We start from the raw sequence: 53,954 nt of genomic DNA on the forward strand, positions 1-53,954 counted from the left end.
CACAATGTATTCACAAAACCTAGGAATTGTAGAGAATTGACAAAGAAATGCAAATATTAAACTAAAAAGCTAAGTTGGAGAATTTGTCCTGAAATCCTAACGCAATCAAAACTACATATTACAAAATAATAAATACTTTATCTTATGGCAAAGGCAGAGCTTTATGTTACCTGTACAGTACCCTGAAATGGCTAATATGAATAGACATCTTCCTAAGCAATGCTCAGTGGTTTTATAGAATACATCTTATATGCCGCTATGCAAGGTCTACAAGGGAGTCTTGCAGGATTGCTCAAAAGTACACCCTTTTGTGATCTAGCACATATGTGAAAGTACAGACTGTTTCTCCGAGCTACGCCTCGGCAGATTTAGGAAAATTAAAGTGTCAAGGAGAAAACTTTAGGCAAATGTATTACTTTCCCCAATGAAACCTATAAATGGGGCTTATTATTGAAACCAAACTTAGGTATTTATTTTTGCTAAAATCGCTTTCATAGAAAAATAGGCTTAACTTTATAACTCACCGCTCAGTGTCCTAGACCTACACAAACATATGTCAAAACACCAACTCAGACCAAGGAGGTATAGAGATCGTGAGACACGGGAGTATGAGCAGTAACGACTGACCGCCATTTTGTAGCTGCTCCTTGTTAAAATATCTGACAATTCCACAACAGCAACATTTTCACCCCCATTAAGATGAGGAAAAAAAAAAAAAAAAGCTACAAAGATATTTCTTTGTACATTAGTTTTAAGGGAACAAAGTTTTTGGGTACGCTCAGATGCAAAAGGTAAAGCAATACTGCACCTTTTAAAAACAAACAAAAATAAGGTTAGTAGGTATAGTCATGTTCTTTACACAGATATTGTGTTTCGTCACTCTAACCATAAAAATAAAAATAAAAAAAACAACAACTCTTAAATGCATGCACAGATCCTAAAATGGTTCTACAGTTTGCTACATAGCACTAAATGCTTGTATGGAACTATACACATCTCAAAAATGGAAGACATATGTGATTCTGTTGTTCTCAGACAACTTGTAACATCATTTTGTCCACAAGTAGTAAAATATACATATGTACGTCAATATTGCACATTTCCCATAATTACATCAAACCTCTAAATGGAAGAAAAAAAATATATAAAGGGTTAAAAGCAACATATAGCCATAGAGGGCAGAGAGTAAAAATATATCATTCTACAAAACAGAAGGGGGAGAGTAATTTAATGCTTCGGTTAGTGCATTAAATTACACACATCCTGTACATTGAGTGAATTTGTATGACTCACTAAACAAACTGTTTTTTAAATGTATTTTACATGTTTTTTTCAATCTCCAAATAAAGTTTTAGAGCTGCAAGTTGAGATTAAGCAAGCACATCAAACAGTGCACAGAGATGGGGTGATTAGTTTGTGACGAGCGCAACACCATAATTCTCAGAAATTCTAAAAGGAATAGACTGGGAGTTGTAAATAACCATCTGTCACCTCGCAAAATTGATCGTTTTCAACTTAATCTAAACTTGCAGAGTTTCAATCTCAGGCATTTGGAGTGCAAACAACACGTCTAGTTTAAAAGTGGCACTATCACTTTAATATTGGCACAACCGAAACTTGGTTGTACATTGTGAAAAACAACCAGCATTTTATTTATTTTTTCAATTAAAACTTTAGTTTTATTCCAGAGAACACAATGCCAGTTTATTTTAATCGTCTACGGTGTTGTGTGTCTGGGTGCGTTAGGGCACATGTGCCCACACAGCACTAAGGGGAGAATGGCCAAGTGTGCATGTGCTTGTATGGCACGTAACAAACAGACATCTGAGTGAACCCGAGAGTCATGGGTAAGTAACAGCCCACACGTGAAAGTGCCATGGGTGAGAGTGTGGTCTATACTTAAGTTTTGCTGCACTCTTCATCCCAGTTAACACTTCAATAGTATTTACTTAGGTAAAGGACCAAGGAACTGACTTTCAGACAACAAATGCATTGTATATTGAATTTTGTTCCTGAAAATCTTTTGTTCATGGATGACTGAAGCAAAAAAAATGGTCTCCACCAAGTACTTCAGTTAGAAGATCATCGATCTTGGGTTTCTATGTCAGTGAAAGCAAGAGCTCAGATCCTGGTTTGTTCCTCACAGAACCTGTCTCCCAAAGTTCTTTTTCCCTCCCGATAATTTCCTATTTTGGCCTAAGAAGCTATATAAAAACAATACAGCAATGTTTTATGCCAATCCAAAACTTAATTTACCATTCCAAATTACGAATGTTCGCAGCAATTTATTTTTCCTGAGCTGCACAACAAAAACGTCTTAATATTTAAGAAGGTTCAGAACTTGACTAGCCATGAGAATTAGATGTTACCCACACCTGAAGAAAATCAGAAAACGATAACAGTCCAAATGTTCCCCTGGAAATATTATGGATTTGCCTACCTGATAAAGATTTTGATCAGAAGAAAATTTTGATCATACGCTGCTAAAATCTCACCTTTTTATGAAAGGGGAATAAAACGGTAGATCTCAAAATACAAGATTGATAATTAGTAGAGGATATCACCCACTTTAGAAAAGGGTGTGGGGATTAATACCTACACTATAAGGATGTTTAAGATACGGAGGAAGCATGCTATTTTAAAGGAGACCTACTTAAACTGGTTTTGTTTTACTGGTGCAGTTCTTTCCAGAGAGAAGAGACAGTAGATAAGTCCTGTGATAAGATCTTCCGTTCCTCGTGGTTATAAGAATTCCATTTTTAGCATTTTACTCTATAGCAGAGTTTAAGTAGGATTTATTTTTTTTTGCTTTGGAAATATTTAGAAGAATAAGGAAAAAATAATTCACGTTGCAGTAGGCATTGACAAACAAGTATAAGTCTTGCCGTTATTACTGAAGAATTAAGAACTCCAAATCTACTGGGCAAAATAGGAAATGCCTACCAAGAAAAATAAACGACAATTGTATAAATAAGATCTGCTGTTGGATTTAATCCTGGTCCTGATAAATACGCAGCTTCCGTGGTATATAGAATACATTTGCACACTAATCATTTTGTGGGTAAATACATTTCACGAGCATTACTTGAGTGCTTCAAATGTGATGAATAAACGCTGCCTCTCTTCTTCCATACGTCTTACATTTAAACATGATCAGGGGATTTAGAAAGTGTGAACTTCTTTTTTCGGACATTAAATGTGATACATCACCAAAAATAAAAATAAAAAACAGAGCAGGGCCAGGATAATTCAGGGTTGTTCTTAGACCAATTTACTAACTCACAGTTCTATATTCCTGATGTTCGTGAAATCGGCGTTTCCCAAGTGGAATTCTCAAGTCAAGCCTCAAGAAACTGCAGGAAACTGACGCGCATTTCAGCAGAAAAGCTGCACTTTTCGATTTGGAGAGGACAGATGTCGGTTGATTCCCTACAATAAATGGTGAATGGAGTCCATGAGACATGCATGAGGTAAAATTCTCCGTTAAGGGCTCAACCTGTAGCTTCATTGTGTCCCAACGCCTGTCACAGCCCTAGAGAGATGAAAAAGAACACAAGATAAATGCCATTACTATATCTGAGAAAGGATTCATTTACAACTGATGTTTTATAATTCATTCAGTATGAAGTGAGGAGGATTTAAACATAGAACGTGAGGGCAGATAAGAACCGTTTGGACCATCTAGTCTGCCAAAATTTTCTAAAATACTTTCATTAGCCTCTGGCCTTATCTTATATGCCTATCCCACCACGCATGCTTAAACTCCTTCACTGTGTTAACCTATACCACTTCAGCTGGAAGGCTATTCCATGCATCCACTACTCTCTCTGTAAAGTAATACTTTCTAATAATATTAACAATTTAAGACATGGATTTCTACTGTTGTAAAACATTAAAAAGGACAATGTAGTCAGGAGAACAACTACAGCTTATTGTATTTGTGCTGGTGAGTATAATCATTCCCTTTAGGCTTTTTGCAGTAAACACAGGTTTTTTTGTTTTTTGTTTTTTTTTTAGAGAAAATGCAGCGTTTACATTACAGCCTAGAGATAACTCCACCGGTCACTCCTCAGATGGCTACTAGAGGTGCTTCCTGGGGCAGTGCTGCGTAGTGAGCAGTACCTCCATTCAGTGCCTCCACCCTCTGCATGCAGACACTGAACTGTCCTCATAGAGTTGCATTGATTCAATTCATCTCTGTATAGACTGTACGCTCGTTTGAGCAGGGTCCTCTTCAACCTATGGTTCATGAAAGTTTTCTTGTAATTGTCCTATTTATAGTTAAATCCCCCCTCTCATAATATTGTAAAGCGCGACGGCATCTGTTGGCGCTATATAAATGGCAATGTTATTAATAATAAGATGCTGATTGGCCAGGGCTGTATTTGGCTTGTGCTGGCTCTGGCCCTAATCTGCCTCCTTCACAGTCTCAGCCAATTCAATGCTTACCTATGGTAAAACATAGTGATTAACTCAGATCATAACTTCTGATGATTTCAGCCAAGGAGAGAAATCAGGGGCAGAGCCAGCATCAACACGCTGCAATAAAGGTAATATTTTACTATATTTAGGGTGGGCAGGGCCTGACTCTAGAGTGTTCCTTTAATGACAAGCAATTTTAGCATTTTATTTCTCAGTGCCTGTTCAAGTGTTACCACAACAGTAATAAAGATACTTTGGTTTTCTGCAATGCTCCAGAATCAGTGGCTTCTACCGTAAGTGTCCATTGACCAGGATGTAGCTAACCTTTAAACCAATGCTATTCTTCCCACCTCCATATATTTTCTGTGGAAGAGCTGTGCATATAACCATACATCTGTGCACTGCTATGAACGAACTGAAGAGTTAAGGTTTTCAATTTCCCTTCACACTGGCTATTTGCAAGTGAAAATTCTGCCCTGGTGAGCTGGCCAGGGTTGGAAAGCAAGCTGGGCAAACATTGCTAAAAACGGAACAGCAGTAATTTTAAATAAAACAGTCACTATATGGTACATCCAACAGTGTGTAAGAAACAAGCTGGAGGCTCCTATCAGAGGTCATCCATGCACCCACACAGAGGGTTGTCTCTCACTGCTGTAAGGTCTGATTACTATGTACGCCTGATTGGAGCACAGCTTAATGCACTCGGAGAGAAATAAGGGAATAGGGTAAACAGCGTGCTGTGTGTTTGGATTAAGCACTAGCCAAATCTCAGCTTTTGGTCACTTGGGTATCAGAAAGTGGACAAGCAATATGGAAGGCGAAAGAGGACTACACTCACCTACATAGACCAACCACACTAACGTGTGCACATCCCTAAATGCCCTAAAACACATCCCTAAATGCACACCCAGACTAACCCTCCGCACACACCTCTTTATTTACAGCAACACAACACAAATACACCCCCTTCTAAGCACCCCCACACTGATCCTCCACAGATACATACACACCGCCATAGCTTGTGTTAACATTTTTATTATGTTACACTTGCATGCACAGATGGCTGTTTTACAAGCCTAATATATGCTAATGTATTTATAAATGTGTGTTCCATTACAGCCCTTGTGTACAGCTTGTCCTGTATGTTTATAACAGGAGAGAAAAAACGTCTAATACATTTTAGAAGCTCAGACAGTGAGAAAGAATTAGAACACTATTGCATGTGTGCATTTGGGTATGTATGTAAATTGGTAGCTATACATACAGGTGTGTGAGTGGCCAATTGGGTGTGTGGCATTGAGGCGTATCAATGTTTTGTTATATTTGTGTGTGTGATAATATGTGAGTGTAGCTTCCAACAATCTACATCCTCGTCCGCTACCAATTACTTAAAGGGACACTATAGGCACCCACACATTTTATTCTCTCCCTTCTTTTTTCCCCCCTACATCATGTTATCTAGTTGAGTCTTCTATTTCTAGTACACACTTCCATTAATTCCCATCAAATGGCTTTGTTCATTATCCCCAGCCATAGATAATTTTTCGGTGCAGAGTAACGGTTACACCCGCATTGTTTCGATCACTGCTTTCTACAAATGCCCACACATTAATCCCGAATACAGGACATGGGCTAAGTGTTTTTAACTAAAGATACAAAGCTTTGTTGCAGTAAAACGACAATTAGCAGGAAAGAGGCCTTTCATTCACCTGTGTCCCCCGTTTTTTCTGCTGCAAAAAAAGATGGTCTTGGAAAGGAAGATAAAAAAAAAAAAAAGCACAAAAAAAAAAAAAAAAAAGCGCACAATGTATATCTGCATTACCAGCATGAACCTCTGCAGTGGGCAGCAGTAGACAAGCTTTGTGCTAGCATGATGGATTACCTGGGAGTTGAGCTGTTTCATTACAGTCTAATAGACTGCCTGGCTCACTGGAGAAAGGCTGCACAGAATCTTTCCTCCCTTGCAAATAATGACAGAGAGAAAGAGAGATAAAAAAAAAAAAAAAAAAACCTTTTGATTTTTCTTCCTAATTGCCTTGAGATGTTAGTTGGTATGAGAATACATTTTACATCCTGTGCGGAGAAAGCATATGTTCCCTTCAAATGCTCAGATTATTGCAATAGCAGATTTGGATTACTCCCCAGTGGGTTTTAAACCCATCCTGGCCTAGTTAAACGCAAGCAACCATCAAAACGAAAAAAAAAAAAAATTAAAAATCTTTCCATAACAATCCGTAAAAGCCTGACAATTTGTGAAAGATTTAGTTTCGCATATTAACAGTCTTAATGCGGACAAAAAAAAAAAAACCATTTATAACAGAAAGGAAACCATTTTACAGTGTATTCCCTTAATTTGTCAGTCTCCATTTCTTGATGTAAAAAAAAAAAAAAAATATGCTAAAACAAACAAACAATACACCTCCTGTTAAATTATACAATCACACATGGCAAACAGTGTTATTTGTAGAACAAATGCAGTGCTGATCAACCTAAAACTGTTACTAGTTTGAAGATTCTTTGCACACACAAGTTTCTAATTATAACTCTAGCTCCTGTATTACCAATACAAAAGCCGCATCAAAGCCCCAGCACAGAGCCCTTAGATACAGCTCAATGCAATGTTGTCAGCACAGGTACAGAGACATTCTTACAGTAGACATTGATATTTTTTGCAGGTGCTATATCTAATTTGCTCACCAGCGAGGTGTGTGGGCCTTGGAGCCTTGTGATCTTCCCTTGACCTTCAGGGAACGCTGCAGCAGACATCTGCAGGATCAATCAATGTCAGCGACAGAAGCTCGCGGGGGCTCTGCGATCATTGCTGTAGACATGGTGGCGTGCTGGTCTTTTTTTCCTCAAGCAGGGAGTGTGGGGGGTGGGATCCTTATCCGTTACAGCTGTAGGAAAACAGAAACTCTGAAGCGCATTTGCAAAACTAGAAATAAAACCAGCAAGTGTTTATTTTCACAGTATAGGTTTTGGTACATCATTAGATCATAACAACAACGACAACAACAAAAAGGCTGTCATTGTGACTTGGAAGCTTTCCACTGCATTTGTGCCAAAGTATTCTCAGTTTGGAAAGAGTTCAATCGTTCTGGTTTATGAAGGATAGCAGAACATTGACAAGGTTTCAATGGACACATCAAAAGCCACATTTCCAAAGCCTGAGTGCTAGAGAGGTCAATGAGTTTTGCCTTTCATAGAGTAAATGTTTAACTCACTTACTGTATCACTATGCCTTCCATTAGGTTTAATAGAGCATTATAAACACATTCTGGTTTTAAATGCTCTCAGAATCTGAGCAGCTCATTAGAAACGGCCAACAGATGGAGTAGATTTTGTGTCTTTAATTTAATATTTCTGGATGGGTCAAAGTGCACGAAAACCATTTCAGTGAGAAAACAAGCTACGTAGATTACAGATATAATGTTTACAGTGCCCTTTAACGCAAGGTTACAAAACTTCAAATGCATTTCAAGCTGGAGATACTCACACCTTCGAAGTTCCTTTGCTGAAAATCCACTGGATGTGTGTCTTCTGCAGTAAACTCCCCTCCCACTAAAAAAAATAGCAGAAACATGCAGCCTATTGCACACTCCCATTATCATCAATGGGAGCACTAAGCAGCCCCTACAGGGGTTCATATAATACGTACAGCAGCGCTTGGCAGCAATTTTATCCATGAATGAAACCTGCTGGGTGATAAACATTTTTTTTTATCTTATCAATAGCTACACTGATCAACATGATAGCAATAAATGCTCTCTCGTCCAGTGGCATGCAAGACCCTGCTTTATGATATGGGGACATGTGTGGGACCTGTTTGCCACACAGATACATTTAAGGCGAGAGCTTACTTTCTCCTTGTGACATATCTGCGTGGGAACGGACTTACAGTATAACAGACATGCCAGCAAAAGCTGCATTTATAACCAACGCAGAGAATGGAAGACAGGGCTCATGTACCATAAATGATCAAAGGAGGCTTAGCGTGTTTGGAAAATACCTTTAGCTCCCTAAGATCATCAATCAAGAGGAGAACATAACGCAATAGACGTCAAATAAAACACTACATTTCTCAAGTATCATGAAGTCAGGCTCAAGCAAAATCATCTCTCTCTCTCTTTTCCCTAAATCATACCTGGTGTTGGTGACATTACATAAACGACATGATAAAATTAGTGTGGTCCAGTGATCACAAATTATGTTTACTGGATGTAAATTATGTTACAGGCTGCTTAATAGACAATTAAAAAGGTCCAATATTACAGTAAGAAGAAAAAAAAATTCCAGCTAACAAAACTCTAAATAAATAGTGTGTGCACATTTGACCACTGCTGTGTATTTTGATTTAAGATCCATCACAATAATGGCAAGCATGTCTTCTTACACACAACAGTGTCAACTCTGCAATAATCTGCATATAATCCCTTCACCGTAATAGCTCTGTGCATTTTTAATCAGGTCAAAAAACACCCAGTTATCTAATACGCGCAAATATTTTTCTAACTACAATCACATTGTCTGTGTACCCCTTTACACCACATTTTAGCACACGTTTCACATGTGACCACTTCATATGCTATCATTCAATAACAAGCCTATATAGTGCTGATGCCATGGTCTTACAACTACTTAAATTAATCTCAGTAGACACTGACATCATTAAAATGAGGGAGATGATGGGGGCTTCACCATAACAACCCGCAGACCTAAATTGAGCAGTCTTATATTACAGGACAAAATACTGCAATAATAGGTACCTTTGCACCCCAGATATTCCTGACATACATCCCACATAATGATCAAACACACACACACAAAACAAAAATGACCATTACTGTTATAATGAAAGCCAATAGTCAATAACTGTATCCTACAAGTAAACATTGTAATCTTTAAATAATCTTTATCATACTTGACTGCTAGTATTATAAACAGCATCCAATAGACACTTAGTATCGAGCATTTATCCTTAACATATAATATTGAGTTTAGAAGGCAATATATTAATGTTATCCAGTAATTCAACTGTTTGCTGTCATATATCAGTTTAATTGTAAGCAGATGCGTCACCAAATGCATGGTTGGATTTACATGGAAATATATGAATTATTGTATTAATAATAATGATCCCCCCCCCCGTCCTGTCTGTAATAAGACATATCCTGTGCATGGCTGAATTTACATGGAATTCTAGACATTATTGCATTAATAATAATAATACTCCCCCCCCCCCCCAAGTCCTGTCTGTATTAAATGTCACCCTATGTGCATGGCTGTATGTATATGGAATTCTATGATTTTATTATTAATTATAATGTATTAACATGGAATTCTATAAACTATTTTATTAATAATGTATTAACATGGAATTCTATAAACTATTTTATTAATAATGTATTTACATGGAATTCTATGAATTATTGTATTAATAATAATAATAATAATCCCCCCCCTTGTCCTGTCTGTAATAAGACATATCCTGTGCATGGCTGTAGTTACATGAAATTCTAGACATTATTGTATTAATAATAATTCCCCCCCCCCCCCCCCCAACCAAAGTTGTCTGTATTAAATGTCACCCTATGTGCATGGCTGTATGTATATGGAATTCTATGTATTATTTTACTAATAATATTATATTAACATGGAATTCCATGGTTTATTTTATTAATAATATTATATTAACATGGAATTACATGGTTTATTTTATTAATAATATTATATTAACATGGAATTACATGGTTTATTTTATTAATAATATTATATTACCATGGAATTCCATGGTTTATTTTACTAATAATATTCCCCCCTCGGTCTGTGTTCAGTAAGAGTCACCCCATTATTCCAATCCCTTACCATCTCTGCCCAGCATTACAGATAGATCCAATGAGGATAACTCGGCTCCCGATGAGGGTTCCCTGCTCGCGCACACTGGGGCCCCTGGGATCCCGGGGCCCAGCGAGGCCTCCCACTTCCTCCTCACTCCGCCATCTTGAGCGAGTCTTTGGCCTCCGAGAGATCGCATGACGCAGAGGGCTAGCCACGCCCCGGTTGGGAAGGTCAATGGGCGGGGTCAGGACAGAGAGCAGGGCTTCGGTTGGATGGGGGCGTGCGCTGGCTGACGCAGATATTAGCATATCCTCTGTGATTGGCTGGAAGTGACTGGCATGGAATGTTAGGAGGGTATTGCTCTCATACAGTGTGTAGATAGTGCCCTGGGCAGGCTGGCACTGCCTGGCATTCACAGTGCAATTATAAAAGCTGACAGAGTACCCCAAGAGCTGACACTCTACAACATCCCAGGTATAATGGCTATAACATTTAATACATGGGTTTTAGCATTATTAATAACAGATACATACCTCCCAATAGTCCTGGATTCAGTGGGACAGTCACAGTTTTGTCTCCTCTCTTTGCACTGTTTGCGGAGATGGCTAACTCAAAACAACTCACGCACTGCCAACTCGCGCTTGCAGGACTTCTCGCGGGCGGCACCCTTCCTATGGAATAGCCTGCCTACCGCCATCAGACTCTCCCCTAGTCTTCAATCGTTTAAAGGGACACCCCAGGCACCCAGACCACTTCTGCCCATTGGAGTGGTCTGGGTGCCAACTCCCATCACCCTTAACCCTGCAAGTGTAATTATTGCAGTTTTTATAAACTGCAATAATTACCTTGCATGGTTAAGTCCTCCTCTAGTGGCTGTCTATCAGACAGCCAATAGAGGGACTTCCAGGTTCTTAAAACACAAAAAGTGTGAATCGGCACTGGATTCAGGTAAGTCTCTGAAGGGATTTTAACCCCTTCAGCAACATGGGAGGGGGGCACTGGAGGAGCGCTTTACAATATTATGAGAGGGGGATTTAACTATAAATAGGACAATTACAAGAAAACTTACATGAACCATGGGTTGAAGAGGACCCTGCTCAAACAAGCTTACAGTCTATAGGAGGTGGGGTATAAAACACATAAGGACAAGAGGCAGCAATCAAACAAGGTGGGAGTGAGGTAGAGCTGAAGGAGAGAGTAAAGTGCTGCCCTTTAGGAGAGAGCACGAGACAAGTATGTGTGGTAAAGGTTACTCTGGGAGGCCATAAGCTTTCCTAAAGAGATGGATTTTAAGGCACTTCTTAAATGATTGAAGACTTGGGTAGAGTCTGATGGAGGTAGGCAGGCTATTCCATAGGAAGGGAGCCGCCCGCGTGAAGTCCTGCAAGGGTGAATTGGCTGTACGGGTGCGAGTAGTGGACAGGACGTCTCGGGCAGAGCGGAGAGACCGAGAAGGGGCATACCTATGGATCTGTGGAGATATATAAGAGGGACTAGAATTGTTCAGTGCTTTATAGGTATGGGTTAGTACTTTGAATTGACTCCTATAGGATACAGGAAGCCAATGAACAGTGAACATAAATTTATGAGACTATCAGTGAAAGAAGTAACACTAGCTAAACAATTAAAAAAAAGTAATAAAGAACATAAGAACATAATAAGAACATAAAGGGGGGCGGGGCCTGACAGCCAAGATGGCCAGACGTGTCTCAGCTCAGCTCCTGCAAAACAGGACTGAATATCAGCATTTCTTGCTCTATAATGCCCCAAAAACGACTTGGCCCGAGCAGCATCCTACCACCAAGCAGAACGGGGGCATGAGCATCTATGCAGCCAGCCGCTCCAACACAGATTCAAACCGTCTGGCCGCGAGGCCTAGCAAGACTGACGGCCTGCAGGTTGGGGGAGGCAGCCGATCTCCCCACCCGGGACGCTCAATGACAAGCAACAAACCGGATGCCCCGTCACACCCCCCTCTGGACCTGTGGGGGATATCCCGGTCTCCACTGGGGAAAGCCACCTCCATGCAACTACAAAATCTCCCATACCCGAGGACCGCACTGTGAGCACAAGATGGCTGCCAAGCCTCAGCCTCCGCATACCAAAGAAGGAGCAGACATCCAGACCTGGCGGGAAGATTTTGCAGCCCGGTTCGAGCGACTATGCCAGGCGTTCTGGCACCCCATCACTAGCCGAAACCCACACGGGTCTCTGACCCATCGAGAGGGTACACCGGACCACGATTCCTGCACTGAGCAGGGGGCCTACCCGGAGACACAGCCAACAAGCCAGAGGCGTGGAGCGCCCACAGGACCTTGACCCTGCCAAACGGAAAAGGAAGGTCCCTGGAAATGCGGCATGGGCTCCCCTTAAGGCTTGGGGTCAGGAGGGTGGAAAGCCTGGCGCAGTTCACCTACTGCGGTCCGCATACAGGGAGCCTGGCCCAACACACAGCCTCTCCTGAGGAAGAACAACGCTACTCTGCTGAACATGAAGCCTGCCAAGCTCCGATGGCCCATCTGCAGCATAGGATGAATGGATACCCTTTAATGTATCAATGTTCTCCTGCAGGTATACTTAATATTACTCTTTTATATCAGCTCTCACGGTTCACTACCCAATGGCCACAAAGCAGACTTAATATTATTTACAGTTTATAACTATAACACACCAACGCAAGATTACTCACATCATTACAACAAGCCGTGCTACTAGTGTGCCTGTTCATCCCCTTGTTTAATGATGTGACCAGCTACCATATATTTGACACTCATGATTGCTAGTATTATTTTTATTTAACCGTGTACACTCTCAGGTCTCATGTTTAGACCTCTAGTTTCATTCGTACAAAATGAAAATTTTACTGGTGCACATGTCTAGTGAGAATGTAGGGAGGGAGGTGGAATAGAACACAATTTTAAATTAAGAAATAAAAGGGAAACAATTTGCACAGGTATTCTTGAATAGATCTTCCAAAGATGATACCTGCTTAGGCGTTTGTGCAGTGCTTGGTTGCTTGTGAGTACTGGGTGTTGCCAATCAATATATACACACACATAAAATAAATATATATATATGTATCCTGATGAAAGCTCTGTGAGGGAGCTGAAACGTTGATGTCATTTACAAGAAAGAAGATTATATTCTGGAAATCCTTGGAGTGCCGGTATTTTTTTTTAAATATATACACACACACACACACACATATACACATATATACACACACACACACACACACACATATATATATATATATATATATATATATATATATATATATATAGTAGGTAGAAAAGAGATGCACTCTATGGTCTTTCAACTAAATCACTGGTATTTAATATCCAATATCACAATATAAATATAAAAATAATCGACGTTTCGACCTATTCAGGTCTTCCTCAAGATCAATGTACAAACATAAATGACAAAAATATATAGGGAAAAATAAGGGGAGTTACTCACCAATCATGCAGTGTGCACCGGTTTCCAATTGCCCGAACCCGGAAGTGTGCGTGAGAAGCGTCACATGATACGTGACGTGTAACCTATGGGCGTGTCTATCTCCCGGCCGTGGTTGCTAGGGGATAGGTAAACAGTAGCCGAGCGTGTATAGAAGTAAGAAGAAGGCTCGGAGCTAAGAAGAAATTGTGTAACTGCTGTGCCTAAGGCTAAGATTGCCTAATACAGTTATACAGAGTATTCAACATCAGTGGTGCAGAGATATAAGACAAAGTTAGTAAATATAAGGGACAACGGTCCTGTGCATAGTGTGAACACACATATAGTGATGTGCACCTGTAGTGTCATATACACCATTTAAAGTGACAGTACAAGTGTAAATGTTCTATAGCATATACCCAATAAAAACAATACCCACAGGGGTAATCAATTTACAATACAGGTAATTACACCAAGTATACCATGGAGAATAGTTATAGGACTGCTAGGTAAGAGATAGAAATTTCTAAAGACAACATTTCTGCTAAGAAACTGCTGAATAATCAGATTTTAAATTTTAATTTTTTTAATTAACAACTTAGACAAAAGAATGGGGACTATAAAATCCGTAAGTATATGCACACTATAGATTATATATACCACAATACCACACAGGCAATGGGCAACCCGCCTTAACGCAGGCATAATAGTCTAATTCCAGAAATCCAGATGGAGAAAATCGATCATGAGCAGGACTAAACCACTGCTACAAGTAGAGTGATGAATAGATTAGTTATATGAACTATTAATATCATAAAGAGTGGGACCTACCAATTAGTATAGGATGGTACAAGCACCCAGATAGATGGCAAAGTATGGTACTATGTGACTAAAGAGCCTAAAAAAACTAAATAGAAAATGCCTCTAAAAGAGGAGGCTGTAATGAAACCCTATCTATACACACCGCTATCAACCTTGGTTATCAGTGTAGCTGAGTCCATACAAACAAAAGGAAAGTATACACAATATGACTATATATATATATATATATACTTCCCAAACAAAAACAAGTATTTACATCTATATACAAATCTATTCGGGCATGGACCAAAATGCACCGATATTCACGTAAGTGACCATCCAAGCCTTCCATAGTGAATTCTAAATCCTGCATAGGAGACAAGGACAAATATAGTAATAATCAAAATAAAAAATATATAGTGCTAGCCTATCAAAGAAACACTGAATACACAATGTTTTCATTCAGTCCTCTTGGAGTTACTGTATCCAGTTGATATGGCCAGCGTGCTTCTCGTTGAAGTAACATTCTGGATCTGTCGCCACCTCTTGGGGGAGGTGGAATGTGATCAATCGCTATGAAGCGTAGTCTGTGTGACAGGGCCAGGAAATGTTTAGCTACTGGTTTGTCACGGTAAGCAGTGGTGATGGTAAAACGATGTCCGCGTATCCTATCCCTTAGGGTGAGATTTGTTTTACCCACATAAGATAGTCCGCAGGGGCATGTAATAAGATAGATCACATGATCTGTGGTGCATGTGATATAGTGTGATATGTTGATCCTTTTACCACTGTGAGGATGCGTGAATGTACTGCCACTAATCATGTGGCTGCAGGTGACGCAGCCACTACACTTAAAACACCTACTGTCTATACCCAGCGTGGGATTGCACCAGGGCATACTTTTCTTCATTTATAGTCCTCAAAAGGGTGAGTGCCACTATCTGTGTGTGTGTGTGTGTGTGTGTGTGTGTGTATGTGTATATATATATATACATACATATATACATACATACATACATACATACATACACACACACACACACACACACACACACACACACACACACACACACACACCAACATCATAAATGCAACACTTTTGTTTTTGCCCCCATTTTTCATGAGCTGAAATCAAAGATCTAAGACTTTTTCTATGTACACAAAAGGCCTATTTCTCTCAAATATTGTTCACAAATCTGTCTAAATCAGTGTTGTGAGCACTTCTCCTTTGCCGAGTTAATCCATTTACCTCACAGGTGTGGTATATCATTATGCTGATTCGACAGCATGATTATTGCACAGGTGTGCCTTGGGCTGGCCTCAATAAAAGGCCACTCCAAAATGTGCAGTTTCATGACACAGCACAATGCCACAGATGTCGCAAGTTTTTGAGGGAGCGTGCAATTGGCATGCTGACTGCAGGAATATCCACCAGAGCTGTTGCCCGTAAATTAAATGTTCATTTCTCTACCATAAGCCGTCTTCAAAGAAGTTTCAGAGAATTTGCCAGTACATCCAACCCGCCTTACAACCGCAAAAACAAAAGTGTTGCGTTCATAATTTTGTTCAGTGTATAGACCAAAATAGTATTCAGATAGCACTCCAGGGACTCTAAAACTTTAAATTAAAACTTAGGTTTTATTGCTCAAAAATAAAAGATTGCCGTTTCAGTTTGTAATCCAAACTTTCATCCTATATTAAACCCTGTAACTTTCACTATACACTATAAAACTGGTACATGGGGAGTACTGATTTACTCGGGAAACTTTGCTGAACACATATTAGTGTTTCAAAACAGTAAAACATATCACAACGATGATATCAGTGAAAGTTACTTTTTTGCATTTTTCACACACAAACGGCACTTTCACCGACGATATAGTTGTTGTGATATGTTTTACCGTTTTGAAACACTAATATTTGGATTCAGCGATGTCTTCAGAGTATAACAGTGCTCCCCATTTTGTGGTGCAAAAGTTACAGGGTCAAATAGGCTTGCATTTCCATTTTTTTTTTACATTGAAATTTGCTAGATTAGTTATGTTGCCTTTGAGACCGTATGGTTGCCCAGGAATGAGAATTACCCCCATGATGGAATTCCATTTGCAAAAGTAGACAACCAGGGCCAGTGCAAGGATTTTTGCCGCCCGAGGCAAAAGTAAAGTTTGCCCCCCCATGTGACATCACAATGCCCCACCCACATGATCTGCCATGTTAACTAACGCCAGTGCTGCAGTGCCACCGTGTTTACATTAAAAGGCCTGCAGGGACATGCTATAGAAACCAGAACCACTACATTAAGCTGCAGTGGTTCTGGGGACTATAGTGTTTCTTTAATGTGAGGTAAATTAGAGATTAGTGTCACTAATAATATACTAGATTGCCTACTTACAACCAGATGAGGATGATGGGCTCTAGCTGCAGTCTGGCACCACTGGTCTGGTGTAGAACAGTATCTCTGGAGGCTGTTTGTAACTGTGGTCACAAAAATCAATGTTCTGGGAGAACGGGAAGCAGCTCCCTTTTTTGGGGGCCCTTTACACAGCTCAGGGTCCACCTTCATGTTCCACCAATGAGTTTGTTCACAGGGGGTGGAGTGTGTAGGGGATGTCCTGATATGTGTGTAAGAAACGCATTGTGTGAATCTGTGTTTGTATGTGTAAGGGCTGCAAGGTGTGTTTCTGTGTATGTACGGGATGCAGTGTGTGCGCGTCTGTAAGGGGTGCATTGAGTGTGTGTAAGGAATGCATGATTGTGTGTGTGAGATGGATGTCATTCTCCCCCCACCTCTATTGTAGCGTGGCCGAGCTCTGTATGGTCCGTGGGTACAGGGAGCATTTGTTTCCTGTACCCGGCCGGACTAACAGGAAGTGCACACTCAGTGTGCACTTCCTGTTAGTCCGGCCGGGTACAGGAGACAAATGCTCCCTGTACCCACGGACCATACAGCGCTCAGCCACGCTACAGTGAGGGAGTGACAGGAGGGAGCGCTTCCCTGCTGTGAGCCCCTCTCCTCATGCTGCGCCCGGGCGGTGCGCCCTCATGGATGCACCAGCCCAGGCAAAGCTGCAGCTGCCTGAGGCGCTCTACAGAGCGCTCGGGCAGCTGCAGCATGAGGGGGGCCGGCGCTTCTGGCGGCGCCCCTTCACAAGGGGCGCCCTAGGCGGCTGCCTAGTCCGCCTAACAGGTAGCGCCGGCCCTGTAGACAACCCAAGATATTGCAAATGGGGTATGTCCAGTCTTTTTTAGTAGCCACTTTGTATACTGAAAAATGTAACATGCTATGTTTCACTCTGTAACTTTCCAAAATACCATAAAACCTGTATATATTGGGAGTACCGTTTTACTCTTAAAATATCGCTGAATACAAAATATGGGTACTTTATTGCAGTAACAGCTAACAGTATTGACATCCAGTTAAAATGCCATGCAGAACTAAAAAAACAAAACAAATTTAATTTATCACATTTATTTAGATTTTATTGATATTAACTTATATTTAATATATACAGATTTGATTTGAAATGAAAGCCCTGATTCTCCTGAACAAAATTATATATAATAAGTGTGGGTGCGTTTAATATGAATGGCGAATTACGGTTGACATAGCGCAAATTCAAGGTTTTGTTTTGATCTGAACTTGTACAACTGCCTCAGCCCATAAGGGGTTTAATCTGTTAAAAAAAAAAAAAAAAAAAAAAATTGGAAAATTCCACACTAAACATAAGTTTGCTTAATGGATTATGTCAAGAATCAGCTTTGAAATTATTTAGGATTGTACATGCATCTAGATCTAATAAATATATATTTCCCCATACATATTACAATCTTAATTGGAGAGAAAGCAGTTAATACAATACTCAAAACGGTCATACCAGTTCTGAGCATAAAACAAATAAATGTTTTATTAGTATAAATATTAAAGTAAAACTGACAGCAGTTTGAACTATGTCAAATAAGCGTTTATGGGTAATACATGTTGCATTACAATGATAATTGTAATAATGATGTAAGTTTATTACACTTTTCAAAAACATCTCTTGGCGGACCCTTGGTCCGTGAGGGAAACCATCTTGAAGGCAATTGTCATAAGCACCACTTGTCCAATTTTGAAATTGTGGATCTTAAAAACTCAAAAAGTGGTGCTTCTGATCAAAGAGGACTTAAATATGGCTCAATAAACCAAGTGTAAGCTAGGTCCTTAACATAAATGGATGTTATATCACACACACCGCACACAGATGTACGCATATTTATGTAAAAATAATTTTTACCCTTTAGCGTTGAGAGATGTTCTGTATTTTACAGACCGCAAGCAATTTGCAGTGTGACCTGGGAGAATATAACCTGACGTATTCTGATTGGCTGAAAACACTAATGAACACAAATCAAAAATGTAGCTGGAATTCAAACAACATTTCACGACTGGAAAACACAGGTAAGAATAAAATTAATGGCAGCTCTCCAGTCTGCTACAAAAAAAAAAAATATATAAAAATATGCAGATTTCATACATTTTACAAAATGTCTTTGAATTTCTCATCACGCTTTTAACACACATTCAAGTATAGCTGATATTTTAAGGCAGCAATAGAACTCTGTGCTAAGCAATTTTATGTAAGAGAAACAAACCATAAACACACACACACACACAATGTACAACACAAAATACAAAGGCAATCCACTTAAAAGCTTGGATAACTCACTGGATTTGGGAATTGGTATACAGTTCGAGAAATAGGATGCATACATCTTTATTTTAGCAATATCTTACATTATTTTATAGTTACATTACATTAAAATATTAATCTGTCCAAAACATCAGTACCTCCTTAGAGGTTTAGTTAATACACAATTTACCATCTGGTCTTGGTGTGGCAGAAACGGGGTGACAGAGGTCTCGATACAAGGATATAGAAAGCAGAGATGATATTTTGACCCCACCAGCTATATCATTAAGCATGTCTACCCCAGAGATTTAGAAAAGTGTTTGGTTCTAAAAATTGGTCTAAATTACGATAAGTAGGGCAATCACCATGAAACCTGCGGAAGCAACAGGCACATTTCTTTGGTGACTCCTATTGCCTAACATTTTTGCACAACCTTTTAGAACAGAACACACATTATAAAATACTACCCCCCCTCCCTGCTCACCATCAAACAAACAGGTATGACTCTTGATTCTCAACTTTCTGGAAAGTGACCCCTATGATTTTCTGCCACTTACCAGCATGGTATAATCACAGAGAAATTTTCAAATTGGGTATCTTAGGATAAAAACAACAAGTTAGCAAAGTATAATAATTAGAGTGAGACCCTATACTTTTTTTTTTTTAATGATTAAATAAGCAGCACGTCTTTCTTTGTCAAATTACGTGATTTTCGTACTGTCTAATGAACTAGAGTTTTCCGTAAGTAATGTCACAAAACATTATAGGATTGGACTGTGCAAAGTTTGAGAAAAAGCTGTTTTTACAGCGTGATGTCCAGTCTTCGAGATTAGTGTAAGAATCGAATGCTCATTTTCTGCTCGACGTCAACTTTCTCCAAAACCTGAAAAATAAGAGCAGAAATGATCATGTCAGACGACACACAAGTCACAGAGACCCTTCCCTATGAGCATAACAGAGGCAGACCTACTCCTACACAGTATGATGACAGATATTCACTCAGTGTATATCACAGTGCCTGCCGCATATCTAATCTCTGCAAAGTGCCACATAAAACAGCTAGAGACAAATCTGCATTTTATCAAAAGAAAAGGACTGCCCTCATTCCAGGAGCCAGGTGGTGCTTAGGTTAAGGAACGGAAAATCCCTTGCATATAATACATCCAAAAGGAGGCTTCGGGCAGGTAACTGGGTTCAAGGTGCAAAGCGGTTTTATTGGATCAACACACGGAGTTCTGTACGCGATGATCCAATAAAACTGATTTTCACCTTGAACTCAAGACTCTTTTTGGATATTATATCTGCATTTTAACTCCTGCGTTAAATAGTTGAGAGTTCAGACACCAGAATAATGAGCCAAGCTACTTTCTAGTGTAATTATTAGCGATTCGTGATTTGGGGATAAGCTCAGTAGTTCAATTAAAAGAAATGAACATTATGATTAGTACTTCCTGTTTTGTGCTCACCGTCACATTGGGGGAGACTAGAAACTGCAAACTTCAAACAGGAGTACATTTCTCATATTTATAGCATTTTAATACATTTTTAGAATGCAAACCAATTTAAATTGATGGGTCAGCTCCAGCCTGCAGTGTCTCTTTAACCCCTTAAGGACACATGGCATGTGTGACAGGTCATGATTCCCTTTTATTCCAGAAGTTTGGTCCTTAAGGGGTTAATAGACCGCCCCCAAATAAATATAAAGATAGATTTACATTAGTAGTTTTTAACCCAATTAATTAATTGAAGCTATATTCAAAACTAAATAGACAACAGAGTTACCAGACCTTGACAAATTCTGAAAATGAAATAGCGGCATCTCCATCTTGATCGGCTTCCTGAATAGTACGATCAGCAATGCTTCCTAACTGATCATCCGATATATTTACTCCCACCATCATGCGCAGGACCTTATAGAAGAAGTGGAAGAAAAAAAAAAAAAAAAAAGTGAATTACATTTTGCGCAATACCAATATTAGGGTTACTATGGCAACTGTAATTAAACTAATGTTCAAACATGACAATGTACCTGCAAAAGCTCATCTCTGGAGATCCTGTCATCTTTGTCTAGGTCATATAGTCGAAAAGCAACTGAAACGGAGGGGGAGAAAAGTTAAATTTAAAAAAGATCGACCAAACAGTAGATCGATCACAAAAGGTTGGTGGTTGGTAAAAAAACAAAAAAAAACACAAGACAAGGTATTTAAAGGGAACCAGTCAGGCACCTACCTGACCAGTTCCTCCACTGCGACCCTTCTGTAACACCCGCCATCGGTTTGTCCTGCTCGGGGAATCTTCCCCAAGCAGCGCAAACCTTCTCCATGACACAAACACACCGGCTTCATTGCCAGCGTATGAACTAGGGATCGACCGATATTCTGTATTTTCAGCAATATCGGTATCGGCCAATAAAGATACAGATATTGCAGACCAGGGCCGCCATCAGGGTCCTGGGGGGCCCAGCAGCTTCCCTGTCTAAATTTTGCAGGTCCCGCGGCCATCAGTGCATTGCCACGGGTTACCAGGGCAACGCTCCGCGCGGCACGCAGGCCGCAAGAGTTAGACAAGGAAGTTGCTGGGAAGGCGAGTCTGCTGGGCCCCCCAGGGAATGCCATTTCCCCTCTCCTTGGCCAGGTAAGAAGCAGGGAGGGGGGACTAAAACAAAATTTTTAGTAAAAATGGTTTTAAAAAGTAAGAAAATAAAAGTGCAAGCCCCTCCCCCACATATTTTAAACACATTACATACCTACACAAACACACTGCATTCACTATATATACACACACACACACACACTGCATTCACTATATACACACACACACACACACACTACATTCACTATATATACACACACACTACACAAACACTGCATTCACTATATACACACACACTACACAAACACACTGCATTCACTATATACACACACACTACACAAACACACTGCATTCACTATATACACACACTACACAAACACACTGCATTCACTATATACACACACACACTACACAAACACACTGCATTCACTATATACACACACACACTACACACACTGCATTCACTATATACACACACACACTACACACACTGCATTCACTATATACACACACACTACACACACTGCATTCACTATATACACACACACACTACACAAACACTGCATTCACTATATACACACACACTACACAAACACTGCATTCACTATATACACACACACACTACACAAACACTGCATTCACTATATATACACACACACACACACCACAAACACTGCATTCACTATATACACACACACACACACACACACTACATTCATTATGTACACAGTACACAAACACACTGCACAAACATACACTACACAAACAAACAGCATTCACTAATCAAATACGCTCACTGCATCCACTACACACATTCTTGAAAACATGAAAAATTCTGACTGGCATGTATATTTTGTGCATTTACCTGAATAAAAAAAAAATAATAATAAACATGTTCAGTTTACAGTAGATTTGTGTAGAAATAGTTTATTTTTTCAAAATGGTAAATGTACAGAGTATCGGTAAATTATCGGCCTGAAAGTTCCCAGATTATCGGCTCTTAAATTTTTAAAAAAAAAAAATCTATATCGGTCGATCCCTAGTATGAACGGAAGTCACTCTGCTCTTATCCTCTTTAGCCAACGATAGCAACCACAGGTGAAAAGCAGACCTCTTGTGGGAGGTCCCTTCTGCTATCCCTGTAAATCAATTCTCTGGAATAGCGTCTATTTATAAATGTTTATTAGACCTTTTTTTTCCCCTCCCAATCAATTTTCTAGTATAACTGCTAGCACAATGTATAGATGAAATGCCATGCTCTTTAGAGCAAGTAGTTAGCGAGGTGTAAGTAGATTCACATAGGTCTAAATGTTTGATGTCAGAAACAAGACGGCTAGATGGCATGGAAAGGCTTCGAAATAACATGACCCTTACACAGCAGTTTGTTGTTTCGACTGTTCAGAGGTTCTGGACTGCTCACATCTTTGGACTTTTCATTATCTTCTATTGGCCGGAAATGAGCCAGCGTTCTCATAAACCCACGGAAATTTACCTGGTCCTCTCTGGAGAAATGAGAGAGAAACATTTATAGAAGGAAGAAAGAGGCAAAACTGAGATTCGTCCTGTGATGTGCACACAAAGGGGGGGAGGATGGGGGGGGTTATTACATTTTCATTAATACAATCATCTGAATATGAAGCAATTAGCATTGAAACAGACAGAAAAAAAAAGCAACATTGCAGTGGTTTCCATGGTGATTACACCGCAGTTAGAACTTTGCTCTAATGTTCTGTTCTCTACATTATTAGAACGGACCTCCAAAAAGGTTTAAATGGGACCGGTCACTACTCTGGTATTTACAAGATTGTCAGTGTTCGGTCACTAGGCATTGCTGAAAGGCATCACAAAATATGAAGCTGAAATTGTGTTCATCAAAATTATGTTTATACAAAAAGCAGCATCACATAAACCCCATCGGATACACACACATGCTCACTGACAAGCGCACATACATACACATGCGCTCGCACTGACAAGCACACATACATACTCACATGCACTCGCACTGACAAACACACATACAAACTCCTTAACAGACAGGCCAGAGTGACGTCATATTCCGGCATCACTGCAGTGCGACCGAGGGAGCCGAGAAGGGGAGAGTGCTCCCTCGCCGCCCGCCTCAATTAACAGCGGCACCCGACCAGGGCCGAATCCCTAAATTGGGTTCCGCGGAACACCAACTGGGAAACGCTGCTATAGAGGATCCCACAGTCTCAGGATATTTCACAAACATTTATTTTGTACTCTTGAACATGTGCAGCAGATCACAAAGAAAAGAGGTTTTGAATTGAATTTACTATATTTCTACAGGCCAACTACCAGAGCACCATGTTCTCCTGCATACTGGACAGAGGACCTGTGATCAAATCTAACCAGGCCAATTCAAATCCTGAACATCAAGCTAGAACTACTGCATTCCCCAGGCCATGTACTTGGGAATCACAGCACCTATAAACCAAGATGGTAGAATTCTAAAAGTAAACGTAATAATAATACACTTACCCTTCAATAAAAAATGCATTGATAATTCGATCACCCAGAGGATTGATTGCCAGCTCTGGTATCCGCTGGAAGTCTTCTCGACTACAATGAAATAAAAACAAGACATTTTAATAGAGAGGCTTTTTAGCAAAACAAATACTATCTCAATAGTCTTTAAATTACTACATTTAAAGTCACCCTTGACTAATAGGGGCACTGCATTTTTCACGGAGATCGAGAAGTCATGGAAGAAAAAAAAAAAAATAAGTATTTGCAAATTGTCCCTGTGATTACTTTAACCAATGACGTGACGGTCAAATCACTAGTTTTTGGGGTTGTGCATGCAAGGTCACTTACTGGTATTCAAGGGGTTAACGACATTCGATCAAACGCACATTCTTTTAATTTAAATGAAGAAAAAAAAAAAAAAAAAAATTACAAGTGGTTTCCACTCTATACCACCTATTTGTACATAAAGCTCTTCCTTACTTATTTAACCCTTTAGCTGCTGAAAGGATGGTGATTTGAGGTTGCCATAGTAACCAAATTAAATGGAGATGTAGAAAAAAACTAACCTACAAGCCAGTCTGTTGACAAAATTGTGAGCAACGCAAAGTTCATGTTTTTTTGTGGTTTAACTTGGCATTCCTAAACGGGGTTCGTCGTGCTAATAACCAAACACAGCAGTAATTTGTTCCAATGGAGCTATAGGATCGGTTGCTCAATGCAGTGGAGGAGAGATCAATGAATGCTATAAATGTTTCCCCTCTGATCCAGATTCCAGAGGACTTGGGTCGTGCTCTAAAAATGTGTCAATAATGAAGAATGTTTGACAAAATAAATAAAAGGGCACTAAAAGTCAACCATAGCTGCTTGAACATCATTGGAATTGCAGTCCAGATACACCCGGTGAGAGGGGGCAAATATAGCCACTTCTGATGTAAAGAGTGTGTGGATGTAAATGGGGTGCGCATAAGCTGAAACAAAACAAAGTTGTAAAAAACACAACCTTTGGCAGCAGTTAGAATCAAGGACAGAAAGGAGAAAAGTAAAAACAGATAGTAAGCAAGATGTTCAACACTAGAAAATGGATAACACGTGCATGATGCCATCCTATTTACACAGCATGGTAATCACGTGAAACCAACACCATCTGAACAGCCTTTCATGAGATTTAGAATAACTGAACATCCCAGAGTTTATTCACTCAAATGGAAATTGTGGAGAATTGACAATGTACAAAATAACTTAAACTAAAATAAAGAAGCAAAGTAGGAGAATGACCTAAAAGTCACAATTTTCCGTCTGTCTCCCTACTCATCCCACAGAAGGAGTCTGTTCTTGTCAATTCACTACAATCCCTGGTTTAAAGAGCAAACACAGAAACAAAAATCAATAAAAAATAAAAAAAATCTATAAACTGTTAAACCATGATAGGTCATGCTTCCAATTACAGACAGTTCTGCAATGTAGTTACACAACAGTTAAATGTTCTCATATGGGTCCAAGAGCCCACTTTCTATATTCCAGACTGACACTAAGGACTGCCTCAGCTTCAGAGAGGTTTGGGCCTCCCCTTATCTAGCATGTCATTCTGTCTCGGAACACCATTATACATTCCCAGCACCGTATACAGTTATACAGTAGTCCAGTCATAAGCAACCTTCGACACTCGAGATGTTTTGGACTACACCTCCCATGATGCTTTGCCAGCATTATGGGTGTACGAACATTATGGGGGATGTAGTCCACAACATCTGGAGTGCCAAAGGTTGCCTACCCCTGCGAGTAGTCAATGGGAGCCCCAAAGTTGTCCATGCAGACACAGCTTGCAAGCCCACCAGGATCCTTCTGTAACAGAACATAGTCAAACAGGCAAGCACTGGCCTATGAAATGTACTTTTCTCATGTATCCCCCCTTCCGTTCCCCCACCCCAAATAAAAACCTAAAGTGTGTGAAGGCATTTTCTCACCATTTGCCATTTTCGAGTTGACAATTCATCTAAAATAAGTAGTATTCAAGAATCTAATAAGTTTTGCTTATTATATAGACCTTACCAAGGCATTTTTAAGCAGGTACAAAGTACAACCTAACATTTTGCGAGGCACTAGATAAATAGTTTAATAAAAAGGGCAGTGAGATAAGCATGCAGGTATGAAGGGAGCGGCATGCAACTGGTAAAAACCATGAGTGAGTTTCAATAGAAAGATAAACACTATTCTTGCTCGATGTGGTATAAATCAATGTGCTAGATTAGACCTTTGTAGATATGCACGTTCTGTTTACAAAGCTGCAATTTCTGGAGCAATACAATCGGAAAGTGTAATCAAGCATAGAATCAGATTAGATTGTAAACTTATGGGCACTCACTCATACAGAACAGAGGGTTTAATATAATCTACAAAGCAGGTGGGACCTGACAGCCAAGATGGCCGGACGGGTTTCTTCTTAGCTCTGACCCGTCTGAGCAATAAATCAGCCTTGATCACTCAATCTCAAAGATTAAAGCCTTACACGAGTTGAAATCTGACATATACCGAGCAGGAACAAGTTAATGTGGGTCAAGCAAAACGTATGTTGAAAATTAGACTAAGAGAACATTCCTACAACATAAAAAGAAAGTTTGAGAAACACACCCTGTCGAAACACTTTATGAAAGGTCCACAATGGTGATCCCAAAACACTTGAATTCTGTGGGATCCAAACTAGTACACATACCCTGGAGAGGAGGTGATCTTCGTAAAAGATTAACCAGACAAGAAATGTTTTGGATCCACAGTTTAAAAACCCTAGTCCCATTTTGGCTTAATGCAGAATTAGAACCTCATTTTGGAACTCTTCATTTTATCCAACCTAGCTCTTACGTCCCTACACCTAGTCCCTACTACTGGAGGTTCATAATTTATAGATTTAAGTTTGTTATTATGTGAAGAAGATATTAAAGGACCACTATAGGCATCCAGACCACTTCAACTTAATGAAGTGGTCTGGGTGCCAGGTCCCTCTAGGATTAACCCCTAATGCTGTAAACATAGAGAAACTGCTATGTTTACAAATGGGTTAATCCAGCCTCTAGTGGCTGTCTCATTGACAGCCGCTTCTCACCGATTTTTACAGTGAGAATGCTTTCCTATGAGACTGGCTGAGTGCGCGCGCAGCTTCTGCCGTGCATGCCCATTCAGCTGATGACGGGAAAGGAGGAGGAGAGTCCCCAGCGCCAAGGAAGCCCGGTGCTGGAAAAAAAGGTAAGGGATTAACCCCTTCCTCCCCGGCGGGAGGGGGACCCAAGGACCCTATAAAGCCAGGAAAACTAGTATAGTGTTCCTTTAAAGAAAGAATTGATTCAATTCCTCTAGAACTCTGGATCTATATACCTCTGATGTTCGAATAACGTGCTAACGTGGAATCATGTATATACGTGTTTCTTTAGAACTTTTATGTAAGAATGTATCCGAATTTATTTTATGTTAACTTCACCATTGTAACAAAAATGAATTACAAGCCACTGTATTATCTCGGAGGATGTTGATCCTTTCAAAGAAATCGACATACCGTAACTCCTGTCTCTCCTTAAATTAGATCAATTAAACAAACAATTTTCTCTACCTACACCTAATCCCTTCTAAATAAGATGACCATCTGTCATTAGTTATTTTACAGAAAAATTACCATTCATTTTTGGTTTTTATAATTATCTTTTTAACATCATCATGACGTTTAATATAAATAAAATATAGCAGCTTGTATATACCATGTATGAATTTTTACAAAGATTAATTTATTATTTATCCGACAGTTTAAGCAAAATTTTAAAAAGATAACAAGCGAAGCAAAAATTCGACTTACATTAATCTCTTTATGAATGTTATATTATGATTGTTTTTAGTATCTTTTCCTAAACCTTATGTTTCTATACACTGATATTAAGACGTTGTATAAGTTTTAGAGTATATAATTGCATAGAAGATAATGTATGTACATCTGAATTTATTGATGCACCGTCTAATTTTAGTGAATCGATGGTTTACACATGAAAAGTCCTGCCACAGAAGGACACAAGTGCCTTTAAGAAATACTGACAGGCAGCATAATTTTACAGGGTATATAGACCATGATAGGCAGATTCCTCACCATCTTGAGAAAGCCCGCCAAGTGCGGGCGAAACATGTTGATGTGCTGATGATTAAGCTTCCATTCACCTTCATCTCTCCGGTACCAGCAGTAACTTTTAGCTGGTTGAAGCAAAGGCGTCCCTCAGGTTTCACCATCACTACTGCTTGAAGACAGGACTTTATACGGTTTCAGCTGCTTCAACGGTAGGGTAACACTTTTTTTCACTGCATGTACTGGACTTACTACATAGTTACATAGGCTGAAAAGTGACTCGCGTCCATCAAGTTCACATTTGTTTTTGCTGTTTATTATTTATTATTATTAGTTGTTATTATATTACATACCACTTCTCTTGTTTTTCTTTCATTATTTGTCAAATAAACTGTGTTTGATTTCATCCCCCTTGAAGTATTTTTAGTAAAAACATTTCAATACGGAGCTGTGGATTTTATTTCTGATCACAATACCCGAAATACGGTCATCAAACCTGGCTAATGTATATCAACCAGTGTAGAGAGACTTTACAGTAAATTAATATACTGTCACATTTATTCCCCATTTATTTATTTTTTTAATAAGAATTAAAGGCAAGACTTTTAAAGCACTGACACTTTCTACATTGCTTGTTTGTATTGTAAAGGTCCTTAGGAATCACCTTTCATGTATTTAGCAGCTTTCACTTTATTACTAAATACCTGTATTTTATTATTTTAGATTGATTTTGCGCTTTTTTGATTTTATCGTATAAAGGGACAAGTTAATGCCTGAATTCGGTACTCCATGCAATTAAGCTGTCCGACCATGTGGCCTAGTCTGTCTGGATGCATGGTGACCAGGAGAGGCTGCAGATCTCCCAACACAGACAGGGCCAGCTCTAAACGACAATCACTCTGTAGCCCCGCAACCCCCCCAATGATTCTGGGAGTGAATATAGCGCAGAGCCCCTGCCGCCGTCTCACCTGCAGGGCCTGTGATCCACACCTCTGCCCAGGACTACGGATCCCATTCTGGGCCTGAGGCCCGCACAGAGGACCTCACGGCCAGCCACCCACACACCCGGAGGTTCCCCTGTGTACTGGGACTCTTTGGTCTGCAGTGCACTAATACCAAACAAAGAAGTAGGATTCTTGGTGGCACAGCTATGGCTCCTCTTGAGACCTGGACACTGGGAGAATACGTATTCTGGTGCGGGGCAAACCATCCACTGCTCACAAGCTCCAGCATGACGCCTGGCTCTACAAGAGGGCAATTAAAGGCAACGCCCCCGCATAACTGTGGACTGTCTCCCGCAGCATACCTGGAGATCCCACTTACACTTGGAGTCTTCTATGCTTCTTCACGCTTACCTCCTCATAGTGAGGAGTACCCAGTGGTTCTAAAGCTACATATGAGTATGTTATTCAATACTTTCCTTAGTCCAGCTTAGCTTAACATCAACCTTTAACATGCTATTAGTTCCCAATTGTGTTCTACTCTATCCTTGTGTAGTCAGTGCAGTTAGTCTCCAACCTCAGATAACTCCTATCAGGACCTGCCCTGATTCTCATTCCGCTCATTCTTGATTGTATACGCTTTATTTATTTTTTTAAATAAAAAAATTGCAGTATTTTATGTTATGCTTGTTCACGACATTACCATTCCTGTTAAAACAGTTTGGAATACCAAGCGATCACTAAAACAAGGAGTTTTTTACCTCTATGTCAAGGGCACCGTTGTATGGTTAGTTAGAAGGGGGTTAGGAAATTGCCACGTGCAATTATATAAAAGTGTATGCTCTATGCCAGGGATAGGCAAATTGCAGCACGCAAGATTTTGTGGACTTTGTGGAGATATTTCCTGATGCTTTGGAAGCATTATAATGGTAAGAACATTATGGGAGATATAGTGCACAACACCTAGAGGTCCAAAAGTAGTCTACCCCGGTAGTTAATTTGGCAGAAGCGAACAAAAAAATAAATAAAAAAATAAAAAATATATATATATTTTTTAACTGTAAACATTTTCTGAAAATTTCACCATCCTTTATGTACATAGGAATATTTTCTATATCTACCTGAAAGTGAACTGGTCACATATTTTGGAGTTAACACTGTGTCTTTAACAGACATACATCATACGTCAACAGGAACCTTATCTATTTGGGAGTCAGCCTAAATCAATATGGCCAGTTCCACACCGAAATGTCAAGGAATATTCAAATTTATATGGTAAATCTAGTTCACTTTAATTATCAACAATGAATTAAAAACAGGTTTTTAACTCATTGAAGCAGTATGGCATTGCAATGGACTTTTGTTTGATTTTGGTTGTCCACCTAAGCACCTGATTGGTTAGTGAGGGATGTTTCATTAGAATTAATGGTCAAGTATTTCTTGTAATGGCCCCTACAGCAACAGAATTCATTGGGTCTCAGGCCCACTTCACTTTGTATTGTTGAACAAGACTGGCTGCTGGCACCCACCATCATTATTAAAGGAACACGTTAGTTGATTGTAGTAACAGGCACGCAACAGGGACTTGCTAAATATAGCACCAGAAGGTTTTCTATGTACATAGAGAGAACTGCTGCTATGCAGAGTGTCAAGCAATGTAAAACAGATTTTACAGCATTAATCAAAGACATGCCAAGCATTAAATGTACAATAATGCATCAATACAGCTTCACGCAGTAATTCTCATTTTCTAATCAGTACTATATGGGTGTACATTACATAGATGAAGTGGGGGGTGGGAGAGAAACTAAAACATACAACATTTAAGGGTTTATTAATTAAACTGATTTATAGAGACCTGAAAGCTGATTTAAGGGGTCAAAGCCAAGCTGGGGAATCAACCTGAATTATTTAAAATTCTAGTGTAATCAATAAAGTACAAGCGTTTAAGGTGATACCAATATAAAATAAATGTCCCCAAACAAAAGAAATCGCATGCACAACCTGGAGAAAAATAGACACATGCAGCTTGGAAGTCTGAATTCCAGCTGCATGACTGACAACTCGTAGGGGGCTGATGTTTACATATCATTGCAGTTATAGCAGTTTGGAAAAACGGCGCCTCAGAAGGGGATATGATAACATTATACAAATATATTTGGGGCCAATACAAATCAGTATCTAAAAATCTATACAAAGGACACAAGGTCACACATTTAGGCTGGAAGAAAGGAGATTTCGTCTAAGGCCAATAAAAGTTTTTTTTACAGTAAGAGCAATAAGGATATGGAATTCATTGCCTGAAGAGGTGGTTTTGTCAGAGTCTATACAGATGTTTAAACTGCAATTGGATAAATACTTGCAAAAACATAACATACAGGGATATCATTTCTAATTAGTGGGGTAATAGCGGATTGATCCCAGGAGACATCTGACTGCTATTTTGGGGTCAAGAAGGAATTTTTTCCTAGTTTGTTGCAAAATTGGAAGCGCTTCAGACTGGGTTTTTTGCCTTCTTTTGGATCAACAGCAAAAACATGTGAGGAAGGCTGAACTCGATGGACGCAAGTCTCTTTTTATAGGCAATCTTCAAAACTGGGAGTTGGCGTATGGTTCTCTCTGCACCATCAATTTTACAATTACACAAAGATGCTCTGGTACTTAAAGAAACTCTTTAAAATAACATACTACACATTAACAGAATGTTCTTTTTTCCACGTTGTATCCACTTCTGAATGTTTGATAATGTAATTAAGTTGTACTGTGGAGTAATTACTTGTAAGTATTCCAAGTTAATAATTATCTTGTAAAATAGGCATCACGTAAATCAGAGGAGAAGGACTCAAATTATATGGCATTAGCTTGGGAACTAACTCTTCAAGAATATTATTCATGTCTGTTTACATGACTACACCATTTGAGGACCAATATAATTTCACCTCCTTCTTGGAACCATGTTAGTTAAACAAGAATAAACACCATCACTATCAAAGATATACCCACACAAACACAAGAACACTACTCGTGTTAAAAAGTAGTCCCTTCCCACTCATGAAATACCCGTTACACTTCCTTAAAAACAAACATAAAATTATTTGTAGGAGGCTGGTTAAACGGCCCCAAATGACAAATGCGCTCAGTATCTGTTTGAAATAAATGTAGTACAATATTACACTGTGTGTGGAAAAAATATATGTTTGCCAGAGGTTGGTGGCTTCACAGCTTTTGGACTTATCTATTTACTATGAGACAATCAGTATTGTTTTCCTCTTTTGATCAGATCAAAAAGTGCCTCCCCTATTTAAAAGCCGGTCTGGTTTCTTTTTGTTTGTTTTTTTAAATGGACTATCTCCAGGTTTTCTCTTTTCTTTCCCAAGTCAAGCAACTCTCCTTTGTTAGCCTCAATTGTGGTCAGTTATGCATCAATCAGCCCTACCCCATAAGCGCTCTACCCTGGCATTGAGGTTCCCATCAACATTTCGATACAGTTCACATTCGCCCCTGGCTAACACAAGATAAAACAAACCTTCCTGTTCTTATTTTTAACGCTTTTCAGTCTCACCCTGTCCTACCATCTATTAAATACTAGTATATTCAACCTTCTCACTTTGCAACATTTGGTTAATTCTCACAATTCCTGTGATTTCCTGTATTTTTTTTTTTTTTTTGAATTCTTTATTTTTGTGGGTATACAAAATACGTTAATGCTTTACATCGTGTGCACAATGTTTTCATGTTTAACACATATGAGATACACATAATAAAATCACTACTGGCAACATTTACACATTCGCTGAATTCACCCTTTTTTTTTATATAGAAAATCGTATAGGTTACTCCTCTAGCTTAACCCTTAGTTGGAGTGTCGCGTGTTAGGAGGGTGCATGGAGCCGGCTAGATAGGCCCTGCTTTTGGATGACGGGGCTGATGGCCTATGTGGGCTCTCATAGTTAGTTTTAGGGATACTCAGGTACGTGGCCTACGGCCGCTTAATCCGCTCGGGGGGGGTCATCTTATACAGAATCCCTTGCTATCCGCTCTTGGAGCCAGTTATCAATTTTAGATCTTAAATGGTGAATAATAACTTTAAAGGAAGGATCTATGGCACAATATTGCACTGAACATAGTTTTCGCTAAGAAACTTGACATGTAGTAAAAATTAAAAACATAAAACAAAACATAACGTAAAACGAGACCGCAGCTATGCGGAGAGTTTGTAAGCCTGTGCGGGGAGTTCAGCATGCAGTCCTGCACAGACGACCTGTGTGGGTCGGTAATGGATTAGTCTGCTGGTCAGTGTGCTCAGGTCTGGGAGCTTGTCGCGTTCGATACCCGTTCTCTAGGCGCAAACGGTATTATGTCTTCCACGTTCCATGTCGGGCGGGCTCCTGAAGGCGCCGCTGGCAGTGTAAGTCCAAGTGCTTGGAGGAAGTTGGTCGCTTCGGATATACGAGACAAAGAAAACGTCTTACCGGCTCTTTCCGTTGTGAGACGGTTTATACCCCATTTATAAGGGATGGCATTCTCCCGCAGCTGTAAGGTAACTTGGCGAAGGGATCTGCGCCATGTGAGGGTCTGTCTGGAGAGGTCCCTGTAGAACGTCAAGGTGTCACCTTCAAAGGTTATCGTTGGGGAGCCTTTTGTGGCGCCCATCAGGGCTCCTCGGTCTGAGTCTCGGACAAATTTGAATAGAACGTCCCGTGGTGCTTCCTGGGGAGCCTTAGCCGCTTTAGGTAGACTGAAGCAGGAGTCCAGTCCCACTTGCTTGGCCTGCTTCGGGACCAACAGCGTAGCTATAAGCCTTCTGCAGTAGTGTGGCAGTTCCATGTTGGTGACTGTTTCGGGCACCCCCCTGATTCGCAGGTTTCTGGCTTTCGATTTATCTTCCATGCCGGCCATTTGGGCAGTCAGTGTTGCGCATTGCTTTTGCAGGGATCCCAGCATTGCATCCGTGGCTGACTGTGCCACCCTGGTGCTCTTAAGGGACTCTTCCGCCGAGACCACGCGTGTAGATGTCACTTCGGACTTGCGCCATGTCTGCATCAAACATTGCTTTAATATTAAGCATCAGTGCCTTAATGTCAGCCTTTGTAGCAGGTGCCGCATCACCCAGGTCGTATTGCTGTGGTGCCTTGATTTGTGCCTTGCCGGGAGTGGAAGCAGAGTCAGGCATGCTGTCCTCATCCGAGGAATGCGTGGTATAGGCCTCACTCGGCGCCATTTTGGCGGGCTCCTGTTGCTGTGCCGGGCGCAGAAAACTGCCAATATCCTGAGATCCATAGGTAGGATCAGCCCGGCTTTTCTCCCCATATCGTAAGGGGTCCGGGGGTCTGATTATTTGGTCCCGGAATCTGCTTTTAGTGCCGAGATGAGAGTTTTAGCGGGTCTCGGTGTCGGAGCTGCTTCAAGCTGCGACTTGCTCGGTCAGGCGCTGGCTCCGCCCCCCCGTGATTTCCTGTATTTTTAAGATGTCAATTTGATATACCCTGTCCATTTAAATAACCACAATCTACTACTAGCAGAAATACTGGGATCTCTTCACGATTTCAGCTGGGAATTCCATTCCTTTCACTCTCCGTGAATTGGGACCACACATCAAAAGTGATATTTCTAGGAGGTCATGTTAAATCGAATGTTGGTTTTTGCCATACTCTAGAAAACTGTCCATTGGAGAGATCCCGATAGATATACATTATCTTTCTATATACCTTATTTCAGATTATTCGGTCATCGATCAATCCTACATTTGGTGGAAGAGTCACAGTTTGGGACCCGCACAGAAAAAGTCTTGAAACAGCACAGTGTGTCATAAAAAATGAACTCAGAACAGTATGGTGCCAGGGCAGGGCATATCTTCAAGAGCGCTTCCGCAATGCGCACAGCATACCAGCCATTAACGTTCTGACTGAGGGCCTTTTTAAAACCGTCCGCAGAGATATGCGAAAAATGATGCGCCCTACCACTGCCATCGTCACGTTTTTAATGTCAGACGGCATACCAACAAAACTTTGGTTAATCACATGGGAATAAGAACATCATATAAAAAGGTGTTATATTATTTAATATTTAACTACAAACAAGCCTGAAACTGGAGGAAAGGCGAATTAACGACCGTATGAGCAAATACAACACTTCTGGAACATTTTACGAGCAGAGATTTGTGGACGTTGACTACCAGCTAAAAATTAAAATACACACTGGGTGACCTTGAAATTTAACACCGAGACGCTCTGGAGAACGAACTAAAGAAGCACTTACAAATTATCCAGGTTAGTTAAATTAAAATGCCATCAGACTTGCGTACTTTCTTCCATTTTAAACTATGCGAAAATTAAGAAACATTGTACAGGACACAACATGAATAAAATACAACAGTCCAATAAAGGAGGAAGGTTAACACAGGGAAAATGGGGGAGATTTTTCAGTCCCAATGCAGGGTGTGGAGAGGCTGAATGTCTGTGCTGCACATGACCCAAGAAGCACCTCTAGTGGCCATCTGAGTGACTGCCACTAGAGGCATTTCTAGGCAGCAATGTAAGCACGGCCTTGTCCTTGACAAGGCAGTTTTTACATTAAAAAGCATGCAGGGGTGCAGCCAACCTTATCAGACGTGTGTCAGCAGAGCTCCGCCGAAACGAGCCTGAAATAAGCGATATACTCACCCACAACACGTAAACTTCAGCCCCCCATCGGGCCACAACGAGATGGGGAAGAGGTCCAAACACCAAGGAAAACCGACAGAGGCACGCGACATCAGAGATCTTCTCCTCCGTCCCACACAGGCCTCGAGCTACACCGCGCCCCCCCCGCCCCCCCCCCCAAAAAAAAAAGGCGACGCGGCCTCTGCCTCCTCCAAGGACCAAGCAATGAACGAGCTGGATGAGTTCCCAAGCTCAAGGGGACTACACCTCCCTTCCTCCGACGAGGATAGCGAGCTGCCCTCCACAAAAGGAGATATCAAAGCCCTGCTCCGCAATCTCCGCATGCTGTTTGCCGCAGATGTAGCCACACTGCGTGAAGAAATACAAGCAGTTGAGGGGCGCGTCAAGACAACAGAAAAGGACACAAAAGACCTAGCTGCCCGATGTGTGCAACTGGAAGCCCAAAACACGGAGCTACAGCACAGCCAGTCTCAGGTCACCGCCCGCCTAGACGCACTAGAAGACCTGCACAGAAGTAGAAACGTAAAAATCCGGGGTATCCCGGAGACTGTGGTCTCGGGCGACATAACACACTACATCGGGAGACTACTTACCTCCCTGCTCACACCACAACAAGCACGCCTGGCAGAGATAGACGGAGCGTACCGCATCCCGAGAGCCGCCAAAGCTCCAGCAGATACCGCACGGGATGTCATACTACAGCGGAGAACACGGACAGCCCCATGACAGCAGTAAGAATTAAAGCCAACCACCCATTTGACAATGCCACCCTATCCTTCTATCAGGACCTGTGTAGGCCCACAGTGCTATGGAGAAGCCGGCTTAAGCCACTCACAGTCACGCTCCGCCAACACTCCATCCCATATCGATGGGCATTACCCAGGAGCCTGATTATAACCCATGGGGGTACAACAACACGTCTGACAGACGCAGCGGAAATGGACTCAGTGTTGACCGCGCTAGGATTACCGACTGACCCGGTGAGCACCACCCAAGCCTCGAGACAGCAGCCTCCTCAAACTTGGGACATGGCCAAAGTGCAATCATTCAAGCCATCCGGGGCCCCCACCTCGTCCTTCACCTCATTCAGAGCGCAGAGGGCCGGCCGGCCCACAACCGACACGTGGGACCGGAGAGGGGAAAAATAAGTTAAAAGGACTGCCTGATCATACTACCGCTAAGTTCCTGGTTTTCACTTGTGATCTCTCACTCTACTTCAGTTTAATTGTAATTACTGTTAACGTTATTTACTTGTCTAGATATATTATGTTTACCGTACAATGTACTGCGGGATGCAACAAGTACTAACAGAGGGGCTGAAACTATAAGGCAACTCACACAGCTACACAGGCTTCACTAGCCCTAGCGCACACACCGACTCCCGAGCACACGGTCTAGAACGAATCACTATATATGCACACAATGACATATAACCCATAAAACTACAGAACACGAAAATAAGGACATGAAAGTGTAGTGCACCATTAACACGAGACCAAAGCCTAACCACATTACAGCGGGTATACGCCCGCCTCCATATAACAATGGCGACCTTCTCAATAGCATGTACCATTGTCATCCATACTATAGACAGTCAGAAAAGCCTGCATCTTACCCAATGCTTTGACTCTCCACTGTCAAAACATTACTTTATTTTATTATAAAATTTAAAAATGTGCCGCGCCAACTCAAAATGTCTAATAATTATGCTACTCGCAACTTCTATTGTGGCTGGACAGGTTAAATGATACTCACACTGTTAACTCATCCTTTTATCGTAAACTTACAAATGTACCGCCTACTCGTATGCCGCATCAAACTTATAATGTCTGTGACTGATATTCAGCTTGCAACAGCTATTGTGGCTTAACAAGCGTACGGTTATTCTGTGCACAATAAAAATAAAGAATTAAAAAAAAAAAAAAAAGCATGCAGGGACTGACTATATTCGCCAGAACAACTACATTAAGCTGTACTTGTTCTGGTGACTATAGTGTCCCTTTAAGTGCATCTGTCATGCCAAACAAGACTTGATGTCACTTTAACCCCTTAAGGACCAAACTTCTGGAATAAAAGGGAATCATGACATGTCACACATGTCATGTGTCCTTAAGGGGTTAAAGAACCTATAAATGTCTAGATGAAGAGTTAGGCCTTATTTTTTTTAACCTTTCTAGATATTACAGCTGAGACAATAGCCTCTTAGGGTGCCCTGAGCTATGGGAAAGCAGCTGCCCCCTCCCAATAACATGTTCACATTCCAACCTGTACATTGGAAATTCTGTAATTCCCAGTGTGCCACACTGTACGTTTGTTAGGATTTACAAGGGCCAGATTCAATTTAACAAGATAGATTCATAAAACACTTTAAACACAATAACCACTACAGCACTCCATAGTAGTTAAAGTACCAGCAGTGCCCTTGCACCCCAATGTAAGTTTGCAAACCATTTTAGAACGGTGTGATTTCTTACCTGGGGTCCACCTCCACTCCCTACCTCTCTGCAGTGTCCAGGGGAGCAGAAAGTTTTCTGAGTTAATCCCAGGCTTAGCACATTTGCCAAGGTCGCTGTAGCAGGAGCTTCTGTCTTTTCTGTACAATGCTGTGAGGCAGGGAATGGTACCAATCAGACCCCATTTAAGAAGTCGTCGTAGTCAAATGTTTTGACTACTTACACTGGAAAGGAGGAGTCAGAGGACTCCTGATACCATAAACACTAGATGTTATGTAGTGGTTATGGTGCTTGGATTGTTCCTTTAATCTTGATACCCCCCCCAACCCAAAAATAAATTATACACATCATAGATCATATGCGGCAGCATGATGTGTGCGGGATTAAAAGACAATTATTATCAACTGAATTTTTTTTTTTTTTTTTTTTTAAATGTATTACAGTAAAGACTTGGCTATTAGATTATACAATGGTTTTAAAACATACCTTAATGTTCCATTTTCTCCTTTATCAAGACTGGTGAAACGACTATATAGACGTGTTATCTGGCTATGTGAAACTATAAGAGAGAAGGAAAAAAAAAAAAGTTATAAGAAAGATAAAATGGACCTCGGTGTCACAAGGCTTTAATTAACTTCACCTAGATTTAACCCATTAAAGACCAGGACAGTCGGCATTGCAATCTGTAAATGCTGGAGTTTAAATATACATTAGTGCATGACGATAAGCTTACACTTTATTTCCAGACAGTGATACTAAGAAACTGCTGAGTAAATGTGTACCGTACGGATTAGTAGAGAACACAGACAATATTTCTGTTCTCTTTGTATACTGGGATTGAGATCCAACTGGAAAAAATATAGTTTGCCAGCTTTAATATCACTAACTGGACGGGACATTTAAATGTGTAGATTAATAAAAAAAACGTATAATTAATAACAAAAACATTGTTATATTGTAATAGAGTAGATTGTCACTGATCACTAAAAGGAGTTAAAATGTATCAGACATGGCTTTGTTTTCAACAAAACAATTCTTTGGGAGGGGAGATAAATGTCATAACCAAATTTTGACTTTTTTTTAAGTTCACATCACTTTAACAAATGAAACCGTTCTGCCAAACTTAAATTCTTAAAAAAAATAATTAAAAAAAAAAATATATATTTTTTTAAACCCCCAAGATAATGAGATTTAGTGAAATATGCATTGGCATTCCACCATGTTTTACAGGACAAAGGAAATTTCCACAACGGAGTCTCAACCAGTATTAAGACAATTTGAATTACTCTCACAGCAGACCTTTAGCAGTGGGCATTTATAAGCACACTGAAGTCATGTGAAAAAGTTTTCATTGGCATGATATCAAAGCCACTACCAGACACAATTAGCAAGCAGCGCAGAAACAGGCAAAGCGTGTGCAGCAAATCCTTCCTTGAATGGCAAGTGCCACATCATTCTGCACAGACAATAGCTGAAGCACATACCATGAAAGAGGGGCAAATTATACATCCAAGCGCACTTAAGGCCTTATTCACTAAATACTGAATTTACAACCAAAGTGCAAAATAGCTGCAGTGGTGGGAAATCAGATAAATTGAAGAATGTTTTTTGGCTTATATTCCTCAAACTGTGGGTCCTCCAGATGTTGCTGAACTACAACTCCCATGATTCTTTGAATTACATAGATAGCCAGAGAATCATGGGAGTTGTAGTTCAGCAACATGTAGGGGGCCGGGTTTGAGGACCCCTGGCTTATATATTTCACAGAATGAAATCCAGGACATGTATATAATGTATTCTACGTAATGCTCTACTGTATTTGGGAATATGACTTATGAGGATCACATCGACAGAGAAAATTAACAATTCAAATATGTTCGTTGGGTAATGGGTGAGTGTAGGCAGTCACAACTTAACAAACCTGGTTCTAAGATTAATTTAATTTAATTATGGCCAGAAATTCTCAACTATACATGATAAAAAATAAATACATCCCAAATTAAAATATAAAAAAAGGTCTGTAGAGTTCACCCAGAGTATATCGCAATCAAAGTATTGTGAAACACTTTGCTCTGGCAAGTTATGCTAAATCACGGGTTAAACTTCTCTTTGGCAAGTTATGATATATCACAGTAGAACACTTCGCTTTGGCAAATTTTGCTAGATCACAGATTTTTGAAGATACATTAAACGTTATTAAAAGACCAACTGTCATCTCAAAACTATATTTTAAAATAATTATTTTCCCAAGTTTTGAAAGTAAATATATATTTATTTTGATAAAGTATATGTAAAAATAGATTAGAAAAATGTATCCATTTAGTATATGACAAGATCCTTTAGCCATATGCATGCACCTTGGGTCAAACAGTGATTGAAAAGCAATGGTTAGTCTCTCTGGTATTCCCTGCTTCACTCCCTGCACAGAAACAGTGAAGACCATAGAGACTAATAGATGGTTTTTAAACATTGTCTGACCCAAGGGGCGTGAATATGGCTTATGGACCCAGTTATATAGTAAAAGGCAAGAATGTGGTTCTCTTTTTTATTTAAAAAATATATTTCCTTTCAAAACTTGATAAAAGGATTATTAAATAAAAAAATAGTTTTGAGGTGACAGTCGCCCTATAAGAAGTTACTTCACTATCAATGTAATTTCAGAAGAAGTTATAAGGTAGCGTTTGTTGAATACTATATTGGGGTTACATGGCTGGTAAACCATCGTTTATAGAAGCATTTAGAAAAAGTTTGGAGAACGCTTATTTTATTGTGGTACAAATACAAAAAGATTAATGCAATAGAAACATAGAATGTGATGGCAGATAAGAACCATTCGGCCCATCTAGTCTGCCCAGTTTTCTAAATACTTTAATTAGTCCCTGGCCTTATCTTATAGTTAGGATAGCCTTATGCCTATCCCACGCATGCTTAAACTCCTTTACTGTGTTAACCTCTACCACTTCAGCTGGAAGGCTATTCCACGCATCCACAACCCTCTCAGTAAAGTAATACTTCCTGATATTTTTAAACCTTTGTCCCTCTAATTTAAGACCATGTCCTCTTGTTGTGGTAGTTTTTCTTCTTTTAAATATAGTCTCCTCCTTTAATATGTAATGCAGATGTCCGTCCCAATCACTCCGTTAATAGGCAAAGGTCATTTTATCACGTTGACTATTATTAGTTATTACGTAGCAATAAACCAAAGTGAGAACACTCCAAACACTTTCCATATATCCTAGCAGTAACTCTCCCAGGAAGGACAGATGATCTTTGAGATACAAAGCACACAATGTCTCTATGTATGAACTTCAGGGGAGCTCGATTACAAAACTCACAGTAACATGTATTTAAACTATAGTAACGTATTACCTAGAAACTAATCTGATTTACGATTAGGTACTTTTAGATTTATAGGACGAAACACTTAAGATCAATTTTGGCTTTAAATGCTTTTACATACATTTGCGACGTATAATAAAAAGTGGCTTTATTGCCTTATATTTTTACCTTCACGTTGAGTGCCATGGGCATTTTTCTTGGATTATTATATCAAGAAGGATGACATTTCTCCTTTATGGCCCCTGAAGTTGGAGACTATACTTCCCATGATGATAATAATGATGGGCACTCTAGGCATCATAGGAAATGTAGTCTATTACAGCTGGACTATCACAAACTGGTATTTAAACCTCTTACACAAAATTAAAAAAAACAGGAGACCCCAATAAGAGGATATTGTGAGCAGATCTGAGCCATGGGTGTGATGATATAATATTTACACTGAGTGTCAAGTCATGTTATCTAATCAGAGGGCCTAGCTATTATTACCCAATGGAAGGGGGGGCACAGGGTAGACCCCAAAAACCTGTTATAGGATTACAACCCCCATAATGGGCTGGCAGAGCATCATGGGAGTTGTAGTCCTCCAGGAGCTGGCTGTTATGGCCACCCCCGGCCTAATGTGACACCCCTGGCCCCAGTGGTTACTTACAGCCGGTCTCCTTCTTGATTTCATCGATCTCCTCGTCCCTCAGTAATGTAGAAGACCTGGAGCCCATGGTGAAGGCAGACACTTCCTGTTACCAGCTCCACCTTAACCACCTCTGCCAGCGGCTGGAACACTCGGCCTATTTCAATGAGGGGGCGGGGCCTAGCATGGGAACGCCCATCGACTGCAAGGAATCTTACGGCAAGGTAAGACACGCCTTCTCCCAGAACCACGCCCCTCTGCCTTAGTGCAAACACAGCTGCCCGCGGCTTTCCGTAGTATAGCAAAACTTTATTTAAAACTAAGTGGACAGACAAATGACAGTACTGTGTTAATGTTGGAGAGGATGGTGTGAGTTCCTATTTTTGCTACATTTTTCAAGTAAGAGTTACTGGGGGTATTAATGTGCAATGTTAGGATTACTCAAGGAGGAAGTTAGCATTTTTTTTTCTTCAAAATAAGGGGCTTTACTCACTGAAGAATTGCAAAGTTTAGAGGAAAACCAATTAAAGAGATATTCTGGTAAAATATGTAGCACTGGGCTGTGGTTATAGGTTGGCAATTCTAGCCTGAATCTTACCATTCAGGGTTATTTACTAAACCCTCACTGCTAGTAGGACCTTAATAAATAGCCCCAGAAGTGTTGAGAATTCAACATTTTTCTAATTGCCCAACCAGGGTTGCCACCCAACCGGTATTTTAGTAGCACAGCCGGTATTGGAAGCTGCCCAGCTGGTACCAGTATATAATGCCTCGTTTCCACTGAGCGGATCAGTTCGGTACGGTTCGCTATTTTGGGTGTTTCTATTATGAAAGTAGTCCATACAAGCGAACCGTACCGATCCATTCAGGGTCCTGCTTCAGATGTAGGGCCATAGGAAATGGATCGGTTCGGTTAGGGTGGAGCTACTATACAATCCATTGATTGGTGGACAGGAAGAGCATTTTTTCTAAACCCCCCATGGCCCTGAAAGGTTTGACTTGCAGTGGAAACTGACCAGAATGGGCTGGTCCATTCTAAACCTTCCAAACTGTACCAACCGATCCGCTCAGTGGAAACAAGGCATTATACTAGCAACAGTACGCAGGCTGCCGTATATAGAAGCAGTGCATAGCTGAGCGTTATTCTCCCCTGCCTGACCCTTAACTGCCCAGCTGCATAGCTATATTGATTGCAGTTACTTAAAGGAACACTATAGTGTCATGAATACAAACATTTTATTCACGTTTTTCCAGCACAGTGCGGGTCTCTTTTCAACTGGCCCCGTTCCTTTGGCTAAGATCAAAGTTAATATCAGCCAATCCTTTGGGAAAGCATTGGGAGGCAATTGCGCATGCCCGGCAAAATGTCACTGACACATAGAGATGCATTTGATCAATGCATCTCTATGGGAATCGTTCAGCGTTCACTCTGTGCAGCACTGACCCAGGAAGCACCGCTAGTGACTGTTACTAGGCAGTAAAGTAAACACTGCATTTTCTCTGAAAAGGCAGTGTTTTCATTAAAAAGCCTGCAGGGCCAGGCAGTAGACACCAGAACAACTACATTAAACTGTAGTTGGTCTGGTGACTATCGTTTACCTTTAAACCTCAGCACGGGTGTCTGCTCCACGTATCCAGTGACCTAAAATCTGCTCTCCTGTGCTGAGTGGCTGTGGAGCGGGTCTGAGGAGGGGTTTGTGGATAAGGACTTCACACCCCTTCCCCTCTCTGACTGTGCCATGTTCCAGAGAGGATCTGATAAGGCTTGGCAGAAGAAAGAAATCACAGCATCTGCTGCTCAGCTCACATAATTCTTATAATATTCTGAAAGTGATAGTTCACTGTCACAAACCAAAAGTCACTATCTTATTTGCAGTCATTTTTATAGTTGTGAATCCCTGTATGCTTATGCATATGAAAAAGTAACTGTATTTCAAGGAACCATCCATTGCCATTTTAAGTCACTATTTTTTATATATACACCTTCATTTTTTTAGTACATATACAACTGTCAAAAAATACAAATATCACGATTTATAATGTGGTGCTCTAGGGTAGGCCTATACCCCTGGTCACAATGACCAGACAAAAGAAAATGGGTCCAGGCACTCATCTTTTTAAATAGGACAGCTATTTAAAGGACCACTCTAGGCACCCAGACCACTTCAGCTTAATGAAGTGGTCTGGGTGCCAGGTCCAGCTAGGGTTAACTAATTGTTTTATAAACATAGCAGTTTCAGAGAAACTGCTATGTTTATCAATTAGTTAAGCCTTCCCCCTAATCCTCTAGTGGCTGTCTCATTGACAGCCGCTAGAGGCGCTTGCGTGATTCTTACTGTGAAAATCACAGTGAGAGCACGCAAGCGTCCATAGGAAAGCATTATGAATGCTTTCCTATGTGACCGGCTGAATGCGCGCGCAGCTCTTGCCGCGCGTGCGCATTCAGCCGACGGGGAGGAACGGAGGTGGAGAGCTCCCCGCCCAGCGCTGGAAAAAGGTAAGTTTTACCCCTTTTCCCCTTTCCAGAGCCGGGCGGGAGGGGGTCCCTGAGGGTGGGGGCACCCTCAGGGCACTCTAGTGCCAGGAAAACGAGTATGCTTTCCTGGCACTAGAGTGGTCCTTTAATGAAGAGAGTAAATGGTGGGAACCGCACTCAATCCCAGCAGCCACCGGTGCTCCAGAGCAGGACCAGCAATCCCAAGACAATAAGTAGAAAAAAGAAACTCACAGGCACTCCGAATTCAAGCCGCAGGCAGTTTTATTGTAGCAAAATGTAACGCAACGTTTCGACCGTAAAGGTCTTTTTCAAGCTATTTAATGAAGAACATCACCAGGTTTACAAGGCAAAGCTTTGATCACCAACTGTGACCTTTATCAAAACAAATATGACGCCCAATATGACACCAAGCCACGGTTGTTGACCAAGACATTCCATTGTAAATCTGGTGATATGCTTCATTAAATAGTTGTCTTATATGAAAAGATGAGTCCCTGGACCCTTTTTTCTGTCTGGACATTGTTCTTGATGGGAATATTGCTCATATCCTACCCTGCTCAGCAACCTTTTTGGAATATTTAGCTCAGCAGCCACTAGTAACTTAATTAATTAATTAAACGTCTTTTCAAGCTAATAGAATAGTCTTTGATACAGTTGCTCTCTTATAAAAAAAATAATGAGCAAAGACCTAACAAGCACAGGTAGTTATAGTATTTAGGCTCCAATGTAAGGAACGCCAGATGAGGCTGTCAGTGGTAGATCAAAATTGTGTGTGTCACACCTACTGCACAGCATACAAGGCTGGGATTGCCCCAGGCCTAAGCAGGAATTCAGACAATTACCAATCATGGGGAGAGTTCATTGTTATTATGTTATTATTTATGTAGCGCCATCAAATTCCGCAGTGCTTTACAATGGGTGGACGAACAGACATGTAGTTGTAACCAGACAAGTTTGACACACAGGAACAGAGGGGTTGAGGGCCCATTGTCCCACAGTAGGTTGCCGTTCCCAAAGACCGCCGTTAACCAGCCACCTGGATTAAATGTGCGCATAGTGAAAGCACCGTCCAGCCAGAACACCCAGGTGTAGGCTTTAACACAGTGGAGGTGGTGCAGGGGGATGACTTCTCTAAATGCTCTCACAGAGAAGGTCTTTGGTACAGGCTTCAGGAGCGATGGCACGTGGCACGTAGCTGGAGCAGGGCCAGAACCTGCGTCACGATAATGTTGCTGCAACATGTGTCCGGGAATCATTACATGCTTCTGTGTCTTCTGCCTTTCTTACAGCATACTCCAGAATTGGTCACAAATCTGGTCAAAAGCCATCAGTGTATCCCCTGGGTTGTCCGCGTGGGTGCTTTTTTTTTGCGGATTCTGCCTAGGAGCGGGACTGGGATTACCCACACCGGTCTGGGGGGGGGGGGGGCATCCGTCATGACTGGTGGAGCATCCGTCATGACTGGTGACTAGGTGAACCTCCAGGAGCTTCAGCTGCAAGCACGGCTCCCAGCTTCATCCGAGACAGACCCAATCAGGGCTCTGGTATGCTTTCTCCGGTTGCAGATTAGAAGCGTGGAATAGCTAAAAGCCAATCAAAAGCAAAGGCCAGACGAGGAGCTCATGCAGAACACGTATGTCCGCCATGAGTGTCAGGCATCGCCCCCATCAACTGCTATTTTGTTGTCATTCTTTTAAACTAATGTAACCTGCAATCTGCTATTCATAAATTGCAAATTTGGTTATTACAATCAGATTTGCATTTTCTTTTAGCTGCAAGTAGTTATGTATTAAAATCAGCTGAACCTCCATCTAACTTGACTAATATAAGTATTCACAAACTGCAGAATTGCCGCCAAATTGTCTTATACAAAGCTGTGGAATTGAACACATAATTCCAAGCCTCCTTAATACTACTAAATCCATTCTTTTAATCTCTTCTTTTATTTGGGTGTTTTTTGTTTTAATTTATTTTTGCTTAGAAATTCAACTACACGGGGGTGGGGCTTACCAATCGTCCTGACCAGACGCCATTTCTCGAAGCTCCCTAAAATCAAACCTAATCCAAAAGATATCTGCAGAACCGAACCCGATCCAGACACTGCACCAACGCGACCAGGTTCCGCAAAGCAGGCAGAACCGATAGATGCCTTTCTTTCAACCAGCAAAGTCAGCCCGGCGGAAACACAAATCCAGGGCCTACCGCACGCTGCAAAGCCTAGAGAGCCTCCTGGGAGGCGGCGCGCAGACTTGGGCCGAGACGCCTGACACCCCAATACCGCTCGCATCGCCAACAACAATGCCGGGCATGGGTCGGCGCTCGCAAAAGACGCACGCCCCAACGGATGGCAGGGATATAGGGGCCATGTTCCAAAGGTCCGCACATCCTCGGCCTTCTGTCACAAGTGACACCCTCGACAGGGATCCAAGTACTACACAAGGCCATAACGAGCCCGGAGGCTCGAGACACTCACCAGCATCACAAGCCAAGACACTGGAAGCAGCTGATGACTCAGCGCCGACAACCAAGAAGGACCTGAAACTCCTCTTAGCCGAAATACACAACTTACTCGCAGCAGACTCGGCCATCCTTAAAAGAGAGGTACAAGCAGTGTCGGAGAGAGTCAAAACCACCGAATCTGCCTTAACACAGGTGCAATCCCACCTGTCTACAGTGAAAGATTCTATCACAATGCTCCATACGCAACAACAATCGCTAGCACTTAAACTCACCAGACTGGAAGATCGCCAGAGACGGAATCATATCAAAATAAGGGGCATCCCCGCAACCACTACAGCGGAGGAGTTACCCCACTATATCAGGAGACTGCTGGCCACAATCCTGCCACATGCAGTGGCTAAGAAGGTAGCAATAGACAGTGTGTACCGTCTTCCAGGCCCCTCTCCCCTTCAGCCTAATATGGCCCGGGATGTCATCCTTCGTTGCATCTCCCTACCTGACAAACTCCAGATCATGTCAGCACTAAGAGGTAGAACACCCCTCACCTTTGAAACCTCGATCCTAACTTTTTACCAGGACTTGACAAGGCCCACACTTCTTCTCCACAAGTCATTCACCCCAGTCACAACGCAGCTCCGGGCAGCGGGACTGACCTACCGATGGGGGATGAACGGCTCCCTCACTGTAACTCATGGCGGGACTGTGCATAATCTGCCCTCCGTGGCAGAAGCTACGACCTTCCTGGAGACCCTGGGGCTACCACACCCGAACGTGCCCTCCACCTTGGGAGCACCGGCGGCGGCATGGGATCCCGCATCCATAAAGCCATTTGTACCGAGAGCGGTAGACCCGCAAGGCACGGACGACCATGATTAACAAGCACGAACTTTAGTTCAATATTTTAACATTATTGTTTTTTTGACTTTTTAGGCACCGTTTACCACTTATTACTCAACCTTAGTTTAGTTAGGGACAGACCTAACTTACACTCACGCCGACCATAACTGCAGACGATGAGACCAAAGTAAGTGGCGAATATTACCCCCCCCCCCCCCGCAACCCCCTTGGTCAGGGGTTTTAAACGCGCATGCATACACTAATTAGCACAACCTGCTTCTTGGGCCACTAGGCTCCGACCCCGCACTATATGCATCCACCCATTCAGCTTGAAGTAAGCACGAACACTATGAGCACACTCTAATAAACGGGACCGGGCTACTAGAGCGGATAAACTGGGGAAACACACTTATTGTAAATCACAATACGGACAACCCAGAGGTATACCCAGACTAGACACCCACGCCCACCACTCTCGACTAAGCAACAGAATACTGGTGCTCGACCTGTGAGGAAGCCACGCTATAATTCATAGTCAACGGTCTCTCATCAAGTGACATCACAGTTACCACCCGATCACACATACCCCTAGACAAACTGACCGTACATAGTATTGTAATGTTACACTTGTTTTATAACTTTAAAAATTGTGCATTTGTTCCACTGCCACATGCTTGCATCCTATAAAGTTTTTGCCATGGCGGTTGTGGCTAGGCAAAATTTTCTGTCAATAACTGCACTCAAAAATAAAGAATTAAAAAAAAAAGAAATTCAACTACACTTTGTTTTCAATTTATTTCTGCTATTGTCAAATGGTCAAATACAGTGAACCTGTACAATAGGACAGTGGGTGGTATGTTTATACACACCCGACTTGCGCTTGGGCGTGACATGCGCAGAACACTTCGGAAGCTTTCTGGCATGCCCCACAATATCTTCTACAGTGAGAGTGCACCTAACCATTCTATCATATTGCTCTTTCTGTGGTCAGTTTGACACCAGGGAAGAAACTAGCGGAGTCAAGACAGGATTCTAATTTCAAGACTGTCCCACCAAACCTGGGACTGTTGGGAGGTGTGTGTTATTATTAACTGAATATCAGAGAATTGACCCAAATGAGCTGTTGATATCCATTTCCCATTTTAGCACTTTTTGCCTACATTTCACAATTTGCTTTTCAAATTCACTACAATTCTGTGTTTAGTGAATAATCTGAAAAGTGAATATCACTTAGTTGAACAACATATTGGAAAATGGGTGCCAAAAATAGCAGAATTTAAGGGAGGAATATTAAATCCTAATTTTTTTTTATTTCGAACATTCAATTATTTGGCCTAGATTTTGAAAAACACGTTACTTAGTAAACTCAGATTTCTTACAAATCAAAGCCAAATGAGTAAAAGGATAAACATAGCAAAGCTTCCAGCTATTTTTGTCTCAATTTTGCCATTCAGTTTTAATTTGGGAAAATTCAGAGTTTAGTAAATAACCCTGTTTGTATTCACTTTGGATTTCTGACACTTCACACTGTTGTGACTAACCCGGGCCATGTACACAGACTTATAAATTAGAGTACACAAATACACAATACCAATGGCTCACATTACTGGATTACACATCCTGAAACCCATTATGTCAGTGTGTATCTGTAAACAGGGTGCTTTATTATCCTAATTATCTTTAGTGTTTACGTTCCTTCTAAGGACACCATATCCTGCATTGTATGAGTATGTTTTGTGTACTTTGCAGCCTAGTGGAATACAAAACATGTTTCCTGTGCTGTTCATTTGCATTTGTCACTTTATATTCCACAATATGACATAAAACTAATTAGATACCTTTTTTTCCCTTAAAGGGAAAGTCTAGGTTGCAGTAACTCTCTTATATAAGTGTATATATATATATCATGTTAGTCTTCCTGAGCTTTAATTTATGGACTCCCCCACCTCCTATTAAAAAACAAATAACGGGGGCGGAGCCAAGCGAGCAACCTGACTAGACGCACATTACCAGAGCTCCTGCCGTGATGGCCCAAACTCGACGGATAACCCGAGAAATAACGCTGAGATACCTCCACAAATCAGCCTATCGACTAGAGGAGGCACTCTGGAACACGCCGATATCAGACCCGGCACCAATCCTGACCGGGAACCGCGGCAACAGAATGAGGCCTAGCGGACGCATGGGGGAAGGACGGCCGCCTTCCAGCCTGATGCGGAATGCAACAAACGAGCGCAAATCGTGCACCCCCCCCCCTGTGGACCGGTGGGGGATATCCCGGTCCCCGCCGGACGGAGTGTCCCGAACCCAGCACCAAGCGACAGGCACAAACACCTCTAAGAGACACGCGGTGACGGGAACACCCAAGATGGCGGCGCATTATCAGCCATCAACATCAGACAAGCTACAGACACAACTAGGAGCGAGGCACTCCTGGAAACAAACAAGTGACTCCATTACGCTTATTTTTGAACGCTTCTGGGCTAAGCTGGAGGCACGCTTATGGACTGAAGTGCCACGTCGAATCTCCTCTGCTATGTCTGGAGCTGACGGCGGTCGGGTGAGTGAGAGTCCGCTTCAGGGCAACACCACAACCCAAGAGTCCGATCCCCACGTTTTAAGCCCTCCCGGGCTGAGAGCAACAAGGGGCAAGCCCCTGAGGTGCCAGCCACACAAGCGGGGAACAACCAAGCGAAGCCCCAAGCGACCTGCCAAGATTCCTCGCACCATCCCGAAAGGGTTGAACCTGGCCCACAATGGTCTCCAGGCTCGTGGCCTACAAGCACCAGCCCTCATGCAACCCCGGGGCGGAAGGGGACTCCCGCCTCCGAAACGACGCGGCTCCACGCAGATGAAACAGCACCCAGGCGTGCGACCCACATCAGTGAGACCACGGACGACCGGCAAACACAAGACCCACAACGATAGAGTCTACACCCCGGCTCACGCTGCGAATGAGAAGTCCTCCGTTTCCCAGGTCGGTACAGGCAACTACCAGCACAGACCTAATCAGCGGGGATGCCCAAGAGTCACCACACCGTACCTGACAGCAATGGCCCCGATCACGGACCGACGCCCGACATGGACCAGCGACAGGGTGAGTGGTGACACTGGGTTGGCAAAGGCAAAAGACTACCTATTGCAGCACAACAGTGGCATCGGATGACGGTCTGCAGAACCACCACTAGGACGCTGGCCGTGCAGAGAAAAAATTTTATGCCCAGTGCACCACCCAACTCTTTATAAATGACTTGCCACACTCGTTCGACTTGGCTGTTAAAATATATGTCTATACTTAGAATTTGAGCCAAGATCAGACTGTCATGTCCATATCCTAGATAGGTATACAGCGAGAGTCTTCAACATGTTTTTATGTTGTGTTATTATGTTTTACTTTATATCCTATAGAGCTTTTGCCTTTGTTATTGTTTCCTCTCATTGTGATCACCTAGCATGATGATGTTACTATTATATTACGAAATAGTGCTTGTTTTATCTTGCTTACAATGTTATATTATCTGTGTGACCCATTACTAGTCAATCGCTGTTGTGGCATAACTCCATGTGTACATGGAGTGTTCTAGTGGTCCACATGCTTGCTATAGGACCTATAGATTAAATAAGTATACTTAACCTGAGCCTTAACGTTAAGCCATAACGTCAACCCTTACACGATAGATATAACCGTGACGTTCCCATTATATTACAAAAAAAAAAAAAAAAAAGCGCCTGTTTTATCTTGCCTACAATGTTATATTATATGTTTAACCCATTACTAGTCAATCGCTGTTGTGGCACAGCTCCACGTGTATGTGGAGTGTCCTCGTGGTCCACATGCTTGCAATAGGACCTATAGTCTAAATGAGTATACTTAACCTGATCCTTAACGTTAACCTTTAAGCAATAGATATACTAGCTTACCATGATGTTACCATTATATTATAAAATAGTGCCTGATTTATCTTGCCTACAATGTTATATTATCTGTGTAATCCATTATCAGTCAACCGCTGTTGTGGCATAATGTACTTGCATGTTCATATATGCACTGCAAAAATAAAGAATTTAAAAAAAAACCAAAACATAACAAAAATCAAAACTAATTTTTATTCGCTGTTAATCCAGCATTGGGGAGTCTCCGTCTGGTAGCCTCTGTGGCCCTATCCAATGACTCTCATAAAGAGACATTGGGAAGCTACAGGGCATGCAAAACAATCTCCTCACTCTGCCAATCAGATGCTTCTGAAGAATACACAAAGGTTTGTGTATGTGTCACTGTGTGTATCTCAGTATGTGTGTATTGGTGTGTATCTGTGTCAAGGTCTGTGCATGTGTCAAGGTGTGTATCTTTGTGTCTGTGTGTATAGGTCAGTGTGTATATGAATGTGTGTGCATGTGTCCAGGGCCGGCGCTACCATAAGGCGGCCCAGGCGGCCACCTTAGGGCGCACCGGCTGTGGGGGCGCAATGTCAGGCTGTCCGGCTGGAGGGAAGCGCACTGCGCTCCACTCCAGCCGGCTACTTTATTAAGCCGAGCGCAAGCGCCTCCGTCCAGCCCAGCCGCTTACCACCCGCCCAGCTTACATCCGCCCGAGGAGCCTCCTTCACTGGTGTCTGCCACAGGCTGTGTGGAGGGGGCGGGGATATGAATGGCATCATAACCCTGCTCCCTGTGTACCACACAGCGCGGCTGGCGCCCCGTGATAGGGCTGGGATGCAAGTCAGGACTCCACAGAGCCGGTCACCTGTCAGCATGCACATCAAGGACCTGTATGTACAGTAGGTATGTCATTGTGACTGTCTGTGTGTGTATGTCTCTGTGTGCATGTATTGTATGTGTGTCTCTGTGTGCATTTGTGTATGTATGTCTGTGCGTGTATGTCTGTATGTCTCTGTGTGCATGTATGAATGTATGTATTTCTCTGTGTGCCTGTATGTATGTATGTCTCTGTGTGCATGTATTGTATGTGTCTCTGTGTGCATTTGTCTATGTATTGTATGTGTGTCTCTGTGTGCATGTATGTATGTATTGTATGTATGTCTCTGTGCATGCATGTATGTATGTCTCAGTGTGCATGGATGTCTCAGTGTGCATGTATGTATGTATGGTATGGATGTCTCTGTGTGCATGTCTGTCTTTGTATGTATGTGTGCCTCTGTACGCATGTATGTGTATGTGTTTGTCTGTATTTATCTGCATGCCTTTACCTCTTTGTATGTATGTTTCTGTATGCCTGCATGTCTCTGTACCTCTGTGTGTGTATGTCTCTGTTTGTGTGCATGTCTCTGCCTGTATGTATCCGTGTGACTGTCTGTATGTCTCTGTGCGACTGTTTCTGTATGTCTGTATCTCTCTGTCTGTATGTCTCTGTATGATTATGTCTGTGTTTGTATGACAGTGTACCTGTATGACATTGTTTGATTGTGTGCCTGGAAAAACAATGTCTGTGTTCCTCTATGATCGTGTAAGACACACAAAGGGATCTGGAGGGGATGGACACACAAAATGGACTAAAGGGAGAAATAGCCACATAGAGGGACTGTGGTGGAGGAAAAAAACAAGAAAGGGGCTGGGGGTAAGATACACAAAAAGGGGATGGGTATAAGTAAGAGACAAACAGAGGAGGCACTAAAGAGGGATAATAAATTCAAAAGAGGGAATATGAAACAGTAAAGAGGGTAAGAAAGTAAGAAATTCAAAAGGGGGGGGGGGGCGGTTACAAGACACACAGGTGGAGACGCACTTTTTTTTGCGGGTTGGGGGAAGGGGGGTGGCAAAATGCAT

The 53,954-nt window shown here is 41.4% G+C and overlaps 1 protein-coding gene and 1 long non-coding RNA gene across 2 annotated transcripts; both read right to left on the bottom strand.

The window, feature by feature from the left end:
• Positions 1-3,124: 3,124 nt before the first annotated feature.
• On the bottom strand, positions 3,125-10,463 carry LOC134582452 (uncharacterized). The gene is made up of 3 exons (XR_010086269.1): positions 10,288-10,463; positions 7,120-7,319; positions 3,125-3,532 (listed from the first exon to the last, which is right to left on the bottom strand). It is a non-coding gene; the product is annotated as an uncharacterized LOC134582452 (long non-coding RNA).
• Positions 10,464-19,237: 8,774 nt separating this feature from the next.
• Positions 19,238-42,566, bottom strand: CHP1 (calcineurin like EF-hand protein 1). The gene is made up of 7 exons (XM_063439058.1): positions 42,398-42,566; positions 38,893-38,965; positions 24,267-24,347; positions 23,136-23,263; positions 21,199-21,260; positions 20,957-21,079; positions 19,238-20,052 (listed from the first exon to the last, which is right to left on the bottom strand). The coding sequence occupies exons 1-7, from the start codon at positions 42,462-42,464 to the stop codon at positions 19,999-20,001; spliced, it is 588 nt and encodes a 195-aa protein (XP_063295128.1). The 5' UTR covers positions 42,465-42,566; the 3' UTR covers positions 19,238-19,998.
• Between the last annotated feature and the right edge of the window lie 11,388 nt (positions 42,567-53,954).

Source organism: Pelobates fuscus, chromosome 13 (genome assembly GCF_036172605.1).
Source record: "Pelobates fuscus isolate aPelFus1 chromosome 13, aPelFus1.pri, whole genome shotgun sequence".
In the NCBI taxonomy this organism is placed as follows: domain Eukaryota; kingdom Metazoa; phylum Chordata; class Amphibia; order Anura; family Pelobatidae; genus Pelobates; species Pelobates fuscus.

Bases quoted from the DNA above. Each gene is read 5' to 3' on its own strand.
- CHP1 (XM_063439058.1), bottom strand. From the start codon at position 42,464: ATGGGCTCCAGGTCTTCTACATTACTGAGGGACGAGGAGATCGATGAA. The intron at 24,348-38,892 runs GTATGTTTTAAA...ATTTCATTGTAG, and splicing joins GGAGAAAATGGAACATTAAG to TCGAGAAGACTTCCAGCGGA. The intron at 23,264-24,266 runs GTAAGTGTATTA...TCATTTCTCCAG, and splicing joins AATGCATTTTTTATTGAAGG to AGAGGACCAGGTAAATTTCC.